Source organism: Arachis hypogaea, chromosome 16 (assembly GCF_003086295.3).
Source record: "Arachis hypogaea cultivar Tifrunner chromosome 16, arahy.Tifrunner.gnm2.J5K5, whole genome shotgun sequence".
NCBI lineage: Eukaryota > Viridiplantae > Streptophyta > Magnoliopsida > Fabales > Fabaceae > Arachis > Arachis hypogaea.
Genome location: NC_092051.1, coordinates 80,235,062 through 80,307,150, shown reverse-complemented (window position 1 = coordinate 80,307,150; position 72,089 = coordinate 80,235,062). Strand labels below are relative to the sequence as shown.

Here is a 72,089-nt window from a genome sequence, read left to right as displayed (position 1 = left end):
AGATAGATGGTAAGGTAGGTGGGATAGGTGGAGTTTCTGTGGGACCCACTGGTCCTAGGAGGTTAGGAAATTCGAATTCTCTACCCCCTTGTGGGTGTTGAATGCCCAGCACTATGCTCCTGGCTGGCGTTCAACACCAGCTATGCACCTCTCATTGGGCGTTGAACGTCTTTGAGGGTGTTCCTGCTTGACGTTCAACACCAGGTCTCTACCCCATCACTAGTGTTCAACGCCAGCAATGTGCTCCTTGGCTGGCGTTCAACGCCAGCAGGGTCTCTACTCCAGGTGTTCTGTTTCAAGCTCTGACTGTTTTTATTTCTGTTCTAACTACTGCACATGATCACAAACATTAAAAAGCAGGGGAAAACTCTAAAAATAAACTAAAATAGACTCAAATGAAAATAAACAAAAGAAATAAGAACATAAATACTTTACTCATGGTTGGGTTGCCTCCCAACAAGCGCTTCTTTAATGTCATTAGCTTGACGGACAACTCCTTTCAAGGAGGAAGATAATCATAGAGGAATAAATTCTTACTCCTTATTGGGAGCATCCTTCTTATGCTCTCATGGATTAGCTTAATACGCTCAAGAGACAGGCTCTTGTTCACTGCATGAGGCAGGGTTAGGCTTGCAGCAATATGCTAGTGTCCCTTTGTGCCATTCTCCCTTCTATGGTGAACACCATGATGAGATAAGTGAATGCTACCATCTTCCATGGTGAGAAGCCTTCAGTAGGGATATTTTTGTTTTTTCAGCCCCTAAGGATCTTCCTTTTAGGGCCTTCCTCCTTGGTGGATACTGTACATCCAACACCAAACTTACGTTTGGTCTTAGGAGGGATTGAATTGGTTTCAATCAAGAGGGGGTTTAGATACTGAATGCTGTATGCGAGTACCTCCCTTGTCAGGGGGTAATGGAGGGTCAAGAACCTTGAACACCCTTCAGTCCTCATGCAAGGTAATCCTTATTTCTTTTGCCTCTTGGATTCCCAACTTCTTCATCACAGATGAAGGTATCAGATTTAAACTCAAGTCCAGATCATACAGGGTCTTGTCAAAAGTGATCTTTCCAATAGGACATAGGAGCTGAAAGCTCCATATGTTTGGCATCTTCCTTGGTAGTTCATTCTGGACTAGAGCACTGCACTCCTTGGTTAGTACCACAATCTCATCTCTTCTTAGGTCTTTCTTTTAAAAAAGAATGCCCTTTTAGACAGGCCTTATAGGGGGTCTTCTTTTCCAATTCCTCAATAAAAGAGATATTGACTTGCAGCTTCTTAAAGGCTGCTAGGAAATGAGCTAATTGCTCATTTTCTGGTTCTGTTTGTATGCCTAAGAAAGGTAGCTCTTGAGGCTATTTTACCTCTGCAAGGGCGTGCTCCGTGGTAATCACAGGCTCCTCTTGCATGCCTAGAGAAGAATCAACTTGAGGTTCCTTCTCCTCTGTAGGGGTGTGCTCACTGGCATTCTTAGGATCCTCCTGGTCCTTAATTGCCTTAAGTCCCTCAGTAGCATGCTCCTGAGGTTTGGCCTCCTTAGTAAAGACTACTGTCCCACTTTCTTTTAAGATCTCTATGTCTAGAACATATGTCCTAACTGGGGTCTCCTCACAGGAGTATAAGTGCTGGTTATTGGCAGCTATCTCAATGAGCTCATCTACCTCTTCATGTGTCTCTATAAAGTACAGAGAACCACCTGCAAAGTGATCTACTATCTTCCTGGCCATCTCAGAGATGGCTTCACAGAAGATGATAGTCTTGCTCCATCTTGAGAACATATGGGGAAGGCAATTCCTGAACATCAGCTTGTACCTCTCCCAAGCATCATGGAGAGACTCACTCTCCTTCTGCCTGAAAGTCTGAACATCTGTCACCAGCTTAGTTAATCTCTGGGAGGGAGAGAACTTGTTTATGAATTCGTTAACAACCTTATCCCAGGTGTTCACACTTCCTATGAGTTCCATATGCCACCATTCATTTGCTTGAGAACTCAGAGCAAATGGAAAGAGTTTTAGTCTAGGGATTTCAGGGTCCACTCCATTGGCCTCTACAGTATCACAGAACTACAGAAAGTCGGAGATGAACTTACTGGGGTCTTCTTGTGGGTGTCCATGAAACTGGCACTTTTGCCGTAATAGCAGGATCTGGTCTAGGTTGATCTTAAAGTCATTTGAGTCACTAGGAGTGTCAAATGTATAGGAACCCAGAGGTCTCCCAGTTCGTGTATTCCCTTTTTGATCTATAGTGACTTCGGTGTTCCTGCATACATAAATAAGAGACAAAGAAAAATAGGAGTCTCTATGCCAAATAATAGAGGACTCCCTGTGAGATGTGAAGAAGAAAGAAGAATGAAGATAGAGCGAAGAGAAGAAGAATTCGAATGAAAGAGGGTAAAGAATTCAAAAATTAAGAAGTGAAAAGAGAATCTGGACTTAAAATATTTTTGTTTTTATTTTATTTATTAATTATGTTCGAAAATAAAAGCTAATTAACTAAAAAGATTTGAAAATTGAATGATGAATTTTGAAAAAGAAGAGAGAGAAATAGAGAAGATATTTTCAAAAATTAGAAGAGAGAAGAAGTAGTTAAGAAGTTTTGAAAAAGAAGAAAGAGAAAACAGGTAACTAATTAAGGATGATTTGAAAATAAGATAAGATAGACGATTAAAAAAGATTTGAATTTAAAATTTAAAATTAGAAAAAATAAGATAGAAATTGAGAAGATTTGGAAAAGATTTGAAATAGATAAGATTTGAAATTTGATTTTTGAAAAAGATTTGTTTTTGAAATTTGAAATAAGATAAGATAAGATTTTTGAATTTTAAAAAGATAATATAGTAAATTGAAAAAAAGATATGATTTTTGAAAAGATTTGAATTTGAAATTTAAAACTAAGATATGATAAGATAATGATTTTGAAATTAAAATTTAAAAAATTTGTTGCAATTTTCAAAAATTAAAGTAAAAAGATAGAAAAGATATTTTTTTATTTTTTTATTTTTGTATTAATGAAGAAAGAGAAAAACAAGAAAAAGACACCAAACGTAAAATTTTTAGATCTAAGACACCTAGAATTCAAAAATTATAAAGAAAAATACAAAGAGACAACAAACTTAAAAATTTTAAGATCAAAACAAAAAGAAAAACAAGAACACTTTGAAGATCAAGAAGAACACCAAGAACAAAACTCAAAGATTCAAAGAAACAAGGAACACCCAAAGGACACCAAACTTAAAAATTTTGAAAACCAAGAACACTACTTTCCAAAATTTTTGAAGAAAAATACTAAAAAAGACACCAAACTTAAATATTAACACATGTCTCAAACAAAAGACACTATTTTTTGAAAATTTTAACAAGGAGGACTCAAGAAATTTGAAAATTCAACAAGAACACAAACAAAAGACTCAAACCAAAAACAAAGATTAAACAAAGAAAAGAAAAGGTTTTTTGAAGAGTGGAAAAGTTGTCTGCAGAGTGGCATTCTGAGTATAGCGGGCTCGATGGAGATCAGAGTTTTCTCTGAACTGGTAAACAAGAGTAGAGTTGCTGAGGATTGTGTGAGAAAGGCAGCTTTGGACAAGGGTGATCACCGATCTTTTGCTAGGAGAGATCAGGGGAGGAACTTTGCGCCTAGAGGTCAGAACTTTAAGCGAGGAGGCTATAATCCAGAACCACCACCTCATGGTCAAAATAATTTTCGAAGGTTCAATAATAATAACAACATTCAAGGACAAGGCAAGGAAAAGTAGATTCAGAATCCTTCCGATAATCTGATGTGTAGGAGATGTGGGGCGTATCATTCGACATCTATCTTGGGTGCAGAGAAGAAGAGACAGGAAGCTGGGAGAGTTTAGCAGCAGGGAAATGTGTTTACTATGTCTGCGAATGGTGCTGAAAGGTCAGACTCTCTAATTAGAGGTAATTATGAAATTGGTGGTAAAATCTTAATTGGTTTGTTTAATACTAGGGTATCACATTCATTTATATCGTTTTAGTAAGCTAGTGAGTTAGGATTGAAGATAACCATGTTAGCTTATGATTTGCAAGTGCATACTTTTGCCTCTGAGGCTGTTGTGACTAGGTTAGGTTGTCAACAAGTTTCATTTCGAACTAAACACTGAATTTTTGTCCACGATTTGATTTGCTTACCGATGACTGGCCTCGATCTAATTCTGGGTTTGGATTGGCTATCAAAGCCTCACATACTGCTAGATTGTTCTGAACGACAAGTGCAGTTTATGTCTGAAGGGTCAGAAGGACCGGTGATGGCAAAGGGATATTATCTAAATTCTGGTATGGTGAACTGTAGTGGAAATGAGTGTCAGGGTTTCATGATCTTAGCTGTAAGTGTGTCGGGCGCTGAACAAATTTTGAATCAGATTCTGGTTGTAAATGAATTTCCTGAGGTATTCTCTGAAGACATACCTGAATTTTCTCCTTCTCGAGAAATCAAGTTTGCGATTGAGCTGGTGCCTAGAGCAGGACCAATTTGAATTGCGCCCTTCTGAATGTTGCTATTGGAGTTGGCTAAACTTAAAACTCAGCTGGAGTTAATGAATAAATACTTCATTCGTCCAAGCATTTCTCCATGGGGAGCATCGGTGTTGTTCGTGAAAAAGAAGGATGGAAGCATGTGGTTGTGCATAGATTATAGACAATTGAACAATGTAACAGTGAAGAACAATTATCCGTTGCCGAGAATTGATGACCTGATGGACCAAATGCAAGGAGCTGGAGTCTTTTCCAAGATTGATTTGAGGTTTGGTTACCACCAGATAAGGGTGAGAGATGAAGATATCCCTAAAATCGCTTTTAGAACCCGTTGTGGCCACTATGAATACACATAAATGTCTTTTGGGTTAAAGAATTCCCCGATGGTATCTATGTCGATTATATGAATCGAATATTCCATCCTTTCTTGGATAAATTTGTCGTCGTCTTTATTGATGATATTCTAATCTACTTTAAGACCGAAGAGGAGCATACAGAACACTTGCGGATCATGCTGAGGATTCTGAAGGAAAGGAAGCTGTATGCGAAACTCTCCAAGTGTGATTTCTGGAAGAATGAGGTGAAATTTCTGGGTCACATGGTGAGTCAGCAAGGAATAGCTGTGGATCCTTCTAAGGCTGAGGCAGTAATGGATTGGGGAGACCAACATCAGTGAAGAAAATCAGGAGCTTCTTAGGTTTGGTGGGATATTATCGGTGGTTTATCAAGGTCTTTTCAGAAATTACGTTGCCTTTGACAAAGTTAACTCGGAAGGATGCGCCGTTTGTTTGGACATCAGAATGTTAGGAGAGCTTTAAAGCCTTGAAGCAAAAACTGACTACAGTGCCTGTAATTGTATTACCCGAACTTAATAAGCCTTTTGAGGTGTATTATGACACTTTGTTGAAAGGATTGGGGTGTGTGCTGATGCAACACCACAATGTCGTGGCGTATGCTTCTCGACGGTTAATACCTCACGTAGTAAATTACCCAATTTATGACCTAGAACTCACTGCGATTATGTTTGTGCTAAAGGTCTGAAGACATTAACTGTATGGGGTTAAATTCCAAGTTTTCTCTGATCACAAAGGCCTGAAATATCTCTTCGATCAAAAGAAACTGAATATACACCATAGGAGGTGGATAGAGTTGCGGAAGGACTATGATTTCAAACTGAGTTACCATTTAGGAAAAGCCAATGTGGTGGCTGATGCCTTAAGCTGGAAATCATTACATATTGCTTGGATGATGGTTAATGAAGAGAAGCTATTAAGAGAATTTGAGAACCTCAACTTGAGTGTCAGAGAAGTAGCTGAGAATATGTGCTTGAATCAGATATATATCTCCAGTAATTTCAAGGCTGAGATTTAGAAGGCTCAACAAAATGATCAGGAGCTGCAGAAAATACTGCAGGTAATTGAATAGAGGAAACAAGGAGAGGTTACTCAAGAAAGAGAAGGAGTTTAGAGGTACAAGGGAAGGATCTGTATATCGAATGTGGGAGACTTGAGGCAAGATGTGTTAACAGAAGCTCACCGGAATCAATTTTTAATTTATCCAGGGAATATTAAGATGCATCATGACCTAAAAGTAATGTTCTGGTGGCTGAAAATGAAGAATGATGTGGCGTTATATGTTTCAAAATGTTTGACCTGCTAGAAGGTAAAAATTGAGCAACAGAGACCATCCAGAACCTTACAACCTTTGGAAATTCCACAATGGAAGTGGAAAAGTATTGCCATGGACTTCGTGTCTGGATTGCCGAGGATTCGGGCAGGATTTGACGCAATATAGGTGATTGGGGATCGGTTAACAAATTCAGCTCACTTCTTGCCTGTCCGAATGAGTTATACATGGGAGGAGTTAGCCCAATCGTATATTAAAGAGATTGTAAGACTACATGGTGTGCCTATAACCATAATTTCTAACAAAGATCCTAGTTTCGCTTCAGGATTTTGGGGTGCGTTTCAGAGAGTATTCGAAACTCAATTGAGCCTAAGCACCGCATACCATCCTCATACTGATTGTCAATTGGAGAGGATGATACAAACCCTAGAAGATATGTTGAGGACTTGTGTTCTGGACCAACCGGCAAGTTGGGATCGTTACATGCCGCTAGTGGAGTTTGCATACAACAACAATTACCATGCTAGCATCGAAATGGCTCCGTATGAGGCTCTGTTTGGGAGAAAGTGCCAATCTCCATTGTGTTAGTATGAAGTTGGAGAGTCAAGTTTACTGGGATCTAAGTTAGTAGCTGAGACCACCAAACAAATTAAGAGAGTCCGCAATAGAATGCTTATTTCTCAGAGTCGCCAGAAAAGCTATGCCGATCAGAGATAGAAACCGTAAGAATTTGATGAAAGAGATCATGTATTCTTAAGGGTTACTCCAACAACAGGAGTGGGTAGGGCGATTAAGATAAAGAAACTAAGTCCTCGTTATATCGGTCCATTTCAGATTCTAAAAAGAATTGGGCCAGTGGTGTTTGGGTAGCCCTACCACCGCATCTTTCAAACTTGCACGACGTATTTCACATTTCACAGCTTCAGAAATACACTTCTGATGCCAGCCACATTCTAGAACCTGAATCAATTCAATAGAGAGAGGATCTGACGCTTCAAGTAACTTTGGTCCAAATTGAGGATACTAGTATTAAGCGGTTGCGCGGAAAAGAAGTTTCGCTAGTAAAGGTGGCTTGGAGTCGAGTTGGGATTGAGGAACATACCTGGGAACCTGAGTCAGAGATGAGAAACAACTATCCACACTTGTTTTCAGGTAACTGATATGAATTTTGGGGACAAAATTCTTAATTAGGAAGGTAGGATGTAAACTCCAGAAAATTAATGAATAATTAGCTAATAAATTAAATAATATTCAAAGAAATTAAGAAATTAATTTTTTATAATCTAGAGAGGCAGAAATATTTAAAATACCACTTTTGACACTAATTTTAAAGATTTTGGCTCAAAACTGGGCCAATGGGCCAAACCGGTTGGACCGAGCCCAAACTGGGCCCAAGACCACCATATAAATAAAAGAGCTTAGCCTTTCTTCCCCAAAATTAAAGGGAAACACGCTCAAGCTTAGGGGAAGATAAAAGAAGAAGAACCCTAACCCCATCCAATATTCAATCCATCATATCTCTCAATCTGGAGCTCTGATCGCCGCACCGTTTGCGGCCATGCGACCACCGCGTTGAGGTCTTTGAAATCATTTAGGCAAAGTGGTAAGAAATTTACATTTTCTCACCCAGCCTTTCCTCCTTGTAATTTCAAAATATTAGGTTATAGGCATTGTGATTTGTGATGTTCTCATATTTTAGGATCAAGTTAGCTTGTGGGAATTGTTGGGTTTTGTCCAATTAATCCATCGGAGGGGTAAGAAATTGTTAAACCCTTGTGAATTATTGAAATTTGGTAACCCTATGATTGATTATAGTTAATTTTGTGGTATTACATTAAAATTGTATCATTTGGAATTAATTGGTGGATGTTAGAGGATTGATTTGAGCCTTGGAAGCTGACATTTTGTTTGGTGAGAAATTGGAGATTTGGAACTTGAGTAAAGAGGGAATTTTGAGGTGTTCCAACCTTAGGGAGGAATTGACCAAGGTATGGTTTTGGTTTCTCATAGTTAATGTATAATTTCATGTGAAAACTTAGGCTAGTTGACCGTAGGATAAGCTGGATTATGTGAATTATTCATGGTTTGTGGAAATAGAAAATGATTGTGTAAATTGATGTGGATTGTGAATGGGGATTTGGAAGTAGATATGATATATGTATTTGATATGAAGTGTTAATGTTTAGTGTTGGTTTGGTGAGATTGTATGAATAAAATGTTAGATTGTGTGGTTTTAAGTGTTGGTATGTTGTGAAGTGATTTGAAAAGCATGAGAATATGGTTTGAGACATAAGGGGATGTTTTGGGTTGTGACATGTTGGATATGAATTTAAAGTTTTGGAAAACTTGTGATTTGGAGTTTTTGGTAAAAGCTGAATTTTGACTAACTTTGACGGGCCAAAACTTTGTTTCCGAATAAAATTCGGTTCGTGGAATTTAAACGTTCAAAGAACGGACTAAAAATGATTTCTAATGAAAAAGTTATGCACATTTGAAGTTTGGTGTGTAAAACTGGTTCTTTTGGAACTTAGCAGCTTTTGCCACTTCTGATGGGCTTGCGTATGCGAACATGCCCATGACGCGGATCTTAGGCTTTGCCTAGACATCTCGTGTACGCGGGAATGGTATGCGTACATGAAATGGGAAAAATTACAAGCCGCGTGCGCAAGCAGAACCACGTAACATGGCGATGATTCCCTGCCCAAGGGTCTCGTGTACGCCAACAAGTGTCACATACATGGAAAATTTTAAATTTCTGCGTACGCAAAATATGGCATGCATATGCGGAACCCCTACTTTTATGAAAAGTGTGTTTTTAAATTTTAAACCATTCTTCTAACTCTCCAAACCTCTTTAACACCTGTTTAGGTTCCGTTAGCAAGGTTTTTAAGCTTTAGAACAAGACTGAATGTATTGAATGAGTTAGATAGAAGATTGAGAAGGCGGTTGAGAAGTGAATGGTTGAAATTGTTAAAGTGAGGAACTGATGAAGGATACATCATATGTGATTGATAATGATGATGAATTTGAGATGAAATGAAATATAAATTGATGATGATGTTGACATTGAGAAATAATAAATTAAATATCTATGTGGCTTATACATATTGAGACAAATTGTTGACCATCTATCACAAGATGTGACCGGACACTTTAACTCCCCGAGTTCCTCCATGGACATGCATATATACATAAATTTGAGCTTGGGGTGATTGTCTCCCCCATGGATAAGCTTGGGATTTTTTCCATGGCTATTATTAAGCTTGGGGATGTGCGCACAGAGGGACTGTCCAATAGTTAGCTACCAGAACATGTCGGATTGGCTGTATAACCGACAGTTGAGCTCAACAACCGTAGAACAGGCATACATCATACACATTTGAATGTTTTGTTTGAGTGTGTATTTGTTTTGGTTTGCCTAATTATTTTGCCATGTTTATCTACTACTTGCTTAATTACAGTATCTGAATTCTACCTGTGCTTTCTTTGTTTGGCTTGTTTGTGTATGTTTTTGATAGACCCCTCATATAGTGGAGGAGTGATGAGGGTTGTTCCATTGATGTTTAGGAGGTTTGAGGGAGAAGAAGACGAAGAATTAACTTAGAGCTAGGAATCCCGTAGTTAGATTACCAAACTTCTGGTTTAGAACTAATTTTAATTTTAAGTTAATTAATGAGTAAACGAAGTTCTAGGAATGTCTCTGACTTTCCAGGACCCTGTATATTAATTATGCGGATACCATTATTATACTGAGAATCCTCGGTTCTTATTCCATACATATTTCTGCTATTTTTCAGATGCAGGTCGAAAGGCACCTCATAGAGGTGTTTGGAGCCCTTTTTAGAAGGGAACAACTACACTTTTGGTGTTTTCTATTTTGATTATGTATATATATGGATATAGATTCTCCGCCTTATATATTTTACATTTTGTCCCTCTTAGAGGTTTATAACAAAAAGCAGGTGTTTACTTTGTGCTTTGAGATACCTTTGTGTGTATATATATAAGTGTGTGTGTGTGTGTGTGTGTGTGATATCTGTAATTTTGGAACTCTGATATATATATATATGTTTTAGCTTCCCTACGATCTTGCTTTACGTTTAGTTATGCGAGTGAGATGCGAACTTTCTGTTATGCTTTTGCTTAGCTTCTTCTTCTTCTTCTTCTTCTTCTTCTTCTTTCTTCATTGAATCATTCATTTATTCACACATTAGGTTTAGATATAGAATTCTAGATAGAGAGGCTCTCTCCTCTCTCTAGGTTTTAGGGTTTCTTTTAGTTTTATTTCTTCAAAAATTTAGATTTCCATCTTGCTTTAATTTAGTTTCTCTTCTACCTTTTATTATTCTAGCATCTTAGTTTATCTTATCTTGTTGATTTATTTAATTTTTCAATTTAGTTTGTGAATTCTTCTTGTTAGATTTAATTCCCTTTTAATGAAATTTGAAGTATTTCATGTTTATTGCTTCTTCTTTAATTGTTGGTTATTGGTTCCTTGCAGTTGTTAATCTTATATTTTACTATTTCTTGTTACTTTTCTATGATTTTATTTTGATAAAATGCTTGGTTGAATTTTAAAATAGATTTTTGTGTTCTTGGTCTGGATTGAGTAATTAGGAGACTCTTGAATTGCCAAAGTCTCTTGTTGATTGGTAATTGAAGATTGCCAGTTAGCATGAACTTCACTAAATCTAGTCTTTCACTACGAGTTGACTAGGACTTGTGAACTCAAGTTGATTGTATGCACTTGACTTTTCTTCATTGGTTGGAGGTTAACTAAGTGAAGGCAATTTACATTTACCATCACAATTGATGACGATAATGAGGATAGGACTTCTAATTCTCTTTCCTTGCTAAGAGCTTTCTTAGTTATTACTTTATTTTCTTGCCAATTTACTTTCTTGTCTCTTAATTCAAAAACCCCAAAAACATTTTTCCATAACCATTAGTAAGTACACTTCCCTGTAATTCCTTTGAGAGACGACCCGAGGTTTAAATACTTCGATTTTTATTGGGTTTGCTTAAGTGACAAACAAATTAAATGTTGATTGAGGTTTAATAATCGGTTTAGAACTATACTTGCAACACCATTTTATTGAAAAATTCTTTACCGACGATTTTCCTCCGTCAAGTTTTTGGTGCCGTTGCTGGGGAATTGCATATGTTTGCCTTATTATTGGTTATTGTGAATATTGTGAATCTGTGACGGGCGAAAAATTGCCGATTAAGAATTTATAAGAAAAACAGCGTTGCGAGTACAGTTCTTAACCCACAAAAATTCCGCTTATCAATTTAAAAAGAGTTGTCACAATTTAAGAATAAAATACTGGGAGTAGAATTCCCAGGTCGTCTCCCAACAAGTTGACAAAAGAGTGCAATTTATTGGTCAGGAATTTTCTGAGAAATTTTAGAGTTGGAGAATGAAAAAATAAATGATTATAAATTAAAGCAATGGAAATTAACGAGAGCTTTTATGTAATTAAAATAAAAAGTCTTGACTAGGAGAAGATTAATCGGAAGTTTTATCCTTGTTAAATTTTCCCAAGTGTAATAGTAACAGGTTGTTGTTTCTACTTAGTTATCCCTTACGGAATAAAGGAAAGTCAAGTAACTGAACCGACTCTGATTCACAAGTCCTAATTCTCTCCTATGGAAGGATTAGCATTAGTGACTAGAGAGTCAGTCAACAACTTTCAATTACAAATTAACACTTGAGTATTCCAACTTAAAAGTCTCCTATTAATCAACTCCAAAGTCAAGTTGGGAGCCTACTCCATTGACATGGATGCCATTTTCGCAAACATGTAAAGGGAGTAGAAAGGAGACATGGTAATTAAAATTAATTTAGTAAAAGCTATTTTTGAAATAATAAATTAAGGGAAGATGATACTCAAACAAATAATGAAATTAAATGTAAAAATAACTCTTGCATTAATACTTTCCAAAATCAAAGATATCCATACGTAACTCTAAACAAACTGAATGGAAATTAAGAGAGTAAGGAAATAAGAAAGCAAACTGTAATGATAGAGACTTCAAATGGAGGTAGTAACTCTTCTCATTATCCAATCCAAAAGCATAAAACTAGAAATCTATGAATGTGAAGAACTTTAGAGGAAGTAGTAGTTTTCTCTCTAAGATTCAAAACTAAAACTAAGATTGTGTAAAGTGAATGTGTGTTGAGTATCTGCTTGTCCTTGGCTCTAGTCTGCATTTCTGGGCTTCTAGGAATGGGGGAATTGCTCATAAATGTAAATGACAGAAATTAAAGAGAATGGGTAAGATCAGAAATGGGGAGTTCATTGGGCTTAGGAGATGTTGCATTCTCCGGATCAATCTCATTTACATCTCTTCCTCAATCAATGCACTCATTGATCTCCTTGGCAATCTTAAGTGATTGAATTACAATGTCTTGTAATTCAATCTCTTAAATCTTGATCAATAGCCAATTCCTTGCTCAATTGCTCATGAGAAGAGATGAAGTATGGTCACTGATTATACCACATGCATTTCCCAAATCAAGCATTGAGAGGATTATAGTCACATATCCATGCAAACCCAATTTGGTCCAGCATGAGAAAGTATTTCTAGCTTGATCTCTTCATTCCTCTTCCAAGGTTCCGAAGAGATCCAAGTATGAATAGTTTCTTTTCCAAGATAACTACCCAATTGGATGAAGATCGAAAGCTTTCAAGTAAAATCAAGAGAAAAGATAGAAGAAGAATAATGAAAACTAGTATTGATCCATCAAATTACAACAGAGCTCCCTAACCCAATGAAAGGGGTTTAGTTATTCATAGCTCTGGAAAATGAAAACAAAGATGGAGAATACATAATGAAAACTAGAAGTGCAGAGAAAGTAAATACAAGAAGTAGTTCTATGCTATTTTCTAACTCCCGAAACTCTCTAAAATAATTCAAAGCTACTCCTATATATACTACTCTTCTCATCTTCTAGTTGGCTCTTCAAGTCTTGGGCCTTTGGATCTTGAGTTTGAAGCAGTTCTTTTCTTCATTTGGGCTTGGCTTTACTTGCAGAGAGAAAGTGTGAAGTGGGCAGAGACTTGAGCTCAGGGCGTTAGGGGTGTTAACGTTTAGTAAAAATATGAGTTCGAGAACGTTAGTGACAATCAACTTTCTCACCAACGTTCCTAAGTAAAAGCCACGTTAACTTCAACGTTAGTGGCACAAACGTTGCCACTAACGTTGCCTCTAGGTCCTTCGCACACGTTATTGGGGCTTAACTTTCCCAATAACGTTGAAAAGCCCCCATTGCTCCTACGTTAGAGCCCACGTTAACTTAGTTAACGTGGCTCTTTAACGTGGGCTTGCCATCCTTCGAGAACGTTAGTGACACTCAACATTGTCACTAACGTTCCAATGTGCCCCCATGTCTCACGATAGAGTGCACGTTAACTTAGTTAACGTGGCTCTATAACGTGGCCATGCTTAGCCATCCCCAACGTTAGTGACAATGTTGAGTGTCACTAATGTTGGCTCATTATTTACTCATCCACGTTAGCTTCCACGTTAACTAAGTTAACGTGGGAGTTAACGTGGCTCATAGTGGCTTGTGTGGCTCCTTCCAACGTTAGTGACAATGTTAAGTGTCACTAACGTTGGCCATCACCTTCTTCTCTCACATTAGCCTCCACGTTAACTAAGTTAACGTGGGAGTTAACGTGGCATTGTGCACTTAGGCAAACGTTAGTGACAATGTTAAATGTCACTAACGTTTGCTTCCTTTCCCCTTTTTAACGTTAGAGGCCACGTTAACTAAGTTAACGTGGACTCTAACGTGGCCACTTGTGAGCATTGGCCAACGTTAGTGAGATTGTTAAGTGTCACTAACGTTGGCCCAAATTCCCTTCTTCACATTAGAGTTCACGTTAACTTAGTTAACGTGACTCTTAACGTGGGTAATGATGGCTTCGAGAGCGTTATTGGCAGTCACTTTTCTCATTAACTTTGCAAGTTACCTCCCATTCCTTGCTTCCTTTGGTCCTGAAATCAAACAATAGAGTGCATCAAAGTTCTAGTCCAAGTCATGGGTAATGCAGCATACAATTTGTCACTAAATTCATGCAAAATCCTCATGAAATCATGTAAAATGCACAATGTATGCTTGAATCCAGGTGTAAGTGAATATCTACCCAAAACTAGCTTATTTCCTAAGAAAATACATGAAACTACCCTAAAAATAGTAAAGAAAAGGTCAGTGAAACTGGCCAAAATGCCCTGGCATCACAACACCAAACTTAAAGCTTGCTTGTCCCTAAGCAAGTACTGGAACAAGAGAATGATGAATGAAATGCCAAGAGAAATGAGTCATTCTTGTGGAAGTCATGTCACTGATTTTATGGTGGTTTCATGCATAGCAACTTAGGTTCATTCCTGGCTTTCAGACCTTTATCATGCCCTACAATACTCACTTTGCTTACATCCCATGAGACTTTTATTCATTGATCCTTTTATTGTCATTTCAGGGATTATTGGTGTCCTTCAGGCTAAGTATTCTGTAAGGGGGCAACTCTTTAAGATAAGCTTTCAGCCAACACTCCCGAACCAATTGATTCAAGGTGCTAGGTGTTGAGACACCCTTAAGGACTTATTTGCTCAAGTCTCTCCCCCATACATGCACACCATAGGCATATAGTTTATTCTTTTTCTTTACTTGAGGCCTTGGTGTCCAGCACCTCTTTGGGTTACTAAATGTTCTGTGGTGAGGGTTACTCTTGATAGTGGACTTTCAGCTGATAATCCCGAGTTAGTTAACCCAAGTTACCAAGTGATAAGGCACTCCTAAGAGCTTATTCATCCAAGTAGATCCCTCACACAGGAACACCACAGACACATGCCTCAAGATTTAAAACTATTAGTGCATGGCCTTATTGCTTACTCTTTTTCTTTTATTCCTCAACCTTGATTGTTCTTTCCCTTTTTCTTATTAGGATCTTCTTACTTAGCTAGTCTCATGGGGTGTGTCTCAAGCATAGTATTCATGACAGATAGTTGTCTTCCCACCTTGTGGTTGAACCAAGTTAGCTAACTTATGACCATACCACAAACTCATGGATTTACTCCCTAGTATGAACTCTTCTCTGGTCTTTTTAAAACTCACTCATTCTCTTTTCATTTGATTCAAAAGGAACAAGCATACAAGTAAGTAAAGAAATGGTGCAGTAACATAAAGACCAGCACACAGAGACCTCTTCATCACCCAAACTAAAAAAAAAAGAATTCAAAAAGATTTAAACTAACATGGAAGCAAGTTCTATTTCATACAAGATCTTCCTTATTTAAAGCATAGAAAAAGATGGACCAAAGAAGGAACTCCACCACCTTTTACTCTTGTGGATGTCCATGCTCTCCTTCTTGATTGCTTGTTCTCCCACTTCCCTTGCCTTTTCCAAGAAGCTTCTTCCAGAAACCACCATCTTCCATCTTCTTCTTGAGTGTCTCCTTTTGCTGTTTCACTTTCCTCTCTTCTTGTTCTACAAAATCATTTTGGACCTCATCATATGTAGGGATGGCATAGTGTAGCTGATGCATATTACTGGACATGTAGTTCAACTTGGCTTGAGTGTTGATGTTGAACTCCTCCCGCTGTAGTTGTCGTCCTTCATTAAGTAAAGTGAACTCATTGAATGCTTTCATCTGGGCTAGTTGTCGCTGATTGAGTTCCTGCAAATGCTTATCTTGACGATCTTGCCTCTCGGTAGCTTGGTTGATGGTTTGAGTGAGCTGGGAGTATTGTTCTTGTTGCTGCTCCATTTTTTGTTTCTTCCACTCTTCTTGTTGACTCATCCAGTTCAATATTTGCTCTTGTCCTTCTATATGTCTCACCTCAAGTCTTCAATGGCTCTGAGAAGGTGATTCATATTCAAATCGGCTGGGTAAGGATGCTCTCCCTGTTGATATTCTTCCTGATGAGACTCCTCTTGGTGAGCTGCTTCCTTTGCTTTTAGTTTCCCTATTTGTGGCCTTCTTTGTTGCTGAGCAGGTGTGGTATAGGCCATACGCTGGGTTGTCATTAGCCTCCCTAGGTTAACCCAGTCTGGATTACTATCCTCAAAAACTACTTTGGCCTTTGTGCACAATCGGAGAATGGTGCTGGGGTACCAAAGCCTGGCACCTGATTCAAGCTTCTCATCTGAATCTTGAATTCCCTCAGCTATAAGTTCATGCACGTTGATTTCTCCACCTTGTACTAGGCAATGTACCATAGTTGCTCGATTAATATTTACCTCTGAATTATTAGCAGTTGGGAGAATAGACCTCCTCACGAGTTCAAACCACCCCTTGGCTTCTGGGCTAAGGTCTCCCCTCTTGATGAACCGGGGTTTCCCATCCCCATACCTCTCCCAGTCCGCTGCTATTACACATATGTCAGTCACTATCTCAGTGAGCTCATCATTGTCTTGGTTTTTACTTATCCTTGTATGATAGCTAGGCTCATCAAAGTGTTGTGATTTCAGGTGAAGAGTTCTTATTATAGCATTTGGACTAAAGTCTACCTCCTTTCCCCTTACATAGCTTTTGAAGGTTGGGGCTCTGGTTTTGTCATCTCTGACCACATTTGCGTAGAACTCTTTGATGAGGTTTGCATTGATCTTCCCCTCTGGATTGGTGAGCAATTGCCACCCTCTTTCTTCAATCTTCTCCCGAATCTGTGGGCATTCATCTTCATTGATTTGGAAGGTTAACTCTGGCAGTATCTTTTTGAGCTTTATCCGCTCAAATTCTCATTCATGGAAGGCAGTCTTGAATCTCTTTTCGTCGAAGGGAATGTTCTCCGTTGGTTCCTTCCTCTTCTGCCTCTTGGAGCTTGATGATGCCATGAATCAAGTTAAAGCAAAATGGGTGTAGTGAAGGGAAGAGATGTGGGATTTAGAGAGTGGGAAGTTGAAGAGTGGGTCGCTGGAAAGTGAAGTGCAAGGGGTATGAATTTCGAATGTGGAGAGGGTGTGGATTTGATTCACTTATATAGAGTAGTGATGAAGAGATGAAAGGTGTGGATTGATGGGGTTGGTATGATGAACGGATGGGGTTGTGTATGGAGTAAGCACGAGGATTCTCAACTTTATGATGGAGTTAGTTCACTTTCCAAGTTTGTTCTTCCTCCAATGTTGCATGGCAACCATTCCCCATGCATTTCCCCTTGAGGCACGTGTGTAGTGCCCTCTTCATGAAGTGGCCGAATCCTTTCCCATTAAATTGTCCAATCAATCTCTTTCAATGCTCCTTTCCTTTTCCTATAAAGATCAAATAAGAAAAGTAAGAAATATCATAAAAAAAAAATCAATTTAGATTTTTTCGGCTAAAATAATAAAGAGAAAAAAATAGATTGTTTATTCATGAACTCCAACCAACTAACTAAGTGTGTATCCCTTTATGCATTTTGGTGGCACCATGGGGTGACACCAAACTTAGTTTGAAGCATTGTGATGAAAAGTTTTGTTCAAAGCTCCCAAGACTAGCATGCATCTTGGTTTGCTTTGAACACCAAACTTGTTCCTCACTATATACTGCACAATAAGGAGTTCACCAAGTTTGGGTTGGAATTTATGAATATTGACTTATTCAATAGTAAAATCTAATAAAACATGGGTTGCCTCCCATGAAGCGCTTCTTTAGCGTCACTAGCTTGACATTTCTTCTTCATCAGGGAGGTTGATAATGCTTCAAGTCCTCCCCTCTTGCCTTGGACTTATATCCATTGGTTGTATCAATGATCTCTACATGTTCCAAGGAGAGGACTCTGTTAATAGTGAAGACCTTAGGTAACTGAGATGGTACAGTGGGGAGACTAGGGGGGATATCTGGGAAGTAAGCTGAGATCACTTTATCTCCTGGAGAGAAGTTTTCCGTAGGGATCTTCTTGTTCCTCCACCCCCTTGGTACCTTCTTCTTTGTCCCTTTTGATGTTGCCTTGCTCTTGGTAACTTCTTCTAAGGGAATTTTGTTGTTGTATTCACATGCCTCTGGTGGTTTAGGTTCCTCCAGCTTCTCCTTGAGCTGTGACAATGGTTGTTTGCCTTGTTCCTCATGCAATGGGGTTTTAGGATGTGTTGGTAGTGAATCAGTGCTTGTTTCCTCTGTCAGCATCTCAGTATGATCATTGCTTGGTTCTTTATTTTCTTGGTCAGCTTCTTGGGAGAGTTTGAAGACATTGAAGCTGAGTTGCTCATCATGGATCCTCAATATTAGCTCCCCTCGCTCCACATCTATGAGTGCTCTGGCTGTAGCTAGGAATGGTCTTCCCAATATGATTGGGTGAGTGTGATTCTCTTCCATGTCCAAGATGACAAAGTCTGTGGGAAGAAAGTATTTCCCCACCTTTAACAACACATTTTCCACCACTCCTATTGCTTGTTTTTGAGTTTTGTCAGCCAGCCTGATGACCACATCTGTGGGCAATATCTCATTGATCTGCAGTCTCTTCACCAGGGCTAAGGGCATTAAGTTGATGCTCGCTCCCAAATCGCATAGTGCTCTATCAAACATTGTTTCTCCTATGGCACAGGGGACATAAAAACTCCCTGGATCTTTTCTTTTCGTAGGCAACTACGGTTGAATGAGGGCACTGCACTCCTTGTTCATCACTATAGTTTGGCCTCCCTTGAGTGAGATTTTCCTAGGAAGCAGCTCCTTCATGTACTTGATGAATGCAGGCATTTGTTGGATAATCTTGATGAATGGTATGTTCACATGCAGAGATGCAAACAAGTCTAGAAATCTTGAGTATATTCTCTTTTCCACAGCACCATTGAGCAGCTGGGGAAAAGGTGCATAGAGTCTCAGCAGCTCCTGTTTTGATATTTCTGATTCCTGGTATTCTTTTTCCTCCTTCTCTGCTGAGGTATCTTCAGGTTGTTCTGACAGCTTGCTTGGCTTGTCCTCAGTCTCCTTATCACTTATAGTGACCATCTTGTAATCTTCCCATCTTACTTTCTTTATTTCACCTCTCGGATTCTTCTCTGTGTCACTTGGAAATCCATCTGTGGGTTTGGGAATTTGCTCAGAGAGATATCCTACTTGAGATTCTAACCTCTTGATTGTGTCTCCCTGATTCTTGAAACTGGCTCGCACTTCCTCCTTGAATGCTTTACTGTCCTGGATATCCTTGCATATGCCTTCAAGTAGATTTTCAATCCTTGAGATTCTTTCATCAAATGATGATAGGTCTGGTTGAGGAGGGTTGTTCTGGCCTTGATATGAATGTGGAGAGGTGTTGTTATTGGGATGTTGATATGGTCTAGATGTGAAGTGTTGGTGAGCTGCATTGTTTGGATTTGGGCGTCTTTGATCAAGGCTTTGGTCTTGTTGATTTCCCCACCCAAAGTTTGGGTGATTCCTCCATCCAGGGTTGTAAGTCTTGGAGTATGGATCATGGTTCTGCCTAGGTGAATTCCCGATGTAGTTGGCTTGCTCCTGGCTACCATCTGCCTCTTCATTCACTCCTTCTTGGGTTGTTGATGAAGTGGAGATTGCTGCCACTTGGTTCCTCTCCATCTTCTTGGTGAGGTCAGCCAGCTGTTGGGTAATGAGCTTGTTTTGGGCCAACAGAGCATCTACATTGTTTAGCTCCATTACTCCTCTTGTGTTCCCTCTTTCGGAAGCATAGAAGTAGTCGTTCTCTGCTACTGTTTCAATAACATCTATAGCTTCCTCAATGGTTTTCTTCTTGTTCAAAGATCCTCCGGTGAATGGTCTATGTTCCTTCTTTGACTCATAAGAGAGCCCTTCATAGAAAATGTGCAGCTGCACCCATTCGTTGAACATGTCAGGTGGACACCTCCTTGTCAGGTCCTTAAACCTCTCCCATGCCTCATATAGAGTCTCACCATCTTGTTGCCTGAAGGTTTGGACCTCAACTCTCAACCTATTGATTCGTTGAGGATGGTAAAGTCTTGCTAAGAATTTGTTCACCACATCTTCCCAAGTTGTCAAGCTTTCCCTTGGGAAAGTTTCCATCCACTTGGCTGCCTTATCCTTGAGTGAGAATGGAAATAAGAGCAGTCTATAGGCGTCAGGATAAACACCATTAGACTTCACTGTGTCACATATTCTCAGGAAGGTGGTTAAATGTTGATTTGGGTCCTCTTGGACACTTCCTCCGAACGAACAGTTGTTCTGCACAAGGGTGATGAGCTGTGGCTTCAGTTCAAAATTGTTGGCATGGATGGTTGGCTTTTGAATGCTACTCCCTCAGTTTCCCAGGTTTGGGTTGATGTAGGAGCCTAAAACTCTTCTATCCTCCCCAGCATGATTTGCTCGACCTCTTCTGCCATGGTTGTGAGCCTCTTCTTCATGATGGTTTTCCATGTTTTCTTCCATGTTTGGTTCAAAGTATTCCTCAAAGTGTTCCTCCTCTTTTTCAGCACCAACTACACATTTGTCTCTTGCCTCCCTCCTTAGTCTAAGGAAGGTTCTATCAGGTTCAGAATCAAAGGAAGTTGAAGCCCCGCTTCTTCTCCCTGTCATACAACCAACAAGTACAAGCAAAGAGAATAGGTGCAGAAAGTATATCTGCCAGAATTACTGTTAGTGTGAGTGATGCAATATATCAAACAGTTAGTGGGTTAGTGCGAATAAAACAGGAAAAGTAGAGGTAAGGGAAGAAATTAACTAAAACAGGAAGTAAATAACTCAAACAGAAATTTAAATCAAACAAAAAATAAAATGCTCAATCTAGTTATCCTCCAATCTAATCATTGTTGATGCACAATCAATCCCCGGCAACGGCGCCATAAACTTGATGCACGGAAAACTTGTCTCATAACAAATTTCCTTCGGCAAGTGTACCGAATTTGTCGTCAAGTAAAAACTCACAATAGAGTGAGGTCGAATCCCACAAGGATTGATTGATCAAGCAACTTTAATTAGAGGAATGTTCTAGTTGAGCTAATCAGGAATTAACTTGAGAATTGCAGAAAATTAAATGGCGGGAAAGTAAATGGCAGAAAGTAAATTGCGGAATCTTAAATGGGAATGGGGGAATTGCTCATAAATGTAAATGACAGAAATTAAAGAGAATGAATAAGATTAGAAATGGGGAGTTCATTGGGCTTAGGAGATGTTGCATTCTCCAGATCAATCTCATTTACATCTCTTCCTCAATCAATGCACTCATTGATCTCCTTGGCAATCTTAAGTGATTGAATTACAATTTCTTGTAATTCAATCTCTCAAATCTTGATCAATAGCCAATTCCTTGGTAAATTGCTCATAAGAAGAGATGAAGTATGGTCACTGATTATACCACATGCATTTCCCAAATCAAGCATTGAGAGGATTATAGTCACATATCCATCCAAACCCAATTTGGTCCAGCATGAGAAAGCATTTCTAGCTTGATCTCTTCATTCCTCTTCCAAGGTTCCGAAGAGATCCAAGTATGAATAGTTTCTTTTCCAAGATAACTACCCAATTGGATGAAGATCGAAAGCTTTCAAGTAAAATCAAGAGAAAAGATAGAAGAAGAATAATGAAAACTAGTATTGATCCATCAAATTACAACAGAGCTCCCTAACCCAATGAAAGGGGTTTAGTTGTTCATAGCTCTGGAAAACGAAAACAAAGATGGAGAATACATAATGAAAACTAGAAGTGCAGAGAAAGTAAATACAAGAAGTAGTTCTATGCTATTTTCTTGAGTTTGAAGCAGTTCTTTTCTTCATTTGGACTTGGCTTTACTTGTAGAGAGAAAGTGTGAAGTGGGCAGAGACTTGAGCTCAGGGCGTTAGGGGTGTTAACGTTTAGTGAAAATATGAGTTCGAGAACGTTAGTGACAATCAACTTTCTCACTAACGTTCCTAAGTAAAAGCCACGTTAACTTTAATGTTAGTGGCACAAACGTTGCCACTAACATTGCCTCTAGGTCCTTCGCACACGTTATTGGGGCTTAACTTTCCCAATAATGTTGAAATGCCCCCATTGCTCCTACGTTAGAGCCCACGTTAACTTAGTTAACGTGGCTCTTTAACGTGGGCTTGCCATCCTTCGAGAACGTTAGTGACACTCAACATTGTCACTAACGTTCCAATGTGCCCCCATGTCTTACGTTAGAGTCCACGTTAACTTAGTTAACGTGGCTCTATAACGTGGCCATGCTTAGCCATCCCCAACGTTAGTGACAATGTTGAGTGTCACTAATGTTAGCTCATTATTTACTCATCCACGTTAGCTTCCACGTTAACTAAGTTAACGTGGGAGTTAACGTGGCTCATAGTGGCTTGTGTGGCTCCTTCTAACGTTAGTGACAATGTTAAGTGTCACTAACGTTGGCCATCACCTTCTTCTTACACGTTAGCCTCCACGTTAACTAAGTTAACGTGGGCGTTAACGTGGCATTGTGCACTTAGGCAAACGTTAGTGACAATGTTGAATGTCACTAACGTTTGCTTCAGTTCCCCTTTTTAACGTTAAAGGCCACGTCAACTAAGTTAACGTGGACTCTAACGTGTCCACTTGTGAGCATTGGCCAATGTTAGTGAGAATGTTAAGTGTCACTAACGTTGGCCCAAATTCCCTTTTTCACATTAGAGTTCACGTTAACTTAGTTAACGTGACTCTTAACGTGGGTAATGATGGCTTCGAGAGCGTTATTGGCAGTCACTTTTCTCATTAACTTTGCAAGTTACCTCCCATTCCTTGCTTCCTTTGGTCCTGAAATCAAACAATAGAGTGCATCAAAGTTCTAGTCCAAGTCATGGGTAATGCAGCATACAATTTGTCACTAAATTCATGCAAAATCCTCATGAAATCATGTAAAATGCACAATGTATGATTGAATCCAGGTGTAAGTGAATATCTACCCAAAACTAGCTTATTTCCTAAGAAAATGCATGAAACTACCCTAAAAATAGTAAAGAAAAGGTCAGTGAAACTGGCCAAAATGCCCTGGCATCACAACACCAAACTTAAAGCTTGCTTGTCCCTAAGCAAGTACTGGAACAAGAGAATGATGAATGAAATGCCAAGAGAAATGAGTCATTCTTGTGGAAGTCATGTCACTGATTTTATGGTGGTTTCATGCATAGCAACTTAGATTCATTCCTGGCTTTCAGACTTTTATCATGCCCTACAATACTCACTTTGCTTACATCCCATGATACTTTTATTCATTGATCCTTTTATTGTCATTTCAGGGCTTATTGGTGTCCTTCAGGCTAAGTGTTCTATAAGGGGGCAACTCTTTAAGATAAGCTTTCAACCAACACTCCCGAACCAGTTGGTTCAAGGTGCTAGGTGTTGAGACACCTCTAAGGACTTACTTGCTCAAGTCTCTCCCCCATACATGCACACCACAGGCATATAGTTTATTCTTTTTCTTTACTTGAGGCCTTGGTGTCCAGCACCTCTTTGGGTTACTAAATGTTCTGTGGTGAGGGTTACTCTTGATAGTGGACTTTCAGCTGATAATCCCGAGTTAGTTAACCCAAGTTACCAAGTGATAAGGCACTCCTAAGAGCTTATTCATCCAAGTAGATCCCTCACACAGGAACACCACAAACACATGCCTCAAGATTTAAAACTATTGGTGCCTGGCCTTATTGCTTACTCTTTTTCTTTTATTCCTCAACCTTGATTGTTCTTTCCCTTTTTCTTATTAGGATCTTCTTACTTAGCTAGTCTCATGGGGTGTGTCTCAGGCATAGTATTCATGACCGATAGTTGTCTTTCCACCTTGTGGTTGAACCAACTTAGCTAACTTATGACCATACCACAAACTCATGGATTTATTCCCTAGTATGAACTCTTCTCTGGTCTTTTTAAAACTCACTCATTCTCTTTTCATTTGATTCAAAAGGGACAAGCATACAAGTAAGTAAAGAAATGGTGCAGTAACATAAAGACCAGCACACAGAGACCTCTTCATCACACAAACTAAAAAAAAAGAATTCAAAAAGGTTTAAACTAACATGGAAGCAAGTTCTATTTCATACAAGATCTTCCTTATTTAAAGCATAGAAAAAGATGGACCAAAATGAATATCTACCCAAAACTAGCTTATTTCCTAAGAAAATGCATGAAACTACCCGAAAAATAGTAAAGAAAAGGTCAGTGAAACTGGCCAAAATGCCCTGGCATCACACCGCACGACTAATCATCAGTCAGTTCTTACTCATGTTGGAATAGGATCCATTGATCCTTTTGTGTCTGTCATTACGCCCAGCACTCGTGAGTTTGAAGCTCGTCATAGTCATTCCATCCCAGATCCTACTCGAAATACCACAGACAAGGTTTAGACTTTTCGGATCTCAGGAATGGCCGTCAATAGTCCTAGCCTATACCACGAAGACTCTGATCATGAACCGAGAGGCTAAGAGATATACACTCAATCTAAGGTAGAACGGAAGTGGTTGTCAGGCACACATTCATAGGTTGAGAATGGTGATGAGTGTCACGGATCATTACATTCATCACGGTTAAGTATGAGTGAATATCTTAGAATAGAAACAAGCATGTATGAATAAAAAACAGAAGTAATTGCATTAATTCATCGAGACACAGCAGAGCTCCTCACCCCCAATCCTGGAGTTTAGAGACTCATGCCATAGAGATACAATGTAAAACGTGAAAATGTCATGAGATGCAAAATAAATCTCTAAAAGTTGTTTAAATACTAACTAGTGACCTACGTTTACAGAAAATGAGTAAACTACGATAGATAGTGCAGAAATCCACTTCCGGGGCCCACTTGGTGTGTGCTAGGGCTGAGACTTGAGCTTTACATGTGCCTAGGCTGTTTCTGAAGTTAAACGCCAGGTTGTAACTTGGTTTGGGCGTTTAACTCCAACTTGTAACCTGTTTCTGGCGTTTAATGCCAGAATGGAACATAGAATTGGGGTTAAACACCATTTTACGTAGTTTATCTCTGGATGTCTACTTTCCAACGCAATTAAGGGCGCGCCATTTGGGTTTCTGTAGCTCCGGAAAATCTATTTCGAGTGCAGGGAGGTCAGAATCCAACAGCATCTGCAGTCCTTTTTCAGCCTCTGAATCAGATTTTGCTCAGGTCCCTCAATTTCAGCCAGAAAATACCTGAAATCACAGAAAAACACACAAACTCATAGTAAAGTCTAGAAATGTGAATTTTGAATAAAAACTAATAAAAATATACTCAAAAGTAATTAAAACATGCTGAAAACTACTTAAAAATAATGCCAAAAAGCATATAAATTATCCGCTCGTCACAACACCAAACTTAAATTGTTGCTTGTCCCCAAGCAACTGAAAATCAAATAGAATAAAAATAAGAAAATATACTATAAAGTCCAAAATATCAATGAAACTTAGTTCTAATTAAATGGGCGGGACTAGTAGCTTTTTGCCTCTGAACAGTTTTGGCATCTCACTTTATCTTTTGAAGCTCAGAATGACTGGCATCTATAGGAACTCAGAATTTAGATAGTATTATTGAATCTCCTAGTTCAGTATGTTGATTCTTGAACACAGCTACTTTATGAGTCTTGGCCGTGGCCCTAAGCACTTTGTTTTCCAATATTTCCACCGGATACATAAATGCCACAGACACATAACTGGGTGAACATTTTCAGATTGTGACTCAGCTTTGCTAAAGTCCCCAATTAGAGGTGTTCAGAGTTCTTAAGCACAATCTTTTTGCTTTGGACCTCGACTTTAACTGCTCAGTCTCAAGCTTTTTACTTGACACCTTCACGCCACAAGCACATGGTTAGGGACAGCTTGGTTTAGCCGCTTAGGCCAGGATTTTATTCCTTCGGGCCCTCCTATCCATTAATGCTCAAAGCCTTGGATCCTTTTTATTACCCTTGCCTTTTGATTTTAAGGGCTATTGGAATTTTCTGCTTGCTTTTGCTCTTCTCTCTCTTTTTTTTTTTTTTGCAAGCTTTGTTCTTCACTGCTTTTTCTTGCTTCAAGAATCATTTTTATGATTTTTCAGATTATCAAATAACATTTCTCCTTTTTCATCATTCTTTCAAGAGCCAATAATTTTAACATTCATAAACAGCAAATTCAAAAGACATATGCACTGTTCAAACATTCATTCAGAAAATAAAAAGTATTGTCACCATATCAAAATAATTAAACTAATTTCAAGGATGAATTCGAAATCATGTACTTCTTATTCTTTTGTAATTAAAACATTTTTCATTTACGAAAGGTAATGGATTCATAGGACATTCATAACTTTAAGGCATAGACTATAATCTTTATTTATTATTTAATAGAAATAATCTAAAATAGGCCTAAAAAGCAAACAATTAATAATAAAAGAAAGGAAATTAAAGACATAAAGACAAATGACTCTAATTCTAATACTCATGTACTTTTAAAATAGATAAAAGGTTATTACAGAGTTAGGACTCAACAACCTTTATTTTGGAAGGTAGATGCCTCTTTAGCCTGTGGAGTGCTTGGTCCTTCAAGAGATAGCTTCTGGCGCTTTAGTTCCTTTAGTTTATGCCCTTGCTCTTCTTGTTCCCTAAGCAGTTTGCAGAGCATGCTGTTTTGATTTTGCTGTTCTTCCTTCAGTTGATCCATAGCTTCTTGTAACTTAGTGATAGATGTTTCTAGGCACCCCCAGTATTCAAATTGAGGAATTTCCGGGAGGAACTCCTGTGCTCTCCTCTTGATGGGGTCGTCCTGCACTTGTCCTTCCATTGACTTTTTGGTGATTGGTTGCTCAACTGAGATATACTCATCTACTCCCATTTTTACCCCAGCATCTTTACATAACAGAGAGATTAAGCTTGGATAGGCCAATTTGGCATCTTTGGAGTTCTTGTTTGCAATTTTGTAAAGCTCACAAGAAATCAACTGATGAACTTCCACTTCTTTTTCCAGCATAATGCAATGAATCATCACTGCTCTTCTTATGGTGACTTCAGAGCGGTTGCTAGTGGGCAGTATAGAGTGCCCAACGAAGTCCAGCCAAGCTCTGGCGACTGGTTTGAGATCTCCTCTCTTGAGTTAGTTTGGGACACCCTGTGTTGGTTGTCCATTTGGCTCCAGGGAGGCATATGTCCTCTAGAATTTTGTCCAAGCTCTGATTTGGTCTCATCATTCTCCTATTAAAGGAGTCTGGGTCATCTTGCAGTTGAGGCAGCTTAAAGATCTCTGATGGTGGCGGAAATTGGTGAGTTAAGAATGATTATAAAATATGCGTTGCAAGTATAGTTCTCAACCAACCAGAAATTCACTTATCAATTTAGAAGGGTGTCACAGAAATTAAAATTAAAATACTGGGAGTATGAATCCCAGGTCATGTTCCAACGAGTTGCAGAAAAGTGTGCTATTTTATTAATCAGATGTTTTCAAAGAGGTTTGAGTTGAATGGCATAAAATTAAATTAGAGAATTTATATAAATTTAAATAAAAGCCTTGACTGGGAGTTGATTAGTTGGAAGCCCTATTCTTGTTAGAGTACTCTCATGATTAATTGACAATTGAGGGTTATTATGTTTAGTTGTCCCTTACTAAGTAAGGGAAAGTTAAACAAGTTGGAATGATGTTTCTATCCACAAGTTCCAATCCGCTCTTAGGAGGATTGGTGTTAGTGACTAGAGAGCAATTCAACAATAAACCTAATTACAATCTTTCTCTTGAGCATCCCAACTCAAGGGTTCCTCTCAATCAACTCCCCATCAAGTTAGGGAACTACTCGCTCATTGTAAATGTAAAATTCATAACATAAGAAAGGGAATTAAAGAAAGACATGATAAATAATGATCAAAAGAATAATTAAAAATAAAAGTAATTCTTGTATTAATAAATGCTAAAATAATCCAATAGTGAAATTAAGTAAATTAAGGAACATGGAAGAGTAAGAGACAAGTAAAGAGAACGAACTAGAATGTCGAAGTCTTGATGAGGCAATAACTCTTCTCAATATCCCAATGCAAAAACAATGAAAATAACAAATCCTAAAAACTATGAATGTGTAGAGAGAAAACCTAGAGGAGAGGAAAACTAGATCTAAAAACTAAAACTATGCGGAATGAATATTGTTGTTGGTTTTTGCATGTTCTCTGGCTCTAGTCTGCTTTTCTGGGCCAAAAACTGGGTCAAAATAAGGCCCAAAATCGCCCCCAGCGATTCTGCAGATTATGCAAATCGCGCATGTCACGCGGACGCGTCATTCATGCGGACGCGTCATTCGGCGTTTCGCTTTGCATGCGGGCGCGTCGTCCACGCCTCCGCATCACTTGTGCAATTTCCAATTCGCGCGGTCGCGTCATCCATGCGGCCGCGTCATTGCGATTTCCTCTCTTCCACGCGGTCGCGTCATCTATGCGGCTGCGTCGCTTCTTGCTAGTCATCTCCTCAATTTCTTGTGTTCTTTCCATTTTTTGCAAGCTTCCTTTCCAATCTCTAACTCATTCATGCCCTATAAAGCCTGAAACACTTAACACACGGATCACGGCATCGAATGGAAGAAAGGAGAAATAAAATACATAATTAAAAGTCTCTAGGAAGCAAGTTTTCAATCATGCAATAACTTTAGGAAGGAATTATAAATGCATGCTTATTTAATGAATAAGTGGGTAACGATCATCATAAAACCACATAATTAAACACAATATAAACCATAAAATAGTGGTTTATCAACCTCCCCACACTTAAACATTAGCATGTCCTCATGCTTAGTTGAAGGAGATAAAATGAATGAGTAAGAACGTAAAACCCATGCAATGCAATGCAGCCTATATATGCGAATGCAACTATATGATTCTTGTCCACTTGATCTAAAGTAAATAAGCTCTTCAAAACAATTACAAATCAAATTCCACTAACCCAATTCTTATAAAGCAAGAGCAGATAAAAATGCAAGAAGATAGCTCATGAAAGCAGGGAACATAATATTTCAAGCATTGAACCTTCACTGACGTGTATGTACACTCCAGTCACTTTACTGTATAGGGTAATTACTCTATCCTTCTCTAATCATGCTTTCTAGTTTTTGTTCTTCTCCTAACCAATCAACAACATTTAATACACCAATGCAAACATCATGATGTCTTTTCAAGGTTGTAATGGGGCCAAGGTGAGGGTAAGGATATATATATGGCTAAGTAAGCTTATAAATTGAATCTTTAATTAACCCAAGCTTTAACATAACCTATATATATTCTATATAACTTTTAAAATTCATACCTAGCTACCCAGAAATTTCCTTTCACATTCCATACTCATGTTTCAACCTTTTATTTTAGTTTTATCATACATGCATTGACATTTGAATTCTTAATTTAACATTGGGGTAATTTTGTCCCCTTATTTATTTTTTTGAATTTTTTTTCAACATAAACATAAACATAAACATAGCTTATCAATGCACATAGATTTTTAATTCTTACAGTTTCTCATGAGTAGGTATCCAAATTCCTAGTATATTATCATGACACATTCCCTTATTATCTTTTGCTTCCACAATTTCCCATACTTAAATAATACACACAATTCTATCTTAAGCTAACCAAAGATTCAATCTGGGATATATAATTGTTTTTTCGCTTAAGGCTAGTAATGTGGTAAAATATAGAACAAATGGGATTTAAAGGCTCAAAGTGGCTAACAAAGGTAATTGAAAGGGTAGGCTTAATTTGGATAAGTAAGCTAAACAAATAATGACCTCAATCATATGCAAACATATAAATATAATAAACATTGGACATATAGGATGAAACAAAATATAGATTACAATCATAGAGAAGTAAACACACAAGAATAAAATAATTATGGTTAAATAATGTAACCATTCATAAAGGCTCAAATCTCACAGGTTGTGTGTTCTTTAGCTCAAAAATCATGTTCCAAATACAACTTCAAGCAAATTTAACATAAAAGTTTTAATTAAAATTAGTGAAATTTTATTCCAAAGATAGGGTCTTAGAAGAAACTTATTGTCTTTTCAATCAAGCAGAACATGCATGCAACTAATCTATTACTATGCAATTTATCCTATTCTACAAAAGAAAAATCTAACTAAATATCCTAATTTATTGGTGCTAGGGAAGAGAAATTACCTCCGAAAGTCAGGTACTGACCGACCTCCCCACACTTAAGGCTTTGCATCATCCTCGGTGCCATCTGTCAAGAACAAAGGTGGGTTGGTAGCAGTATCTCTATCGTCGGGGCCATCGTGGCTCCCTGTGCTGGTAAAGGAAGTGGAGTCCGGGGTATCTGAATCCTTGAATTATCCCATGATCAGCTCCTTGAGGTATGTGAATCGGCGTGGTGCACGAAATTGTGATCTCCAGGCTCGAACAAATCCTGGTAATGGCTCCAAAGCTTGGTGCTCTGATCTTAATTCATGATTATCACAACTTCGATACAACTAACCAGCAAGTGCACTGGGTCGTCCAAGTAATACCTTACGTGAGTAAGGGTCGAATCCCACGGAGATTGTTGGTATGAACCAAGCTATGGTCACCTTGTAAATCTCAGTCAGGCAGATATAAAGTGATAATGGTGTTTTCGAATATTATATAATAAAATAGGGATAGAGATACTTATGTAATTCATTGGTAGGAATTTCAGATAAGCGAATGGAGATGCTTTTCGTTCCTCTGAACCTCTGCTTTCCTGCTATCTTCATCCAATCAGTCTTACTCCTTTCCATGGCTGGCTTTATGTGATACATCACCACTATCAATGGCTACTTTCGGTCATCTCTCGGGAAAATGATCCAATGCCCTGTCACGGCACGGCTAATCGTCTGGAGGCATCACCCTTGTCAATGGCTTCATCTTATCCTCTCAGTGAATAATATGCTCATGCACCCTGTCACGGCACGGCTATTCATCTGTCGGTTCTCGATCATGCTGGAATAGGATTTACTATCCTTTTGCGTCTGTCACTAACGCCCTGCAATCGCGAGTTAGGAGCTCGTCACAGTCATTCAATCATTGAATCCTACTCGGAATACCACAGACAAGGTTTAGACCTTCCGGATTCTCTTGAATGCCGCCATCATTCTAGCTTACGCCACGAAGATTCTGGTTAGGAGATCTAAGAGATATTCATTCTAGCTTAATTCATGTAGAACGGAAGTGTTTGTCAGGCACGCGTTCATAAGGGAGAAGGATGATGAGCGTCACACATAATCATCACCTTCATCACGTTCTTGGGTGCGAATGGATATCTTAGAAGCGAAATAAGAAGAATTGAATAGAAAACAGTAGTACTTTGCATTAATCTTTGAGGAACAGCAGAGCTCCACACCTTAATCTATGGAGTGTAGAAACTCTACCGTTAAAAATACATAAGTGAAGGTCCAGGCATGGCCGAGATGGCCAGCCCCCTAAAACGTGATCAAAGGATCATAAGGTAATCCAAAGATGGTCAAAAAGACATCTAATACAATTGTAAGAGGTCCTATTTATAATAAACTAGTCACTAGGGTTTACATGAGTGAGTAATTGATGCATAAATCCACTTCCTGGGCCCACTTGGTGTGTGTTTGGGCTGAGCTTAAGTGTAGCACGTGCAGAGGATATTTGTGGAGTTGAACGCCAGTTTCTGTGCCAGTTTGGGCGTTCAACTCTGGTTTTGGATCCTTTTCTGGCGCTGGACGCCAGATTTGGGCAGAAGGCTGGCGTTGAACGCCAGTTTACGTCGTCTATTCTTGGCCAAAGTATGGACTATTATATATTTCTGGAAAGCCCTGGATGTCTACTTTCCAACGCAATTGGAAGCGCGCCATTTCGAGTTCTGTAGCTCCAGAAAATCCACTTTGAGTGCAGGGAGGTCAGAATCCAACAGCATCAGCAGTCCTTCTTCAACCTCTGAATCTGATTTCTGCTCAAGTCCCTCAATTTCAGCCAGAAAATACCTGAAATCATAGAAAAACACACAAACTCATAGTAAAGTCCAGAAATGTGAATTTAACATAAAAACTAATGAAAACATCCCTAAAAGTAACTAGATCCTACTAAAAACATACTAAAAACAATGCCAAAAAGCGTATAAATTATCCGCTCATCACAACACCAAACTTAAATTGTTGCTTGTCCCCAAGCAACTAAAAATCAGGTAGGATAAAAAGAAGAGAATATACTATAAATTCCAAACTATCAATGAAATAGAGCTTCAATCATATGAGCAGGACTTATAGCTTTTTGCCTCTTGAATTGTTTTGGCATCTCACTTTATCCATTGAGGTTCAGAATGATTGACATCTATAGGAACTCAGAATTCAGATAGTGTTATTGATTCTCCTAGTTCAGTATGATGATTCTTGAACACAGCTTCTTTATGAGTCTTGGCCGTGGCCCTAAGCACTTTGTTTTCCAGTGTTACCACCGGATACATAAATGCCACAGACACATAATTGGGTGAACCTTTTCAGATTGTGACTCAGCTTTGCTAAAGTCCCCAATTAGAGGTGTCCAGGGTTCTTAAGCACACTCTTTTTTTGCTTTGGACCTTGACTTTAACCGCTCAGTCTCAAGTTTTCACTTGACACCTACACGCCACAAGCACATGGTTAGGGACAGCTTGGTTTAGCCGCTTAGACCAGGATTTTATTCCTTTAGGCCCTCCTATCCACTGATGCTCAAAGCCTTGGGATCCTTTTTATTTGCCCTTGCCTTTTGGTTTTAAGGGTTATTGGCTTTTTCTGCTTGCTTTTTCTTTTTCTTTCTATATATTTTTTTTCTATTTTTTTTCGCCCCCTTTTTTTTTTTTCTTTTTTTCTGCAAGCTTTGTTCTTTGCTGCTTTTTCTTGCTTCAAGAATCATTTTTATGATTTTTCAGATTATCAAATAACATGTCTCCTAGTCATCATTCTTTCAAGAGCCAACATATTTAACATTCTTAAACAACAACTTCAAAAGACATATGCACTGTTCAAGCATACATTCAGAAAACAAGAAGCATTGTCACCACATTAATATAATTAAGCTAAGTTCAAGGATAAATTCGAAACTCATGTACTTCTTGTTCTTTTGAATTAAAACATTTTTCATTTAAGAGAGGTGATGGATTCATAGGACATTCATATCTTTAAGACAAAGTTACTAACTACTAATGATCATGTAGTGAAGACACAAACATAGATAGGCACATAACATAGAAAACGAAAAACAGAGAAAGCAAGAACAAGGAATGAATCCACCTTAGTGATGGTGGCGTTTCCTTCTTGAGGAACCAATGATGTCCTTGAGCTCTTCTATGTCTCTTCCTTGTCTTTGTTGCTCTTCCCTCATTGCTTTTTGATCTTCTCTTATTTCATGAAGCATGATGGAGTGCTCTTGATGTTCCACCCTTAGTTGTCCCATATTGGAACTCAATTCTCCTAGGGAGGTGTTGATTTGCTCCCAATAATTTTGTGGAGGAAAGTGCATTTGAGGCATCTCCGGGATCTCATGGAAATGAGCTTCTTGCGCCTCTTGAGCTCCATGATTGGGCTCTCTTGCTTGCTCCATCTTTTTCTTAGTGATGGGCTTGTCCTCTTTAATGAGGATATCTCCCTCTATGTCAATTCCAGCTGAATTGCATAGGTGGCAAATGAGGTGAGGAAAGGCTAACCTTGCCATGGTGGAGGACTTGTCAGCCACCTTGTAGAGTTCTTGAGGTATAATCTCATGAACTTCCACCTCTTCTCCAATCATGATGCTATGGATCATGATGGCCCGGTCTATAGTAACTTCAGACCGGTTGCTAGTGGGAATGATTGAGCATTGAATAAACTCCAACCATCCTCTAGCTATAGGCTTGAGGTCCAATCTTCTTAGTTGAACCGGCTTGCCTTTGGAGTCAATCTTCCATTGAGCTCCTTCTACACATATGTCCATAAGGACTTGGTCCAACCTTTGATCAAAGTTGACTCTCCTTGTGTAGGGGCGTGCGTTCTCTTCCATGTATGGTAAGTTGAACGCCAACCTCACATTTTCCGGACTAAAATCTAAGTATTTCCCCCGAACCATTGTAACATAGTTCTTTGGATCCGGGTTCTTACTTTGATCATGGTTCTTGGTGATCCATGCATTGGCATAGAATTCTTGAACCATTAGGATGCCGACTTGTTGGATGGGATTTGTTAGAACTTCCCAACCTCTTCTTTGAATTTCATGTCGGATCTCCGGATACTCATTTCTTTTGAGTTTAAAAGGGACCTCAGGGATCACCTTCTTCTTGGCCACAACATCATAGAAGTGGTCTTGATGGGCTTTGGAGATGAACCTTTCCATCTCCCATGACTCGGATGTGGAAGCTTTTGACTTCCCTTTCCCTCTTCTAGAGGATTCTCCGATCTTAGATGCCATCAATGGTAATGGAAAAACAAAAAAACTATACTTTTACCACACCAAACTTAGAATATTGCTCGCCCTCGAGCAATAAACAAAAGAATAGAAGAAGAAGAAGAAGAAGAAATATGGAGAGGGAGAGGGAGATGTGGTTTCGGCCAAGGAGAGTGTAGAGGGGTGTGTTGTGTGAATTTGATGAAGAATGGAGGTCTTTATATAGGGAAGGGAGGGGGGGTAAAGGTTCGGCCATATGGGTGGGTTTGGGTGGGAAATTGGTTTTGAATTTTGAAGGTAGGTGGAGTTTATGAGGTAGGTTTATTGGGAAGAGTGGGTGGATGTGAGTGGTGAAGGTTTAGTGGGAAAGAGGGATGGAGGTGATTGGTGAGGGGTTTTTAGGGAAGAGTGTTTATGGGGTTGTGTGAAAGAGAGTGGTGAGAAGAAGTGAGTGGAGGTAGGTGGGGATCCTGTGGGGTCTACAGATCCTGAGATGATCCTGTGGGGTCCACAGATCCTGAGGTGTCAAGGCATTTACATCCCTGCACCAATTTAGGCATGTAAAATGCCCTTGCACACAACTCTGGGCGTTCAGCGCCAGGTTGGTGCCCATTTTGGGCGTTCAACGCCCTTTGCTGCCATTTCTGGCGTTGAACGCCAGAACCATGCTTGTTCTGGGCGTTTAGCACCAGGATGCTCCCATTCTGGGCGTTCAGCGCCAGAACTATGCTCTGTTCTGGCGTTTGAACGCCAGACAGATGCTCCTCCAGGGTGTGATTTTTCTTCTGCTATTTTTGATTCCGTTTTCAATTTTTATATTTATTTTGTGACTCCACATGATCATGAACCTAAAAAAAACATGAAAAATAATAAAAATAAGAATTAGATAAACATTGGGTTGCCTCCCAACAAGCGCTTCTTTAATGTCAATAGCTTGACAGTGGGCTCTCATGGAGCCTCACAGATGTGCAGAGCTTTGTTGAGACTCTCCAACACCAAACTTAGAGTTTGGATATGGGAGTTCAACACCAAACTTAGAGTTTGGTTGTGGCCTCCCAACACCAAACTTAGAGTTTGACTGTGGGGGCTCTGGTTGACTCTGCTTTGAGAGAAGCTTTTCAAGCTTCCTCTCCATGGTTGCAGAGGGAGATCCTTGAGTTTTGAATACAAGGGAGTTCTCATTCCATTGAAGGACTATTTCACCTCTGTCAACATCAATCACAGTTCTTGCTGTGGCCAGGAAAGGTCTTCCTAGGATGATGGATTCATCCTCTTCCTTTCCAGTATCCAGGACTATGAAATCAGTAGGTATGTAAAGGCCCTCAACCTTTACTAATACATCTTCTACTTGTCCATAAGCCTGTTTTCTTGAGCTGTCTGCCATCTCTAGTGAGATTTTAGCAGCTTGCACCCCATAGATTCCCAGTTTCTCTATTACAGAGAGGGGCATGAGGTTTATTCCTGAACCAAGGTCACACAGAGCCTTAAAGATCATGGTGCCTATGGTACAAGGTATTATGAACTTTCCAGGATCCTGTCTCTTCTGAGGTAATGTCAGTTGATCCAGATCACTTAGTTCATTGATGAACAAGGGAGGTTCAACTTCCCAAGTATCAATGCCAAATAATTTGGCATTCAGCTTCATGATTACACCAAGAAATTTGGCAAGTTGCTCTTCAGTAACATCCTCGTTCTCTTCTGAAGAGAAATATTCATCAGAGCTCATGAAGGGCATAAGGAGGTTCAATGGAAGCTCTATGGTCTCTAGATGAGCCTCAGAGTCCTTTGGTTCCCCAGAGGGAAGCTCCTTATTGATCACTGGACATCCCAAGAGGTCTTCCTCCTTGGGATTCACGTCCTTTCCTCTCCTCACAGGTTCGGCCATGGCGCTTATGTCAATGGCCTTGCACTCTCCTTTTGGGTTCTCTTCTGTATTGCTTGGGAGAGTACTAGGAGGGATTTCAGTGATCCTTTTACTCAGCTGGCCCACTTGTGCTTCCAGATTTCTAATGGAAGACCTTGTTTCATTCATGAAACTTACAGTGGCCTTAGATAGATCAGAGACTAGATTTGCTAAATTAGAAGTATTTTGTTCAGAGTTCTCTGTCTGTTGCTGAGTTGATGATGGAAAAGGCTTGCTATTGCTAAACCTGTTTCTTCCACCATTATTAAAGCCTTGTTGAGGCTTTTGATCCTTCCATGAGAAATTTGGATGATTTCTCCATGTTGAGTTATAGGTGTTTCCATAAGGTTCACCTAAGTAATTCACCTCTGCTATTGCAGGGTTCTCAGGATCATAGGCTTCTTCTTCAGAAGATGCCTCTTGAGTACTATTGGATGCAGCTTGCATTCCATGCAGACTCTGAGAAATCATATTGACTTGCTGAGTCAATATTTTATTCTGAGCCAATATGGCATTCAGAGTATCAACTTCAAGAACTCCCTTCTTCATAGGCGTCCCATTATTCACAGGATTCCTTTCAGAAGTGTACATGAACTAGTTATTAGCAACCATGTCAATGAGTTCTTGAGCTTCTGCAGGCGTTTTCTTTAGGTGAATGGATCCACCTGCAGAAGTGTCCAGTGACATCTTAGATAACTCAGACAGACCATCATAGAATATATCCAGGATGGTCCATTCTGAAAGCATGTCAGAAGGACACTTTTTGGTCAACTGTTTGTATCTTTCCCAAGCTTCATAGAGGGATTCACCTTCTTTCTGCCTGATGGTTTGAACATCAGCTCTAAGCTTGCTCAGCTTTTGAGGAGGAAAGTACTTGGCAAAGAAAGCCGTGACCAGCTTATCCCAAGAGTTCAGGCTGTCTTTGGGTTGAGAATCCAACCATAATCTAGCTCTGTCTCTTACCGCAAAAGGGAAAAGCATGAGCCTGTAGACTAGGATCTACTCCATTAGTCTTTACAGTATCACATATCTGCAAGAATTCAGTTAAGAACTGAAAAGGATCTTCAGATGAAAGTCCATGAAACTTGCAGTTCTGCTGCATCAGAGAAACTAATTGAGGTTTCAGCTCAAAGTTGTTTGCTCCAATGGCAGGAATGGAGATGCTTCTTCCATGTAAATTGGAATTAGATGCAGTAAAGTCACCAAGCATCTTCCTTACATTATTATTATTTTCGGCTGCCATCTCCTCTGCCTGTTCGAAAATTTCTGAAAGGTTATCTCTGGATTGTTGTATTTTAGCTTCTCTTAATTTTTTCTTCAGAGTCCTTTCAGGTTCTGGATCTGCTTCCACAAGAATGTTCTTATCCTTGCTCCTGCTCATATGACAAAGAAGAAGGCACAGAAAAATAATAATAATAATAGAGATCCTTTATACCATAGTATAGGGATCCCTTTGTGAGTGGAAGAAAAGAGGGAGACAAAGAATGTAATATAATGGAAGAAACACATCTGTGAGGATGGAAGAGAGGTGAGATGAGATGTTAGGAGATGAATAAATAAATAGAATAAGATGAGAGAGAAGGAGGAAATTTTCGAAAATTATTTTAAAAAAGAGTTAGTGATTTTTGAAAATAGTTTTTGAAAAATGTTTAGTATTTTTTTCGAAAATTTTTGAAATCAAAAATAAAAATAAAAATAATTAGTTAATTAAAAAGAAATTTTTTAAAAAGGGGGAGATATTTTCGAAAATTTAGAAAGAGAGAATTAGTTAGGTGGTTTTGAAAAAGTTAAGAAACAAACAAAAAGTTAGTTAGTTAGTTGAAACAAATTTTGAAAAGATAGGAAGTTAGGAGGTTAGGAAAGATATTTTGAAAAGATATTTTTGAAAAAGATAAGATAAGAAGATATTTTTGAAAAGATATGATAGAAATTAGTTTTTGAAAAAGATTTGATTTTTAAAATCTCAATTAATGACTTGATTCACAAGAAATCACAAGATATGATTCTAGAACTTAAAGTTTGAATCTTTCTTAACAAGCAAGTAACAAACTTCAAATTTTTGAATCAAAACATTAATTGACTATGTTATTTTCGAAAATTTGGTATAAAAATAAGAAAAAGATTTTTGAAAAATATTTTTGGAATTTTCGAAAATAGCTAAGAATTTTGAAAAAGATTTGATTTTTGAAAAAGATTTTGAAAAAGATAAGATTTTCAAATTGAAAATTTGATTTGACTCATGAGAAACAATTTGATTTTAAAAATTTTTGAATAAGTCAATCCAAATTTTCGAATTTGATGAGAGAAAAAAGGAAAGATATTTTTTTTATTTTTGAAATTTTTATGAAAAACATGAAAATTATGCAATGCATGAAATTTTTAGATCAAAACAATGAATGCATGCAAGAATGCTATGAATGTCAAGATGAACACCAAGAACACTTTGAATGTCATGATGAACACCAAGAACATATTTTTGAAAAATTTTTAATGCAAAGAAAACATGCAAGACACCAAACTTAGAATTCTTTAATGCTTAGACACTAAGAATTCAAGAATGCATATGATAAACATGAAAAGACACAAAACAAAAAATCATCAAGATCAAACAAGAAGACTTACCAAGAACAACTTGAAGATCATGAAGAACACTATGAATGCATGATATTTTCAAAAAATGCAAGATGCATATGCAAGTGACACCAAACTTATAATGTGACTCAAGACTCAAACAAGAAACAGAAAATATTTTTGATTTTTATGATTTTCTAATTTTTTTGGATTTTTATTTATATTTTTCGAAAATTTAAAAGAAAAAATAAGGATTCCAAAATTTTTAATATGAATTCCAGGAATCTTGCCATGTTAGTCTAAAGCTTTAGTCCAGGAATTAGACATGGCTCACTAGCCAGCCAAGCTTTCAATGAAAGCTCCAGTCCAAAACACTAGACATGGCCAATGGCCAGCCAAGCTGTGATATATGGAATTACATGCATTGAAGTTATTAGTTGAAGCCTCAGTCCAAAAGAATTTAGACATGGCTTTACAGCCAGCCAGGCTTCAACATGCTTCATGAAACACTAGAATTCATTCTTAAAAATCTTGAATAAAATTTTTGAAAACATTTTTATTTTTTTTCGAAAACAGATGAGAAAATTTTAGAAATATTTTTGAAAAATTTTTGAAAAGAAAATAAAATAAAAAGAAAATTACCTAATCTGAGCAACAAGATGAGCCGTCAGTTGTCCAAACTCAAACAATCCCCGGCAACGGCGCCAAAAACTTGGTGCATGAAATTGTGATCTCCAGGCTCGAACAAATCCTGGTAATGGCTCCAAAGCTTGGTGCTCTGATCTTAATTCATGATTGTCACAACTTCGATACAACTAACCAGCAAGTGCACTGGGTCGTCCAAGTAATACCTTACGTGAGTAAGGGTCGAATCCCACAGAGATTGTTGGTATGAAGCAAGCTATGGTCACCTTGTAAATATCAGTCAGGCAGATATAAAGTGATAATGGTGTTTTCGAATATTATATAATAAAATAGGGATAGAGATACTTATGTAATTCATTGGTAGTAATTTCAGATAAGCGAATGGAGATGCTTTTCGTTCCTCTGAACCTCTGCTTTCCTGCTATCTTCATCCAATCAGTCTTACTCCTTTCCATGGCTGGCTTTATGTGATACATCACCACTGTCAATGGCTACTTTCGGTCATCTCTCGGGAAAATGATCCAATGCCCTGTCACGGCACGGCTAATCGTCTGGAGGCATCACCCTTGTCAATGGCTTCATCTTATCCTCTCAGTGAATAATATGCTCACGCACCCTGTCACGGCACGGCTATTCATCTGTCGGTTCTCGATCATGCTGGAATAGGATTTACTATCCTTTTGCGTCTGTCACTAACGCCCTGCAATCGCGAGTTAGGAGCTCATCACAGTCATTCAATCATTGAATCCTACTCGGAATACCACAGACAAGGTTTAGACCTTCCGGATTCTCTTGAATGCCGCCATCATTCTAGCTTACGCCACGAAGATTCTGGTTAGGAGATCTAAGAGATATTCATTCTAGCTTAATTCATGTAGAACGGAAGTGTTTGTCAGGCACGCGTTCATAAGGGAGAAGGATGATGAGCGTCACACATAATCATCACCTTCATCACGTTCTTGGGTGCGAATGGATATCTTAGAAGCAAAATAAGAAGAATTGAATAGAAAACAGTAGTACTTTGCATTAATCTTTGAGGAACAGCAGAGCTCCAAACATTAATCTATGGAGTGTAGAAACTCTACCGTTAAAAATACATAAGTGAAAGTCCAGGCATGGCCGAGATGGCCAGCCCCCTAAAACATGATCAAAGGATCATAAGGTAATCCAAAGATGGTCAAAAAGACGTCTAATACAATAGTAAGAGGTCCTATTTATAATAAACTAGTCACTAGGGTTTACATGAGTGAGTAATTGATGCATAAATCCACTTCCTGGGCCCACTTGGTGTGTGTTTGGGCTGAGCTTAAGTGTAGCACGTGCAGAGGCTATTTGTGGAGTTGAACGCCAGTTTCTGTGCCAGTTTGGGCGTTCAACTCTGGTTTTGGATCCTTTTCTGGCGCTGGACGCCAGATTTGGGCAGAAGGCTGGCGTTGAACGCCAGTTTACGTCATCTATTCTTGGCCAAAGTATGAACTATTATATATTTCTGGAAAGCCCTGGATGGCTACTTTCCAACGCAATTGGAAACGTGCCATTTCGAGTTCTGTAGCTCCAGAAAATCCACTTTGAGTGCAGGGAGGTCAGAATCCAACAGCATCAGCAGTCCTTCTTCAACCTCTGAATCTGATTTCTGCTCAAGTCCCTCAATTTCAGCCAGAAAATACCTGAAATCACAGAAAAACACACAAACTCATAGTAAAGTCCAGAAATGTGAATTTAACATAAAAACTAATGAAAACATCCCTAAAAGTAACTAGATCCTACTAAAAACATACTAAAAACAATGCCAAAAAGCGTATAAATTATCCGCTCATCACGGCGCTTGTTACGGCGCTCTCTCATCTTAGCTTTCTGTTCATGCCGATCCAACTTTTCAAGTATCTGATGGAGCAGTTGATCAGTAGTGGGTGCTTGTGGTGTTGAAGAAGGAATATCTTCAACAGGTTCAGTAGGCTGGCTGATAGTGGCTGCTGGAAGTCTAAGGTACTTCCCGTTAGGGACATACTGATCATCCCGGGGAAGCATGGCTTTGGTGTCCCCAGCTCTGTAGGAGACTCTGGCGGCTGAGACAAGATCTGATACCAGGGCTGGAAAAGGTAAGTCGCCAGTGATTTGTACGTGTCCCATGGCATTCCAGATATGTCTTGGTAGATTCAGAGGTTGGTCTGTAAGGATGCACCATAGTAGAACGGCCATGTCCGCAGTGAAGGAGGACTCGTGAGTGCTCGGAAAGACGTAATGGGTCATAATCTGTGCCCATACGCGAGCCTCTAAGGTAAGTGCTGAAGCCGAAATTCCCTTAGGGCGGGTACGATGGTATCCGTAGATCCATCTGCTGCCAGGTAGTGTGATAACTCTAAGAACGGCATCCCAGTCAAATTGGTACATCTGGCGCTTGAGTGCGGCTTCTTTAAAGGCGTCCAATCCTTCTGGAACAGGGGGAAGACCTAGAGCTTTTTGAATGGCTTCTTCAGTAATGGGGACTTGCTTCTGACGGACATAGACAGACTGCAGGGTTGGTAGGTGAAAGTTGGAGTAGAACTCGACTACCCAAGAAAGATTGACCTGCCTTGGCTGTCTCTGTAGGAAATCCCATTGTCTTCGTGTAATCTGCGGCTCAACAAATGTAGCAATATGGTTTGGGAGGAGAAGAAGGTATTCGTTGTTGTAACTCCTTTCTGCCAGGATGGGGAACATCTGCTCACAGTAGCAATTGGGGAATCGCGTAGTGTCCTTTGCTGGGAAGGCTCTTTCTTTATCATCAACCTTTATGATCCTCTTAATCTTCTTTGTTGAGGGCTTTACCGCAGTTGAAGAGGGTTCTGCTACTAATGCTTTTTTTGTACCTCTTCTTGCTGGTTGTTTGGGGGCAACTTTCTCCTTTCCTTTCTTGGTGGCCATCCTGAAAAAGGAAAGAGAAAGTAAATTAAATTTACAGGGGTAGAGCAAGGAAGAGGGTGGTGTAAGTGATAATCAATGCACAATAAAGAAGAATGACGTTAACTCATGGTTATGACCACATGGAAAAAGTCATCAATGGAAATATAGCAAGTGCATATGGGGACAAATAAATGCAAGGGGGTTTATTGGCATGCAGGCAAAGGCATGAGTAGCATAGATCAAGCATTCAGTGTCCAATTAAAATATGTTATCACTCGTAACTAACCATCACGTTTATATTGACAATTAAATTCAATGAATAAAATAGTAAAGGGAATTTGTGAAAAGAAAGCATTGAATATTAGAGTAGAAAAATGTAAAGAAGTTCATAATGCCATATGGGCTTTTTCACAAACACATAGCATGCATGTAGAAGAAGCTCTTGAAAATAAGAATTTAAACATGCAAGTAATCCCTTAAAAAGCAATATATAATTGTCAAACAAATTTACAACAATCCACAAGCATATAATGAAAAACAATGACTCAAATAAATTTATAACACCAAGTAAAAAGGAAAAAGAAAGGAAGAAAAGGAAGATATGAGTAATGAAAGTAAAAAGAAAAGAAAAGAAGATAACATATAAAAATAAGAAGAATAATAGAAAAGTAAGGAGGGAAGGAGAACAAGAAGAACCTTGTTAATAGGGTGAGAGAGAGTAAAAAGTGAGAAAGAAGGAAGAAGGGAGGAAGGAAGGGAGAAGAAATAAGGAGGGAAAAGAGAAAATAGGATTTGGGGAGAAAAAGATATGATAATTGGCAAATTAGGAAAACTGTGCGGCGCAAGCGATGCGGTCGCGTGGAGCACGCGATCGTGCGACTTGCGCTTAAACTGAATGACGCGGTCGCGTCGGTCACGCGGTCGCGTGACCCGTTTTATGCCATTGGCGCGAAGGCAGCCGCGCACTCGCACAGCTCTCTGTTCAAAATCATTAAATGCCAAATTTTGGGTGACGCGATTGCATGGGGCATGCGATCGCGTGAGTGGGCAATTATTGGGATACGACACAGACACGTGGGGCACGCGATCGCGTGAGAGGGACTGCGCGTCCAGCGCCAGTCCAGCACCACTCTAGCACAACTTTCGGGTGTGCACCACTTTGACGTCGAAATCCTGGTTACGCGGCCGCGTGGGGCACGCGGTCGCGTGGGAGGCCATTATTCCCATATGACGTGGTAACGTTGGCGACGCGGTCGCGTGGGACGATTTGTGCCATTGGCACGCCTCCAGCCACGCTTTCGCGTGACTCTCTATTCAATTTATTATTCTCTCCCACACCTACGACGCGGATGCGTCAATAAGGCGGTCGCGTCGCGTGAATTTTTTTTTAAATAAAAGTATGGAAATGTAGATACACGAGATGTACTAATGAAGAGAAGAGTTATTGAATAAAAAAATAAAAAAATAGGGAATAGAACGATCATACCATGGTGGGTTGTCTCCCACCTAGCACTTTGCTTTAACGTCCGTAAGTTGGATGCTCCACTAGCTCAGTCTTCGGCTATGTGGGGATCTTCCAAGAGAAAGATCTCGAGCTCCTTGTTTTTCTTCAGCTTCTCACCATGGTACAGCTTTAAACGATGTCCATTAACTTTGATAAGTTCAGAGCTTGAAGGATGGCTTAGGTGATAAACTCCGTACGGTTCGGCCTTCTCTACTCTGTATGGACCTTCCCATCTTGATCTCAACTTGCCTGGCATGAGCCTCAGTTGAGATTTATAAAGGAGGACTAAGTCCCCAGGTTGGAACTCTTTCCTCTTGATGTGCTGATCATGTACAGCCTTCATCTTCTCCTTGTATAGTCTTGAGTTCTTATAAGCTTCTAGGCGAAGGCTCTCCAGTTCCTGCAGTTGTAACTTCCTTTCAGCTCCGGCTTTTTCAATTCCCATGTTGCATTCCTTTACTGCCCAGAAGGCTTTGTGCTCAACTTCAACAGGGAGATGACAAGCTTTTCCATAAACTAAGCGGAAAGGAGTCATCCCAATGGGTGTTTTGTATGCTGTTCTGTATGCCTAGAGTGCATCTTGTAGCCTGGTGCTTCAGTCTCTTCTATGAGGTTTGACTATCTTCTGCAAGATACGCTTTATCTCTCTATTTGACACCTCGGCTTGCCCATTAGTCTGAGGATGGTAGGCTGTTGCAACTTTATGAATTATCCCATGCTTCTTCATTAGTCCCGTTAGTCTCCTGTTACAAAAATGGGTTCCTTGATCACTCACGATTGCTCGTGGTGATCCAAAGCGACAAATAATATGGTTTCTCACAAAGGAAACAACAGTGTTAGCATCATCATTGCGGGTAGGAATTGCTTCCACCCATTTGGAAACGTAATCCACAGCTAACAATATATAGAAATAACCATTAGAATTTAGAAATGGACCCATGAAGTCAATGCCTAAAACATCAAAAATTTGACAGAAAAGCATAATCTGTTGAGGCATCTCATCCATCCTGGATATATTACCAAATTTCTGGCATGGAAAACAAGATCTACAAAATTCAGCAGCGTCCTTAAAAAGAGTAGGCCACCAGAATCTACAGTCTAAGATTTTTCTAGCAGTTCTTTGAGGGCCAAAATGTCCTCCACTCTCAGATGAGTGACAGGACTCTAAGATGGACTAGATTTCTGATTGAGGCACACACCGTCTAATTACCTGGTCAGTGCCACATCTTCATAAATATGGGTCATCCCATATATAATATTTAGACTCGCTTTTCAGCTTGTCTCTTTGATGCTTAGAAAAGTGTGGAGGAAAAGTGCGGCTAACTAGATAATTAGCTACAGGTGCATACCAAGGGACTATCTCAGATACTGCTTGCAGGTTATCAAATGGGAAATTATCAGCTATAGGAGTAGAGTCATCTGTAATATGTTCAAGGCAACTCAAGTGGTCTGCCACTAAATTCTGGTTACCACTCCTGTCCTTAATTTCCAAATCAAATTATTGTAATAGCAGTATCCAATGTATAAGCGTTGGTTTGGACTCCTTTTTAGCTAATAAATACTTTAGAGCTGCGTGGTCTGAATACACTACTACTTTAGTACCAAGTAAATAGGCTCGGAATTTATCCATAGCAAAAACAATAGCAAGAAGCTCTTTCTCAGTAGTAGTGTAATTCGACTGAGCGGCATCTAAAGTTTTAGACGCATAAGCAATAACAAAAGGATCCTTACCTTCACGCTGAGCCAGTGCTGCTCCTACGGCATGGTTGGAAGCATCACACATTATTTCAAATGGTTGGCTCCAGTCTGGTCCTCTCACAATTGGAGCTTGAGTCAGTGCGGTCTTCAGCTTATCAAACGCTTGTTTGCAATTTTCACTGAACTCGAACTCAATATCTTTGTACAGTAGCCTGGATAAGGGAAGTGCTACCTTACTGAAGTCCTTAATGAACCTCCTGTAAAAACCTGCATGGCCAAGGAAAGAACAGACATCCCTCACAGAAGAGGGGTAAGGTAAACTAGAAATAACATCCACCTTTGCTGGATCTACAGAAATGCCAGTGTTAGACACAACACGTCCTAGTACAATCCCTTGTTTAACCATAAAGTGACATTTTTCAAAATTTAATACCAGGTTTGTACTGACACATCTATCTAATACTCTAGATAATCCGTCTAAGCAAAGGCTAAAGGAATCGCCATAAACACTAAAATCATCCATAAAAACCTCCATACAGTCCTCAATAAGATTAGATAAAAGACTCATCATGCACCTCTGAAAAGTAGCTGGTGCATTGCACAAGCCAAAGGGCATTCTCTTGTAAGCATAAGTCCCAAAAGGACATGTAAAAGTGGTCTTTTCCTAATCCTCATGAGCTATATGAATCTGGAAATAACCTGTGTAACCATTTAGAAAATAATGATGTGATTTACCTGACAGGTGATCCAGCATTTGATCAATGAATGGAAGAGGATAGTGATCCTTACGGGTGGCTTGGTTGAGGCGTCTATAGTCAATGCAGACCCTTCAGGCATTCAGAACTCTGGTTGCTATGAGCTCTCCATGCTCATTCTTCACTGTAGTGACTCCAGACTTCTTTGGCACCACTTGTACTGGACTTACCCATTAACTGTCTGAGATGGGATAGATGATATCTGCCTCTAGTAGTCTGGTCACTTCCTTTTTGACAACCTCTAGGATAGTGGGGTTCAGTCTTCTCTGGGGTTGATGGACAGGTCTTGCTCCCTCTTCTAAAAATATCCTATGCTCACAGACTTGAGGATTGATGCCTACTATGTCTGCCAAACTCCAACCGATTGCCTTCTTGTGCCTCCTCAGCACACCAAGTAGCTGCTCTTCCTGTTGAGAAGTGAGTTCCCTTGCAATGATAACCGGAAACTTCTGCCCGTCTTCAAGGTAAGCATATTTGAGGTATGGAGGAAGGGGTTTTAATTCTAACTTCTGATCATGCTCAGGCTCTGGTTTGTCTGGAGCTGGTAACAGTGGTAAGGCACTGTCATTGTCCTCTGAGAATGTCCCCACACTTGGGCCTTGTCCTATGTGATTCTCTTCAAATTCCTCCTGGTGAACTTCAGCCATGGTTTCATCTATAATGTCACACTGGAGGATAGAATGATCCTCCGGAGGATGCTTCATAACTCATTCAGATTGAAGATCACTACTCGGCCATCTATTTCAAAAGAGTATGTTCCTGAAAAAGCATCTAATTTAAACTTTGAGGTCTTCAGGAATGGTCTTCCGAATAGGATTGATGATGGCTTGTCTGAGTCATTTTGGGGCATTTCCAGGATATAAAAATCAGTGGGAAACGTGAGTCCCTTAATGCCCACTAATACATCTTCAGCAACTCCAACCACTGTAATAATGCTTTTATCTGCTAACACAAAACGAACTGCCGACCTTTTTAAGGGAGGGAGCCTCAAAACATCATATATAGACAAAGGCATTATACTCACACATGCTCCTAAATCACACATGCAGTCAGAAATTATCACACCACCAATAGTACAATTAACTATACAAGGACCTGGGTCACTACACTTTTCAGGTAAACCTTCCATTAAAGCAGATATGGAACTTCCTAAAGGAATAGTTTCTAATTCATTAATTTTGTCTTTATGTATACATAAATCTTTTAGAAACTTTGCATACTTAGGTACCTGTTGAATAACATCAAATAGAGGAACAGTTACCTCAACCTTTTTGAATATCTCTACCATTTTTGGATCAGGTTCCAGCTGCTTCCTGGGCTTCCTTGCAAGTTATGGAAATGGAATAGGAGTGGTGTCTTCTGCAGTGTCTGCGCCTTTTGATGCTTCCTCTTGTGGTTGCACTTCTTCTTCTTCAGCCATGTCCTGTATGTCCTCTTCCTCTTCAACATCTTCTATTTCCACTACCTCTTCAGCTGAGGCGTGTTCTGGTGAGCTTGGCTCCTCCTGGTTCCTCTCCTGCAGTGTGGTTCCGGACCTTAGGGTGATGGCATTAATACCACCCTTGGGATTAGGTAATGGTTGAGAGGGAATTCCACTGGAGCTCAAAAGTTGATTATTGGAGTTATTCATTGAACCATTCTGTGAGACAAGAGCTTGTAAAGTAGCGTTCAGACCATTTAGAGTGGCATTAATGTTATTCTCCATGGTCTGCTGTCTCCGATCAATAGATTGTAGTAAGTCATCATTGGCAGATGAAGAAGGATAGGTAATTTGAGAGGTCTGCTTTTGGCTATTCTGTGGTCCTTGGGATTGCCTTAGGTGAGGTGCTCTGTAAGGCTGATTCTGATTCTGCTGCCTATTGTTGTTATTATTCCACCTCTGATATCCCTGATTATCTCTGCCTCCTCTGTTGTTGTTGTCCCTCCAATTCTGGTTAGAATTGTCCTGCCATCCATGGCTGTAGTTGCCACCTTGATTGTAACCTTGGTTGGGGCGGTTATAGAAGTTATGAGTGGCTGTCACGGTGTTGTCTTCCTGTTGGAGCTGCGGACATTCATCATTATAATGGCTATAATCAGCACAGATTCCACAAACTCTTTGTTGGACTAACTGTTGGTTTTGCTGTGCTGGAGAAGGTTGAGCTTGCTGAACTTGTTGTTGATTCAATTGCATCTGCTTCAACAAGTTGGTCATTTCACAGATACTCTGAGTTAAAGCAACAGTCTCTCTGCTAGAGGATACTTCTGCAACGGCTTTTGCACGGCCTTGTTTCTGCCTGTGATTCCTAGTAGATTCAGCTAAGTCACTGATCAATTGCCATGCCTCATCAGTGGTCTTGTACTTTTTCATAGACCCATTGCTAGCACTTTCCAATGTGGTCTTATCTTGGGGCCTCATGCCCTGTGTGACATAACCGAGTAACACTATCTTGTCAATCATATGGTAGGGGCAAGCTTCTAGATGATTATTGAAGCGCTCCCAGTACTCATAGAGAGTTTCAGAATCATCCTGAACAATCATGGAAATATCTTTCCTCAGTTTATCAGTATCTTCAGCTAGAAAGAACTTTTCCAAGAATTCTCTTCTCAGTGTATCCCAGTTGGATACAATTGCTGCTGGTTGGGTGTAGTACCACTTTCTTGCCTTCCCCTTAAGAGAAAACGGGAAAGCTTTCAGCAAAATTAAAGTTTTATCTGCACCATCACGCCTGACAGTAGAACAGGCTGCCTGAAAATCTCTCAGGTGCTTGATAGGCTCTTGAGCTGGTAAGCCATGAAACTTGGGCACCAAATTGAGCAGTACGGTCTTTATTTCAAAGTCTGTAGCCACCGCTGGGTGATGCACTTGAAATGGTTGCATTGTAAAATCAGAGGCTCCAGCCTCCTGGATAGTAACTCTCCTAGCTGCTGCCATGTTACCTGCACATAAAATAACCAAATCAGTAGAACGGGGGCTGGTTTCTTTCTCAAGTGACGTTTCAGATCCGCCCTCAGAGAGAACTAACCGACGCCGTCCTTGCCTTATTCGTGAAATAGTTCTTTCAATCTCAGGATCGAATACTAGCAAGCTTGGGTCAGGAAGCGAGTGAGTCATCCAACGAAAGAAACAAGCAGCTCATAGTAGTAAAATAAAATAAAATGCAAATAAATAAAATCCAATCGATAACTTTAGCACTCTATTGCAACTCCCCAGCAACGGCGCCAAAATTGATGTGGGCGGAAATTGGCGAGTTAAGAATGATTATAAAATATGCGTTGCAAGTATAGTTCTCAACCAACCAGAAATCCGCTTATCAATTTAGAAGGGTGTCACAGAAATTAAAATTAAAATACTGGGAGTATGAATCCTAGGTCGTCTCCTAATAAGTTGTAGAAAAGTGTGTTATTTTATTAATCAGATGTTTTCAAAAGGTTTGAGTTGAATGGCAGAAAATTAAATTAGAGAATTTATATAAATTTAAATAAAAGCCTTGACTGGGAGTTGATTAGCTGGAAGCCCTATTCTTGTTGGAGTACTCTCAAGATTAATTGACAATTGAGGGTTATTATGTTTAGTTGTCCCTTACTAAGTAAGGGAAAGTTAAACAAATTGGAATGCTGTTTCTATCCACAAGTTCCAATCCGCTCTTGGGAGGATTGGTGTTAGTGACTAGAGAGCAATCCAACAATAAACCCAATTACAATCTTTCTCTTGAGCATCCCAACTCAAGGGTTCCTTTCAATCAACTCCCCATCAAGTTAGGGAACTACTCGCTCATTGTAAATGTAAAATTCATAACATAAGAAAGGGAATTACAGAAAGACATGATAAATAATGATCAAAAGATTAATTACAAATAAAAGTAATTCTTGTATTAATAAATGCTAAAATAATCCAATAGTGAAATTAAGTAAATTAAGAAACATGGAAGAGTAAGAGACAAGTAAAGAGAACGAACTAGAATGTCAAAGTCTTGATGAGGCAATAACTCTTCTCAATATCCCAATGCAAAAACAATGAAAATAACAAATCCTAAAAACTATGAATGTGTAGAGAGAAAACCTAGAGGAGAGAAAAACTTGATCTAAAAACTAAAACTATGCAGAATGAATGTTGTTGTTGGTTTCTGCATGTTCTCTGGCTCTAGTATGCTTTTCTGGGCCAAAAACTGGGTCAAAATAAGGCCCAAAATCACCCCCAGCGATTCTGCAGATTATGCAGATCGCGCATGTCACGCGGACGCGTCATTCAGGCGGACGCGTCATTCGGCGTTTCGCTTTGCCATGCGGGCGCGTCGTCCACGCCTCCGCGTCACTTGTGCAGTTTCCAATTCGCGCGGTCGCGTCATCCATGCGGCCGCGTCATTGCGATTTCCTCTCTTCCACGCGGTCGCGTCATCTATGCGGCTGCGTCGCTTCTTGCTAGTCATCTCCTCAATTTCTTGTGTTCTTTCCATTTTTTGCAAGCTTCCTTTCCAATCTCTAACTCATTCATGCCCTATAAAGCCTGAAACACTTAACACACGGATCACGGCATCGAATGGAATAAAGGAGAAATAAAATACATAATTAAAAGTCTCTAGGAAGCAAGTTTTCAATCATGCAATAACTTTAGGAAGGAATTATAAATGCATGCTTATTTAATGAATAAGTGGGTAAAGATCATGATAAAACCACATAATTAAACACAATATAAACCATAAAATAGTGGTTTATCAATCTCTCTTATTTTGTCAGGGTGGAGGTGAACAATCTTCCCTCTGACCAGAGTTCAATAGTCATAAAATGCGGTTCCAGCTATTCTCTGCCTGTCTGTCTGCCACAGATTAGAATAGAATTCCTTAACCATGTTTCTTCCCACCTTTGTCTCAGGATTAGCTAGGATTTCCCCGCTCCTATTTCGAATTTGCTCTTGGATCTCCGGATATTCGTCTTCTTTCAGATCGAATTTAATTTCTGGGATCACTGACCTTAGACCCATTATTTTGTAGTAATGGTCTGAATGTTCTTTGGTTAAGAACTTCCCTTGATTCCAAAGTGGTTTTGGAATATTCTCTTTCTTGACTCTTGAGGTGGTTTGTTTTCCCTTAGGAGACATGATCTTGGTGCGTATTGGCTTAGTGATCACGGATAAACACACCAAACTTAGAGGTTTGCTTGTCCTCAAGCAAAAGAAAGGAAAAGAGAGGGAGATAGGGGAGCCAAGTTCGAATTGTGGAGGAGAAGAGGGAGGCCGAACGAGGATTTAAAGGGAAGGGGGTGGGTTTTCGAAAATTTTTGAAAAAGATATGATATAACATGTGATTTGTAAAAGATAAGTATGATAGAAAAAAGATGTAATTTAAAATTGAAAAGATATGAAAGATATTTGAAAAAGATAGATTTGTTTTTTGAAGGTTATAGTGAAGATTTGAAAAAGATATTGATGAGTTGAAAAGATTTGAAAAAGATAGATTTGTTTTGAAAAAGATTTGAAAAGAGGTTGAAGAAGAATTGAGAAAGATTTAATTTTAGGATTAAGATATGTTTAATATTTTTGGAAAAGAGTTTGAAAAATAAAAGTATGAGAACATGTCTATGCAAGAAAAATGGATGGAAATATGAAATTTTGAAAAAAAAATCAAGTTGGGAACAAAAACTTCCTCCCCTCCACAATCCTGGCGTTAAACGCACAACTGCTGCTTGTTTTGGGCGTTTAACGCCCATCTGTAGCCTTTTATGGGCATTTAACGCCCAGCTGTTGCTTCTGGCTGGCGTTAAACACTAGAAATCTTTCGTCACTGGGCATTTTTCTGAACGCCCAGGATGCTGCAAGTATGGCGTTAAATGCCTAGAATGGTACCCATTCTGGTTTTTAACGCCCAGAAAGGTATCATTACTGGCGTTAAACGCCCAGTAGATGCTTCTTTTGGGCGTTTAATGCCCAATTGTACCTATTACTGGCGTTTTCTTGCCAGTGAGCTCCTTTTCCCTGTTTTGTACTCTGAATCCTTCTGTAACCCTGTGAACTTATGCAATTGATTCTTTACCTTGAAGATTATTTATATTAAACTTGTATAATTAAAAATAAATAGAAGAAAAGAAAAAAAAGTTTTGCTAATGGCTGGGTTGCCTCCCAGCAAGTGCTTCTTTATTGTCTTTAGCTGGACCTTGCTGAGCTTTTAATCTAGCCTCAGCCTTTAGCACTCTTGCTCAATATTGCCTTCAAGATAATGCTTGATTCTCTGTCCATTAACAATGAACTTCTTATTAGAATCAATGTCTTAAAGCTCCACACAGCCATATGGTAACACACTTGTAATCATATATGGTCCCCTCCACCGGGATTTCAGTTTCCCGGGGAATAGCCTGAGCCTAGAGTTAAACAGTAGAACCATTTGTCCTAGTTCAAAGACTCTAGATGACAGCTTGGCATTTTTGAAAGCAGTAAGTCTGAATTCCTCTAGCTCATTCAACTGGGGCAATCTTTTTTCTCTAGCTAATTTGGCATCAAAGTTTAGGAATTTGGTTGCCCAGTAGGCCTTATGCTCTAGTTCCACGGGCAGATGACAGGCCTTACCATACACAAGCTTATATGAAGAGGTCCCTATATGAGTCTTGAATGCTGTTCTGTAAGCCCACAGAGCATCATCCAAGCTTCTCGCCCAATCCTTTCTACGGGTACTTACAGTCCATTTTAAGATTCTTTTTAGTTCTCTATTAGAGACTTCAGCTTGCCCATTTGTCTGTGGATGATATGGAGTTTCCACCTTGTGGCTAATTCTATACCGGACCATAGCAGAGTAAAGCTATTTGTTGCAGAAGTGAGTGCCCCATCATTGATAAGTGCTCTAGGGACACCAAACCTGCTGAAGATATGTTTCTGGAGAAACATCAGTACTGTCTTAGTATCATTAGTGGGTATGGAAACGACCTCTACCCATTTGGATACATAGTTTACTGCCACCAGAATATAAGTGTTTGAATATGATGGTGGGAAAGGCCCCATGAAGTCAATACCCCATACATCAAACAACTCAATCTCCAAGATTCCTTGTTGAGGCATGGCGTAACCATGAGGCAGATTACCAGCTCTCTGGCAACTGTCCCAGTTACGTACAAACTCTCGGGAATCTCTATAGAGGGTAGGCCAGTAGAAGCCACATTGGAGGACCTTGGTGGCTGTTTGCTCACCTCCGAAATGGCCTCCATGGCAATGCCATAAGATCTTCTGTGCTTCTCCTCCAGGTACACACCTACGGATTATTCCGTCTGCACATCTCTTAAAGAGATAGGGTTCATCCCACAAGTAGTACTTTGCATCAATAATTAATTTTTTCTTTTGTTGCCTGCTGTACTCCTTGGATATGAATCTTGTAGCTTTATAGTTTGCAATGTCTGCAAACCATGGTGTTTCCTGAATGGTAAATAATTGGTCATCCGAAAAGGTTTCAGAGATCTCAATAGAGGGGGGAAATGCCCCTTCTATTGGTTCTATCCGGGACAGATGATCAGCCACTTGGTTCTCTGTCCCTTTTCTGTCTCTTATTTCTATATCAAACTCTTGCAGAAGCAACACCCATCTTATGAGCCTGTGTTTTGAATCCTTCTTTGTGAGTAGATATTTAAGAGCAGCATGGTCAGTGTACACAATCACTTTGGATCTTACTAAGTATGATCTAAACTTGTCAATGGCATAAACCACTGCAAGTAATTCTTTTTCTGTGGTTGTGTAATTTTTCTGGGCATCATTTAAAATGCGGCTAGCATAATAAATGACATGCAGAAGCTTGTTATGCCTCTGTCCCAGTACTGCACCAATGGCATGGTCACTGGCATCACACATTAGTTCGAACGGTAATGTCCAGTCTAGTGCAGAAATAACTGGTGCTGTGACCAGCTTAGCTTTCAGGGTTTCAAACGCCTGCAGACACTCTGTGTCAAACACAAAGGGCGTGTCAGCAACTAGCAGATTGCTCAGAAGTTTTGCAATTTTTGAAAAATCCTTTATAAACCTCCTATAGAATTCTGCATGCCCCAGAAAGCTTCTAATTGCCTTAACATTGGCAGGTGGTGGTAGTTTTTCAATCACTTCCACTTTAACTTGATCCACTTCTATTCCCTTATTTGAAATTTTATGCCCAAGGACAATTCCTTCAGTCACCATAAAGTGACATTTTTCCCTGTTTAAAACCAGGTTGGTCTCTTGGCATCTTTTCAGAACAAGTGCTAAATGGTCAAGGCAGGAGCTGAATGAGTCTCCAAATACTGAAAAGTCATCCATGAAGACTTCTAGAAATTTTATCAGAGAAGATAGAGAGTATGCACCTCTGAAAGGTTGCAGGTGCATTGCACAGACCGAAAGGCATCCTTCTGTAGGCAAACACTCCAAAAGGACATGTGAATGCTGTTTCCTTAGCATTCCTCTGTACCTCTCTCAGGCATTATAAAGGGATTCATTATCCTCTTGTTTAAAGCCTTGGATGTCCAGCCTTAGCTGTGTCATCCTTTTTGGAGGGAAATATTGATTCAGGAATTTGTCTGATAACTGTTTCTATGTTCTTATGATTGCTGTGGGTTGGTTATTTAACCACCTCTTAGCTTGATCTTTTACAGGAAACGGAAACAGTAATAGCCTGTATACATCCTGATCTACCCCTTGTCACACACTGTGTCAGCAATTTGCAAGAACTGCGCCAGAAACTCATTAGGTTCTTCCTGTGGAAGACCAGAATACTAGCAGTTTTGCTGCACCATGACAATGAGCTGAGGATTTAGCTCAAAATTGCCTGCTTTGATGGGAGGTATACATATACTACTCCCATATGCAGTAGTAGTGAGATTAGCATATGACTCCAGAGTCCTTCTGGACTGTTCATTTCCACTTAGATCCATGATGGATAAAATTGGAATTGATATGAATTGCAGAGAAAATATATTTTTGTTTTTATTTTATTTAAATATGACAAACCAAATTATTAAGATAATTAAAATAATAAGATAAAATAAAATAAAATATTTAGGAATTAAAATGTAAAATTCGAAAACCAAGAGAAAGAATAAATTTGAAAATGAAAATAATTGCTTAATTAAGAAGATTTGAAAAACTTTGGATATAATTTTTGAAAAAAGATTTTGAGTTTTGAAAAGATTTGATTTTTAAAATAAAAATCTGAAGTTTTAAAAGTAATTTTCGAAAATTCAATTTTAAAATAAAGAGAAAAACTATTTTTGAATTTAATGAGGAAAGAGAAAAACAATAAAATGACAGCAGACTCAAAATTTTTAGATCTAATTCTCCTTGTTTTTCGAAAATTTTGGAGGGAAAACACCAAGGAACACCAAACTTAAAGATTTTAAGATCAAAATACAAAGGAGACTCAAGAACACCTTGAAGACTCACAAGAACAACAAGAATAAAATTCAAAGACTCAAGAACATAAAAAGAACACCAAACTTAAAAGTTTGATACAAGATTTAATCAAAGAAAAATTATTTTTGAAAAAATTTTAAAAGGAAGATACCCAATTACCAAGAACATAAGCACAACGCTCTAGCCAACTGAGCTATAAATTTAACGTGTTTTAAAAAAAAGGTATTTAATGTATAAAATTTTTTGAATACTGATAATTTGAAAATGCACAAGAAAAACAAGAAAAGACACACAACAGGAAAAACTAAAGATCAAACAAGAAAAATAGCAAGAACAACTTGAAGATCAAGAAAGAACAATGAACAAAAATTCGAAAATTTAAAGGAAAATAAAAACATGCAATTGACACCAAACTTAAAATATGAAACTAAACTCATGAAGTTATTGGATTTTAAAAATTTTCGAAAATAATTTAGAAAAATAAAATAAGGATTTTAAAATTTTAACCAAAAACAATAATAGAAGACTCTAAACCAAAAAGAAAAGTTTTTCCTAATCTAAGCAACAGAATAAATCGTCAGTTGTCCAAACTCGAACAATCCCCAGCAACAGTGCCAAAAACTTGGTGCACAAAATTGTGATTCACACTTTTCACAACTCCACACAACTAACCAGCAAGTGCACTGGGTCGTCCAAGTAATACCTTACGTGAGTAAGGGTCAATCCCACGGAGATTGTTGGCTTGAAGCAATCTATGGTTATCTTGTAAATCTTCGTCAGGAGATTAATAATAAAAATTACTTTTATTTATGAAAATTTAATAACATGAAATAAAAGTTACTTGTTATGCAGTAATGGAGAACAGATTGAGGTTTTGGAGATGCTCTGTCTTCCGAATCCCTGCTTTCCTACTGTCTTCTTCTTCACACATGCAGGGCTCCTTCCATGGCAAGTTGTATGTTGGTGGATCACCGTTGTCAATGGCTACCATCCGTCCTCTCAGTGAAAATGGTCCAAATGCGCTGTCACTGCACGGCTAATCATCTGTCGGTTCTCACTCATGTTGGAATAGGATCCATTGATCCTTTTGCATCTGTCACTATGCCCAGCACTCGTGAGTTTGAAGCTCGTCACAGTCATTCCATCCCAGATCTTACTCAGAATACCAAAGACAAGGTTTAGACTTTCCAGATCTCGGGAATGGCAGTCAATAGTCCTAGCCTATACCACGAAGACTCTGATCATGAACCGAGAGGCTAAGAGATATACACTCAATCTAAGGTAGAACGGAAGTGGTTGTTAGGCACGCGTTCAAAGGTTGAGAATGGTGATGAATGTCACGGATCATCACATTCATCATGGTTAAGTATGAGTGAATATCTTAGAATAGAAACAAGCGTGTTTGAATAGAAAACAGAAGTAATTGCATTAATTCATCGAGACACAGCAGAGCTCCTCACCCCCAATCATGGAGTTTAGAGACTCATGTTGTAGAGATACAATGTAAAACGTGAAAATGTCATGAGATGCAAAATAAATCTCTAAAAGTTGTTTAAATACTAACTAGTGACCTAGGTTTACAGAAAATGAGTAAACTACGATAGATAGTGTAGAAATCCACTTCTGAGACCCACTTGGTGTGTGCTAGGGCTGAGACTTGAGCTTTACACATGCCTAGGCTGTTTCTGGAGTTAAACGCCAGGTTGTAACTTGGTTTGGGCGTTTAACTCCAACTTGTAACCTGTTTCTGGCGTTTAACGCCAGAATGGAACATGGAACTGGCGTTAAACGCCAGTTTACGTCATTTATGTTTGAGCAAAGTGTGAACTATTATATATTTCTGGAAAGCTCTGGATGTCTACTTTCCAACGCAATTGAGAGCGCGCCATTTGGGTTTCGGTAGCTCCAGAAAATCTATTTCGAGTGCAGGGAGGTCAGAATCCAACAGCATCTGCAGTCCTTTTTCAGCCTCTGAATTAGATTTTGCTCAGGTCCCTCAATTTCAGCCAGAAAATATCTAAAATCACAGAAAAACACACAAACTCATAGTAAAGTCCAGAAATGTGAATTTTGAATAAAAACAAATAAAAATATACTCAAAAGTAATTAAAACATGCTGAAAACTACTTAAAAACAATGCCAAAAAGCGTATAAATTATCCGCTCATCACTCATGCAACACAACCTATGTATATATGAATGCAACTATATGCTAAGAATTTTTTAGCTACTTGGTTAAAAGTAAACAAGTTCTGCAAGACAAACATAAATCAGATTTCACTAATTCAAATCACACAATAAAAGACAAGTAAACTTGTAAGAAGAGAGCTCATGAATGCAGGGAACATAGAATCAAGCATTGAACCCCCACTGGAAGTGTATATGCACTCTAATCGCTCAAGTGTCTAGGGTTAATCCACTCTAATCTTCTCTAGTCATGCTTTCTAAAACTTTGTTCTTCATCTAACAAATCAACAAATATTTAGTGTACAAATGCAAACATCATGAGATCTTTTCAAGGTTGTAATGGGGCTAACGTAAGGGTGAGGATATATGTATGGCCAAGTGAGCTATAATATGAATCTTTGACTAACCTAAGTTCTCACCTAACACACACACACACTCTATATAACTCCAAAATCATGCTTAGCTACCCAAAAATCCCACTTTTGAATCACATACTCATGTATCAATTTTTAATTCCATCACATATGCATTGATCTTTTATTGAACTTAGCATTGGGGTGGTTTTATCCCATATTCATTTATTTTTTTTCTTTTCTTTTCTCTTTTTTTTTGTTCAAACAAGAATGAAAACATAACATATCAATGCATATGGTTTTTTTCTGGTTTCACATGAGTAAGCACCCAAATTTTCACTATTCAAATAAAGTAAAAACACAACACATTCCCATTAACCCAAGTTCCCACAATTCCCCACACTTAGTTAACACACTATCTTAAGCTAACTAAAGATTCAAATCAGGTAATTAATTGTTTTTTCGCTTAAGGCTAGTGATGTGGTAATATAAAGAACAAATGGGAATTAAAAGGCTCAAAGTGGCAAACAAAGGTATTTGAAACGGTAGGCTATTTAGGGTAAGTGGGATAATAACAAATGATGGCCTCAATCATATGTAAGCATGCAAATACACTAAAAAATGGACATATAGAATGGAACAAAATAAAGATTGCAATCATAGAGAAGAAAACACATAAGAATAAAATTTTATGGTTAAATGATGTAACCATACAATTAAGCTCAAAATCTCACAGGTTGTGTGTTCTTAGCTATAAACCATGTTCCAAATTACAATCTTCAAACAAGTTTAACACAAATTTTAATTTAACTTAGAGAAATACTATAAAATAGGGTCTTGAAAAGAAACTCATTACTTCAACCAAGCAAAACATACATGCAAGCAGTTATTACCATGCAATCTATCCTATCTAACAAAAGAAAAATAAAATGTTGGTGTTAAGAGAGAGAGATTATCTCTAGAAGTTAGGGACTGACCTCCCCACACTTAAGGCTTGGCACGGTCCTCCGTGCCATAAGTAAGGAACAAGGTAGGGCTGGAAGCATTACCTCCGCTATCTGGCTCGCCATGGCTCCCTATGCTACTAGGTGAAAGGGAGTCCGGGTGTCCTTCTGTTTCGGAGGTGGGTGAGTACCAACAATGAGTTCCTTTAGATAGTTGTATCGGCGCTTGTTACGGCGCTCCATTTGCTCCATCCGCCGGTCTTGCCGGTCGAACCTATGAAGGATCTGAAGGAACATCTTGTAACAACCCTAGTTTTTGAAAATTAAAATAATTAGTTGTTTGTGATTTATCTTATTTGTTGATAATTTTATTTTAAGAAAAATTATTTTACTAAAGGTAATTAAATGTAGTTTCATGATAATTGAAGTTTAAATTAATTAAATTTTTATATGATCTTTATTAGATATTTGGTATAATTGAAATTATAATTTTGATAATTAAAAAATAAGAAGAATTGTATAATTTAATTTAAATAAATTCTATTTTGAATGAATTATGTTATTAATTTGAACTCCTAGAAATTATTTTATTAAAAATGAATAGATTGATATTTATAAATACCTTAAGTTTAAGTTAATTAATATGTATGTACAATTTTTACTATAGTTAGTTATCTTATAAATTGAAATTAAAGTTTTGGTAATAGAAAAAAATGAAAAGTTATATCATTTAATTTGAATAACTAATATTGAGCTAAACCATATTTTATAAAAATGTGATTAATATATTTATTTTATATATTAAATTAGAAATAATTGATTGAACTTAGCAATATGATGATAAATAATGTTCCTAAATATTTTTAATAGAGTACATTTGATTTTAAAATTTCTCTACCCTCCAATTTTATCAAAATATCTATTCATTTTTATCCATATTCTTTTATAAAATCCCTAATTCCTAAACCTAAATTCCCAAATTGAATCAGAAACCCTAATTTCCCAAATTGGAAACCCTAACCCTAGAGACCCCATCCCTCACCCACGGAAACCTCACAGCAAGAAAAGGAGGGGGGAACGGAAACAGGGGAAGATGGGAATCAAAGAAGAGAAAAGGGAATCAGAGAGGAAGGGACAGCGCTACGGCTAGTGCTCGCCACCGTCGCAGTCGCAGTCGCCGTCGCGCCTTGCTGCGCCGTCACCACCGTTCCATGGAGCTACCGCCGTCATCCACGCGTTGTTGAGGGAAGCCCGAGACGGAGATGAGGGAGATACCGTCACCACTACCGCCGTCTTTGTCGCTGTTTGTGGAGCAGCGAGGAGCGTCGTCATCGAGGCCACGCCGTTCGTCACTGCCCAGTCGCCGTTCTGCCTTCCCTGAAGCCCGTTCTGTCGCCTGAGAACCACCACGAAGAGGAGAGAGCTCGTGCGTGAAAGGTAACACCGCTGTGCCTTCGTCATGCCTCCATTACCATTGAACTGCCTTGCGGTTTCTAGTCCCGTCACGTCTGGTCGCCGTCGAGGGAACTGTCAATGTCGCGGTTGTGAGCATGGTCTTCAAAGAGAAGAGAACGCAATGAGAAGAGTTGTGTCACATTTCTGCCGCCGTTGTTGCACTCTGCTGCTGCTGCCGCATCTCACTAAGCCGTCGCTAGAGGAGGAGGGCTCGCCAATTCTGCCTCTGCTTCTAGTTTTTAGAATTTGGGAAAATGCCACTATCGCTGCTGTTTGTTGGGTTTAAGAGCGCTGCTGCTGTTCTTGCTCTGTTCTACCACCATCAAGTTTGGAGGAGGACGCTGCCACTGTCACCATTGAAGCTTGCCAGGGAAGGAGCTATTGACAGAAGAAACTGCTGCTGCAAGTAGTTATTGTTGTCGCTGAGAACCATTTTGTGGCTACTGGAACCACCATCGGAGCTGCTGTTCAGTTAATGCCGCTGCCTGGGTCGCTGTGGTACAAGACGCCGTTGATGGAGCTGCTCTGTTTATTGATTCCCGCAAGTTGCGACAATGAGGTAGGGGATTTAACGTTTTTAATTTAGAATGCCTACAAAGTTATTTAGATTAGTGCAAATGGTTAACAATGGTTAAGAATTTCTTAATCGACGTGAATGACTTGAAATGCATTTGAAATTGGTTGGTTGTTATGATTATTCTGAGCTGTCTGAAATTAGATGCTGTTGTGAATAATGATTAATTTAGTGTAATTTATTAAATTGAAAAATGCTGAGCTAATTATTGAAAAGCTGTCGAATGAATAATTGATGAATTGAGTTTGGATTGTTGCTGTGAATGTATGGTTTTCTTATGAGAAAGTGTTTGGTGGAATTAAGTTTGGAATGAAGTTGTGGGAGTAAGATTGGTGTGGTATTAAAACTGATTTTGATTTGAGGCTGTGAATTGTGATTTGTGAGCCATGATTGAATTGTTTGAAAGTGACTAATTATTCGAATTCCTGGTTATGCTGATTTCTTGATTTAGTTGTGAAATTGAAATGTAATTGATGATGGTGGATAATGTTGCAAGCTTGTTTGAGAAATTATTGGTTACAGGATATGTTAATTTGACTGGATAATATTGTACTGAGTGTTGAACTGATTCAAGCTTGTGCTCGGTTTGGAATTGTTGTGATAATGGTTTAATTGTGACTGCCTTCTGATTATTTCATGGAAATTCAGATTTTAGTTGATTATGTTGAGTTGGTTGTTATTGTTAATTTAAGGTTAACCAGAGTTGATTTTGAGAACGGTTAAAGGATTGAAGGTTGATTACTAAAGTATTTTCTTAAAGTATGATCTTTTGAATAAATTGGTAACTTTGCTAATAACTAAATAACTTTAAAAATAATTGGAAATGTGAAAGGATGGTGTTTGGAATATTAGTTATGAATTTTCGAAGCTGGATTGATTTACTTTTAAAGAATGGTTTATGAAAACTCTGATTTTAATTCATGTTAGAATGTTGATCGTTAAACTGGTTTATGATGAAATGATTATTGAGATTTTGTTGTTATGAGAACTACTGATAAAAGGGCTGGTGATTTGTTGAGAAAGAAGGAACCCGTAAGGGTGACTAAGTCCGAGTTTTAGGGGAGGTGCTGCCGAATTTTGATAAAATATGAGGTTTTATTTGAGAAGTTATTTTACCAGACTTGGATTTGGAAAATGATATTATTTATGTTTTATTTAGTTAAGAAAGGAATTACTCTATTTTAAATTTGATTTACCAAAGAAAGGTCTATGTTTCAAAATTAAATTATTTAAGAAAGAAGCTATATCTTGAGATTGATTCAATATGAAAAGAATTATGTTTTAAGCTTGAAATAAAGGATTACTTTGCAGAAGTTTGGTGAATTTATAAGGTTTGAATCCGAATGATAAAGAGAAATGGTTTTGATGCACGGAAAACTTGTCTCATAACAAATTTCCTTCGACAAGTGTACCGAATTTGTCGTCAAGTAAAAACTCACAATAGAGTGAGGTCGAATCCCACAAGGATTGATTGATCAAGCAACTTTATTCAGAGGAATGTTCTAGTTGAGCGAATCAGAAATTGAGTTGAGAATTGCAGAAAATTAAATGGCGGGAAAGTAAATGGTAGAAAGTAAATTGCAGAATCTTAATTGGGAATGGGGGAATTGCTCATAAATGTAAATGACAGAAATTAAAGAGAATGGGTAAGATCAGAAATGGGGAGTTCATTGGGCTTAGGAGATGTTGCATTCTCCGGATCAATCTCATTTTCATCTCTTCCTCAATCAATGCACTCATTGATCTCCTTGGCAATCTTAAGTGATTGAATTACAATTTCTTGTAATTCAATCTCTCAAATCTTAATCAATAGCCAATTCCTTGGTCAATTGCTCATGAGAAGAGATGAAGTATGGTCACTGATTATACCACATGCATTTCCCAAATCAAGTATTGAGAGGATTATAGTCACATATCCATCCAAACCCAATTTGGTCCAACATGAGAAAATATTTCTAGCTTGATCTATTCATTCCTCTTCCAAGGTTCAGAAGAGATCCAAGTATGAATAGTTTCTTTTCCAAGATCACTATCCAATTGGATGAAGATCGAAAGCTTTCAAGTAAAATCAAGAGAAAAGATAGAAGAAGAATAATGAAAACTAGTATTGATCCATCAAATTACAACAGAGCTCCTTAACCCAATGAAAGGGGTTTAGTTGTTCATAGCTCTAGAAAATGAAAACAAAGATGGAGAATACATGATGAAAACTAGAACAGCAAACAAAGTAAAATACAGGAAGTAGTTCTATGCTATTTTTCAACTCCTGGGACTCCCAAATAAATTCAAAGCTACTCCTATATATACTACTCTTCTCATCCTCTAGTTGGCTCTTCAAGTCTTGGGCCTTTGGATCTTGAGTTTGAAGCAGTTCTCTTCTTCATTTGGGCTTGGCTTTACTTGCAGAGAGAAAGTGTAAAGTGGGCAGAGACTTTAGCTAAGGACGTTAGGGGTGTTAACGTTTAGTGAAAATATGAATTCGAGAACGTTAGTGACAATCAACTTTCTCACTAACGTTCCTAAGTGAAAGCCACGTTAACCTCAACGTTAGTGGCACAAACGTTGCCACTAACGTTGCCTCTAGGTCCTTCGCACACGTTATTGGGACTCAACTTTCCCAATAACATTGAAAAGCCCCCCTTTTTCCTACGTTAGAGCCCACGTTAATTTAGTTAACGTGGCTATTTAACGTGAGCTTGCCATCCTTCGAGAACGTTAGTGACACTCAACATTGTTACTAACGTTCCAATGTGCCCCCATGTCTCACGTTAGAGCCCACGTTAACTTAGTTAACATGGCTCTTTAACGTGGCCATGCTTAGCCATCCCCAACGTTAGTGACAATGTTGAGTGTCACTAATGTTAGTTCATTATTTACTCATCCACGTTAGCTTCCACGTTAACTAAGTTAACGTGGGAGATAACGTGGTTCATAGTGGCTTGTGTGGCTCCTTCCAACGTTAGTGACAATGTTGAGTGTCACTAACGTTGGCCATCACCTTCTTCTTTCACGTTAGCCTCCACGTTAACTAAGTTAACGTGGCTCCTTGGGGTTGTGTGGTTGCTTCCAACGTTAGTGACAATGTTGGGTGTCACTAACGTTGTCGACCACCCTTGCCTCTTCACGTTAGCTCCCACGTTAATCAAGTTAACGTGAGAGTTAACGTGGCATTGTGCACTTAGGCCAACGTTAGTGACAATGTTGAATGTCACTAATGTTTGCCTCCTTTCCCCATTTAACGTTAGAGGCCACGTTAACTAAGTTAACGTGGACTCTAACGTGGCCACTTATGAGCATTGGCCAACGTTAATGATAATGTTAAGTGTCACTAACGTTGGCTCAAATTCCCTTCTTCACATTAGAGTTCACGTTAACTTAGTTAACGTGACTCTTAACGTGGGTAATGATGGCTTCGAGAGCGTTATTTGCAGTCACTTTTCTCATTAACTTTGCAAGTTACCTCCCATTCCTTGCTTCCTTTGGTCCTGAAATCAAGCAATAGAGTGCATCAAAGTTCTAGTCCAAGTCATGGGTAATGCAGCATACAATTTGTCACTAAATTCATGCAAAATCCTCATGAAATCATGTAAAATGCACAATGTATGCTTGAATCCAGGTGTAAGTGAATATCTATCCAAACCTAGCTTATTTCCTAAGAAAATGCATGAAACTACCCTAAAACAGTAAAGAAAAGGTCAGTGAAACTGGCCAAAATGCCCTGGCATCACAACACCAAACTTAAAGCTTGCTTGTCCCTAAGCAAGTACTAGAGCAAGAGAATGATGAATGGGATGCCAAGAGAAATGAGTCATTCTTGTGGAAGTAATGTCCCTGGTTTTATGGTGGTTTCATGCATAGCAACTTAGGTTCATTCCTGGCTTTCAGACCTTTATCATATCCTAGAATACTCACTGTGATTGCATCCCATGAAACTTTTATTTATTGATTGTTTTGTTGTTATTTCAGGGCTTATTTGTGTTCTTAGGCTAAGTATTCTGTAAAGGGGCAACTCTTTAAAATAAGCTTTCAGCCAACACTCCCGAACCAGTTGGTTCAAGGTGCTAGGTGTTGAAGCACCCCTAAGGACTTACTTGCTCAAGTCTCTCCCCCATACATACACACCACAGGCATATAGTTTATTCATTTTCTTTACTTGAGGCCTTGGTGTCCAACACCTCTTTGGGTTACTAAATGTTCTGTGGTGAGGGTTACTCTTGATAGTGGACTTTTAGCTGATAATCCCGAGTTAGTTAACCCAAGTTACGAAGTGATAAGGCACCCGTAAGAGCTTATTCATCCAAGTAGATCCCTCACACAGGAACACCACAGACACATGCCTCAAGATTTAAAACCATTGGTGCCTACCCTTATTGCTTACTCTTTTTCTTTTATTCCTTAACCTTGATTATTCTTTCCCTTTTTCTTATTAGGATCTTCTTACTTAGCTAGTCTTATGGGGTGTGTCTCAAGCATAGTATTCATGACAGATAGTTGTCTTCCCACCTTGTGGTTGAACCAACTTAGCTAACTTATGACCATACCACAAACTCATGGATTTACTCCCTAGTATGAACTCTTCTCTGGTCTTTTGAAAACAATCATTCTCTTTTCATTTGATTCAAAAGGGACGAGCATACGAGTAAGTAAAGGAATGGTGCAGTAACATAAAGATCAGCACACAGAGAACTCTTCAACACACAAACTAAAAAAACAGAATTCAAAAAGGTTTAAACTAACATGGAAGCAAGTTCTACTTCATACAAGATCTTCCTTATTTAAAGCATAGAAAAATATGGACCAAAGAAGGAACTCCACCACCTTTTACTCTTGTGGATGTCCATGCTCTCCTTCTTGATTGCTTGTGCTCCCACTTCCCTTGCCTTTTCCAAGAAGCTTCTTCCAGAAACCACCATTTTCCATCTTCTTCTTGAGTGTCTCCTTTTGCTGTTTCACTTTCCTCTCTTCTTGTTCTACAAAATCTTTTTGGACCTCATCATATGTAGGGATGGCATAGTGTAGCTGATGCATATTACTGGACATGTAGTTCAACTTGGCTTGAGTGTTGATGTTGAACTCCTCCCGATGTAGTTGTCGTCCTTCATTAAGTACAGTGAACTCATTGAATGCTTTCATCTGGGCTAGTTGTCGCTGATTGAGTTCCTGCAAATGCTTATCTTGACGTTCTTGCCTCTCAGTAACTTAGTGGATGGTTTGAGTGAGCTGGGAGTATTATTCTTGTTGCTGCTCTATTTGTTGTTTCTTCCACTCTTCTTGTTGACTCATCCAGTTCAATATTTGCTCTTGTCCTTCCATATGTCTCACCCCCAAGTCTTCAATAGCTCTTAGAAGGTGATTCATATTCAAATCGGCTGGGTAAGGATGCTCTCCCTGTTGATATTCTTCCTGATGAGACTCCTCTTGGTGAGCTGCTTCCTTTGCTTTTAGTTTCCCTATTTGTGGCCTTCTTTGTTGCTGAGCAGGTGTGGTATAGGTCATACGCTGGGTTATCATTAGCCTCCCTGGGTTAACCCAGTCTGGATTACTATCCTCAAAAACTACTTTGGCCTTTGTGCACAATCGGAGAATGGTGCTGGGGTACCAAAGCCTGGCACCTGATTCAAGCTTCTCAGCTGAATCTTGAATTCCCTCAGCTATAAGTTCATGCCCGTTGATTTCTCCACCTTGTACTAGGCAATGTACCATAGTTGCTCAATTAATATTTACCTCTGAATTATTAGCAGCTGGGAGAATAGACCTCCTCACGAGTTCAAACCACCCCTTGGCTTCTGGGCTAAGGTCTCCCCTCTTGATGAACCGGGGTCTCCCATCTCCATACCTCTCCCAGTCTGCTGCTATAACACATATGTCAGTCACTATCTTAGTGAGCTCATCATTGTCTTGGCTTTTACTTATCCTTGTATGATAGCTAGGCTCATCAAAGTGTGGTGATTTCAGGTGAAGAGTTCTTATTATAGCATTTGGACTGAAGTCTACCTCCTTTCCCCTTACATAGCTTTTGAAGGTTGGGGCTCTGGTTTTGTCTTCTCTGACCACATTTGCGTAGAACTCTTTGATGAGGTTTGCATTGATCTTTCCCTCTGGATTGGTGAGCAATTGCCACCCTCTTTCTTCAATCTTCTCCCGAATCTGTGGGCATTCGTCTTCATTGATTTGGAAGGTTAACTATGGCAGTATCTTTTTGAGCTTTATCCGCTCAAATTCTCGTTCATGGAAGGCAGTCTTGAATCTCTTCTCGTCGAAGGGAATGTTCTCCGTTGGTTCCTTCCTCTTCTGCCTCTTGGAGCTTGATGATGCCATGAATCAAGTTAAAGCAAAATGGGTGTAGTGAAGGGAAGAGATGTGGGATTTAGAGAGTGGGAAGTTGAAGAGTGGGTTGCTGGAAAGTGAAGTGCAAGGGGTATGAATTTCGAATGTGGAGAGGGTGTGGATTTGATTCACTTATATAGAGAAGTGATGAAGAGATGAAAGGTGTGGATTGATGGGGTTGGTGTATGATGAACGGATGGGGTTGTGTATAGAGTAAGCACGAGGATTCTCAACTTTATGTTAGAGTTGGTTCGCTTCCCAAGTTTGTTCTTCCTCCAATGTTGCATGGCAACCATTCCCAATGCATTCCCCCTTGAGGCACGTGTGTAGTGCCCTCTTCATGAAGTGGCCGAATCCTTTCCCATTAAATTGTCCAATCAATCTCTTTCAATGCTCCTTTCTTTCCCTATAAAGATCAAATAAGAAAAGTAAGAAATATCATAAAAAAAATCAATTTAGATTTTTACAGCTAAAATAATAAAGAGAAAAAAATTAGATTGTTTATTCATGAACTCCAACTAACTAACTAACTGTGTATCCCTTTATGCATTTTGGTGGCACCATGGGGTGACACCAAACTTAGTTTGAAGCATTGTGATGAAAAGTTCTGTTCAAAGCTCCAAGACTAGAATGCTCTCTGTTGCATTCATGCTTTCTTGGTACGCTTTGAACACCAAACTTGTTCTTCACTATATACTGCAATATAAGGACTTCACCAAGTTTGGGTTGGAATTTATGAATATTGACTTATTCACTAGTAAAAGCTAATAAAACATGGGTTGCCTCCCATGAAGCGCTTCTTTAGCGTCACTAGCTTGACGTTTCTTCTTCATCAGGGAGGTTGATAATGCTTCAAGTCCTCCCCTCTTGCCTTGGACTTATATCCATTGGTTGTATCAATGATCTCTACATGTTCCAAGCAGAGGACTCTGTTAATAGTGAAGACCTTAGGTAACGGAGATGGTACAGTGGGGACATTAGGGGGGATATCTGGGAAGTAAGCTGAGATCACTTTATCTCCTGGAGAGAAGTCTTCCGTAGGGATCTTCTTGTTCCTCCACCCCCTTGGTACCTTCTTCTTTGTCCCTTTTGATGTTGCCTTGCTCTTGGTGACTTCTTCTAAGGGAATTTTGTTGTTGTGTTCACATGCCTCTGGTGGTTTAGGTTCCTCCAGCTTCTCCTTGAGCTGTGACAATTGCTATTTGCCTTGTTCCTCATGCAATGGGGTTTTAGGATGTGTTGGTGGTGCATCAGTGCTTGTTTCCTCTGTCAGCATCTCAGTATGATCATTGCTTGGTTCTTTATTTTCTTGGTCAGCTTCTTGGGAAAGTTTGAAGACATTGAAGCTGAGTTGCTCATCATGGATCCTCAATATTAGCTCTCCTCACTCCACATCTATGAGTGCTCTGGCTGTAGCTAGGAATGGTCTTCCCAATATGATTGGGTGAGTGTGACTCTCTTCCATGTCCAAGATGATAAAGTCTGTGGGAAGAAAGTATTTCCCCACCTTTAACAACACATTTTCCACCATTCCTATTGCTTGTTTTTGAGTTTTGTCAGCCAGCCTGATGACCACATCTGTGGGCAATATCTCATTGATCTGTAGTCTCTTCACCAGGGCTAAGGGCATTAAGTTGATGCTTGCTCCCAAATCGCAAAGTGCTCTATCAAACATTGTTTCTCCTATGGCACAGGGGACATGAAAACTCCCTAGATCTTTTCTTTTCGTAGGCAACTGTGGTTGAATGAGGGCACTGCACTCCTTGTTCATCACTATAGTTTGGCCTCCCTTGAGTGAGCTTTTCCTAGGAAGTAGCTCCTTCATGTACTTGATGAATGCAGGCATTCGTTGGATAATATTGATGAATGGTATGTTCATATGCAGAGATGCAAACAAGTCCAGAAATCTTGAGTATATTCTCTTCTCCACAGCACCATTGAGTAGCTGGGGGAAAGGTGCATAGAGTCTCAGCAGCTCCTGTTTCGATATTTCTGGTTCTTGGTATTCTTTTCCCTCCTTCTCTGTTGAGGTATCTTCAGGTTGTTCTGACAGCTTAATTGGCTTGTCCTCAATCTCTTTATCACTTATAGTGACCATCTTGCAATCTTCCCATCTTACTTTCTTTGTTTCACCTCTAGGATTCTTCTCTGTGTCACTTGGGAATCCATCTGTGGGTTTGGGAATTTGCTCAGAGAGATATCCTACTTGAGATTCCAACCTCTTGATTGTGTCTCCCTGGTTCTTGAAACTGGCTCGCACTTCCTCCTTGAACACCTTGTTGTCTTGGATATCCTTGCATATGCCTTCAAGTAGATTTTCAATCCTTGAAATTCTTTCATTAAGTGATGATAAGTCAGGCTGAGGAGGGTTGTTTTGGCCTTGATACGAATGTGGAGAGGTGTTGTTATTGGGATGTTGATATGGTCTAGAGGTGAAGTGTTGGTGGGCTGCATTGTTTGGATTTGGGCGCCTTTGATCAAGGCTTTGGTCTTGTTGATTTCCCCACCCAAAGTTTGGGTGATTCCTCTATCCAGGGTTGTAATTCTTGGAATATGGATCATGGTTCTGCCTAGGTGAATTCCCAATGTAGTTGGCTTGCTCCTGACTACCCTCTGCTTCTTCATTCACTCCTTCGTGGGTTGTTGATGAAGTGGAGATTGCTGCTACTTGGTTTCTCTCCATCTTCTTGGTGAGGTTAGCCAGCTGCTGGGTAATGAGCTTGTTTTGGGCCAACAGAGCATCTACATTGTTTAGCTCCATTACTCCTCTTGTGTTCCCTCTTTCGGAAGCATAGAAGTAGTCGTTCTCTGCTACTATTTCAATGACATCTATAGCCTCCTCAATGGTTTTCTTCTTGTTCAAAGATCCTCCGGATGAATGGTCTACGGCCTTCTTTGACTCATAAGAGAGCCCTTTATAGAAAATGTGCAGCTGCACCCATTTGTTGAACATGTCAGGTGGACACCTCCTTGTCAGGTCCTTAAACCTCTCCCATGCCTCATATAGAGTCTCACCATCTTGTTGCCTGAAGGTTTGGACCTCAGCTCTCAGCCTATTGATTCTTTGAGGAGGGTAAAATCTTGCTAAGAATTTGTTCACCACGTCTTCCCAAGTTGTCAAGCTTTCCCTTGGGAAGGATTCTAGCCACTTGGCTGCCTTATCCCTGAGTGAGAATGGAAATAAGAGCAGTCTATAGGCGTCAGGATGAACACCATTAGACTTCACTGTGTCACATATTCTCAGGAAGGTGGTTAAATGTTGATTTGGGTCCTCTTGGACACTTCCTCCGAACGAACAGTTGTTCTGCACAAGGGTGATGAGCTGTGGCTTCAGTTCAAAATTGTTGGCATGGATGGTTGGCTTTTGAATGCTACTTCCACAGTTTCCTGGGTTTGGATTGATGTAGGAGCCTAAAACTCTTCTATCCTCCCCAGCATGATTTGCTCGACCTCTTCTGCCATGGTTGTGAGCCTCTTCTTCATGATGGTTTTCCATGTTTTCTTCCATGTTTGGTTCAAAGTATTCCTCAAAGTGTTCCTCCTCTTCTTCACCACCTACTACACGTTTTTCTCTTGCCTCCCTCCTTAGTCTAAGGAAGGTTCTCTCAGGTTCAGAATTAAAGGAAGTTGAAGCCCCGCTTTTTCTCCCTGTCATACAACCAACAAGTACAAGCAAAGAGAATAGGTGCAAAAAGTATATCTGTCAGAATTACTGTTAGTGTGAGTGATGCAATATATCAAACAGTTAGTGGGTTAGTGCGATGAAGTGTAAATAACAAAGAAAAAGTAGGGGGAAGGGAAGAAATTAACTAAAGCAGGAAGTAAATAACTCAAATAGAAATTTAAATCAAACAAAAATAAAATGCTCAATCTAGTTATCCTCCAATCTAATCATTGTTGATGCACAATCAATCCCCGGCAACGGCGCCATAAACTTGATGCACGAAAAACTTGTCTCAAAACAAATTTCCTTCGGCAAGTGTACCAAATTTGTTGTCAAGTAAAAACTCACAATAGAGTGAGGTCGAATCCCACAAGGATTGATTGATCAAGCAACTTTAATCAGAGGAATGTTTTAGTTGAGCGAATCAGAAATTGAGTTGAGAATTGCAGAAAATTAAATGGCGGGAAAGTAAATGGCAGAAAGTAAATTGTAGAATCTTAAATGGGAATGGGGGAATTGCTCATAAATGTAAATGACAGAAATTAAAGAGAATGGGTAAGATCAGAAATGGGGAGTTCATTGGGCTTAGGAGATGTTGCATTCTCCGGATCAATCTCATTTTCATCTCTTCCTCAATCAATGCACTCATTGATCTCCTTGGCAATCTTAAGTTATTGAATTACAATTTCTTGTAATTCAATCTCTCAAATCTTGATCAATAGCCAATTCTTTGGTCAATTGCTCATGATAAGAGATAAAGTATGGTCACTGATTATACCACATGCATTTCCCAAATCAAGTATTGAGAGGATTATAGTCACATATCCATCCAAACCCAATTTGGTCCAGCATGAGAAAGCAGTTCTAGCTTGATCTCTTCATTCCTCTTCCAAGGTTCAGAAGAGAACCAAGTATGAATAGTTTCTTTTCCAGGATCACTAT

The 72,089-nt window shown here is 39.1% G+C and overlaps 3 non-coding genes across 3 annotated transcripts; all 3 read left to right on the top strand.

Moving 5' to 3' along the window:
• Positions 1 to 19,902: 19,902 nt before the first annotated feature.
• LOC112761227 (small nucleolar RNA R71) lies at positions 19,903 to 20,006 on the top strand. The gene has a single exon (XR_003181632.1). It is a non-coding gene; the product is annotated as a small nucleolar RNA R71 (small nucleolar RNA).
• Positions 20,007 to 48,747: 28,741 nt separating this feature from the next.
• LOC112761450 (small nucleolar RNA R71) lies at positions 48,748 to 48,855 on the top strand. Its single transcript, XR_003181844.1, has one exon. It is a non-coding gene; the product is annotated as a small nucleolar RNA R71 (small nucleolar RNA).
• A 21,579-nt stretch (positions 48,856 to 70,434) lies between these two features.
• Positions 70,435 to 70,538, top strand: LOC112761837 (small nucleolar RNA R71). The gene has a single exon (XR_003182211.1). It is a non-coding gene; the product is annotated as a small nucleolar RNA R71 (small nucleolar RNA).
• Positions 70,539 to 72,089: the final 1,551 nt, after the last annotated feature.